At 33.8% G+C, this 72,089-nt stretch overlaps 3 protein-coding genes and 1 long non-coding RNA gene across 6 annotated transcripts; 1 reads left to right on the top strand and 3 right to left on the bottom strand.

The window, feature by feature from the left end:
- Window positions 1-17,257: 17,257 nt before the first annotated feature.
- LOC134240079 (uncharacterized) lies at window positions 17,258-24,686 on the bottom strand. 2 transcript variants are annotated; one of them, XM_062722186.1, is made up of 14 exons: window positions 24,350-24,686; window positions 23,786-23,866; window positions 23,109-23,180; window positions 22,817-22,978; window positions 22,573-22,671; window positions 22,312-22,431; window positions 22,056-22,175; window positions 21,649-21,768; window positions 21,382-21,501; window positions 21,114-21,233; window positions 20,794-21,017; window positions 20,612-20,689; window positions 19,355-19,532; window positions 17,258-18,185 (listed from the first exon to the last, which is right to left on the bottom strand). In XM_062722186.1, the coding sequence occupies exons 1-14, from the start codon at window positions 24,549-24,551 to the stop codon at window positions 18,070-18,072; spliced, it is 1,812 nt and encodes a 603-aa protein (XP_062578170.1). In that variant the 5' UTR covers window positions 24,552-24,686; the 3' UTR covers window positions 17,258-18,069. The 2 variants fall into 2 exon arrangements, with proteins under 2 accessions (XP_062578170.1, XP_062578171.1); XM_062722187.1 differs by lacking the exon at window positions 21,114-21,233.
- Window positions 24,687-25,046: 360 nt separating this feature from the next.
- LOC134240078 (uncharacterized) lies at window positions 25,047-36,026 on the top strand. Of its 2 annotated transcripts, XM_062722185.1 has the most exons (5): window positions 25,047-25,305; window positions 27,338-27,478; window positions 31,278-32,606; window positions 33,289-33,585; window positions 33,868-36,026. In XM_062722185.1, exons 1-5 carry the CDS (start codon window positions 25,203-25,205, stop codon window positions 34,596-34,598), a joined length of 2,601 nt encoding a protein of 866 aa, XP_062578169.1. In that variant the 5' UTR covers window positions 25,047-25,202; the 3' UTR covers window positions 34,599-36,026. The 2 variants fall into 2 exon arrangements, with proteins under 2 accessions (XP_062578169.1, XP_062578168.1); XM_062722184.1 differs by having other exon boundaries at window positions 33,289-36,026.
- Window positions 36,027-45,094: 9,068 nt separating this feature from the next.
- LOC134240080 (uncharacterized) lies at window positions 45,095-51,025 on the bottom strand. The gene is made up of 4 exons (XM_062722188.1): window positions 51,022-51,025; window positions 50,352-50,626; window positions 46,598-46,735; window positions 45,095-46,089 (listed from the first exon to the last, which is right to left on the bottom strand). Exons 1-4 carry the CDS (start codon window positions 51,023-51,025, stop codon window positions 45,850-45,852), a joined length of 657 nt encoding a protein of 218 aa, XP_062578172.1. The 3' UTR covers window positions 45,095-45,849.
- Window positions 51,026-57,627: 6,602 nt separating this feature from the next.
- LOC134240081 (uncharacterized) lies at window positions 57,628-61,855 on the bottom strand. The gene is made up of 3 exons (XR_009986353.1): window positions 61,550-61,855; window positions 60,719-60,879; window positions 57,628-57,930 (listed from the first exon to the last, which is right to left on the bottom strand). It is a non-coding gene; the product is annotated as an uncharacterized LOC134240081 (long non-coding RNA).
- Between the last annotated feature and the right edge of the window lie 10,234 nt (window positions 61,856-72,089).

Below are 72,089 nucleotides of genomic sequence, written 5' to 3'. Positions count from 1 at the left end.
TGATTACATCTTAACTTTGACCCGGCGCAGCGAACGTGAATTGTACTTACTGTATGAACTGTCTTACTGTATGATCCATCTACTGTGTTTAATTTCACTATTTCCGTACTGTGAATTACTTAACGATTACATGTGTTGAGGTGAGAAAGGTAATCTTTGATTACCTATTTATTTTTTTCATATAAAAATATACAAAAAACCAAATTAAAAAAACACACATATATAAAATATATAGAGATAACGAATTCAAGCAAAAAGGTTAATCCAGTATAAATCAGAAGCATAGCAAAGACTTCTAAAACATTAGATATGATGGGGATCAGAATCCATGGAGGAGTAAGCATCCCCTTAAAAGGGATGGAGGATGAGAATTAGTCATTGATGTAATAAAGATTGATAAGGAAGAGGATAAGAATTAGTCATTGATGTAATAAATAAGACTAAGGACAAGGAAAAGAAATAGTCATTGACATAATTAAGAGGGTTAAGGAAGAGGATAAGAATTATTCATTAGAATTAGTTATTGAGTCAGGATTTAGAGTAACAGAGTCATGTATTTAGAGCTACAGAGTCAGCATATAGAGTTACAGAGTCAGTATTAAGAGTTACAGAGTCAGTATTTAGAGTTACAGAGTCAGTTTTTAGAGTTACAGAGTTAGTGATGTAGAGTTACAGAGTCAGTATTTAGAGCTACAGAGTTAGTATTTAGAGTTACAGAGACATGCTTAAGAGTTACAGAGTCAGAATGTAGAGTTACAGAGTCAGGATTTAGAGTTACAGAGTCAGTATTTAGAGTTACAGAGTCAGGATTTAGAGTTACAGAGTCAGGATTTAGAGTTACAGAGTCAGTATTTAAAGCTACAGAGTCAGTATTTAGAGTTACAGAGCAAGTTTTTAGAGTTACAGAATCAGGATTTAGAGTTTAGAGTTACAGAGACATGATTTAGAGTTACAGAGTCTAGATTTAGTGTTACAGAGTCAGGATTTAGAGTTACAGTTTCAGTATTTAGATCTACAGAGTTTGTCTTTAGAGCTACAGAGTCAGTATTTAGAGCTACAGAGATATGATATAGAGCTACAGAGTCAGTATTTAGAGTTACAGAGTCAGTATTTAGAGTTACAGAGTCAGTATTTAGAGTTACAGAGTCAGTATTTAGAGTTACAGAGTCAGTATTTAGAGTTACAGAGTCAGAGTTACAGAGACAGTATTTAGATTTACTGAGTCAGTATTGGGAGCTACAGAGTCATTATTTAGAGTTACAGAGTTCATTTGAGTCAGGATTTAGAGTTACAGAGTCAGGATTTAGAGTTACAGAGACATGATGTAGAGTTACAGAGTCAGTATTTAGAGCTACAGAGTCAGTATTTAGAGTTACAGAGTCAGTATTTAGAGTTACAGAGTCAGTATTTAGAGTTACAGAGTCAGGATTTAGAGTTACAGAGACATGATTTAGAGTTACAGAGTCAGTATTTAGAGTTACAGAGTCAGTATTTAGAGTTACAGAGTCAGGATTTAGAGTTACAGAGTCAGTATTTAGAGTTACAGAGTCAGTATTTAGAGTTACAGAGTCAGTATTTAGAGTTACAGAGTCAGTACATGTATTTAGAGTTACAGAGTCAGTATTTAGAGTTACAGAGTCAGAATTTAGAGCTACAGAGTCAGTATTTAGAGATACAGAGTCAGAACTACAGAGTCAGGATTTAGAGTTACAGAGTCAGTATTTAGAGCTACAGAGTCAGTATTTAGAGTTACAGAGACATACAGAGTCAGTATTTAGAGCTACAGAGTCAGTATTTAGAGTTACAGAGGCAGTATTTAGAGTTACAGAGTCATGATTTAGTGTTACAGAGTCAGTATTTAGAGTTACAGAGAGTCAGAGTCATTTAGAGTCAGTATTTAGAGTTACAGAGTTAGTATTTAGAGCTACAGAGTTAGTATTTAGAGTTACAGAGTTAGTATTTAGAGTTACAGAGTCAGTATTTAGAGTTACAGAGTCAGTATTTAGAGTTACAGAGACAGTATTTAGAGTTACAAAATAAATTTTGAGAGTTACAGAGTCAGGATTTAGAGTTACAGAGTCATGATTTAGAGTTACAGAGTCAGTATTTAGAGCTACAGAGTCAGTATTTAGAGTTACAGAGTCAGTATTTAGAGTTACAGAGTCAGTATTTAGTCAGTATTTAGAGTTACAGAGATTTAGAGTTTACAGAGTTACAGAGTTACAGAGACAGATTTAGAGTTACAGAGTCAGTATTTAGAACTACAGAGTCAGTATTTAGAGATACAGAGTCAGTATTGAGAGTTACAGAGTCAGTATTTAGAGCTACAGATTCAGTATTTAGAGTTACAGAGTCAGTATTCAGAGTTACAGAGTAGATTTTTTACAGAGTCAGTATTAGAGTTTTATTTAGAGTTACAGAGAGTCAGAGTAAGTATTTAGAGTTACAGAGTCAGTACTTTAGAGTTACAGAGTCAGTATTTAGAGTTACAGAGTCAGTATTTAGAGTTACAGAGTCAGTATTTAGAGTTACAGAGTCAGTATTTAGAGTTACAGAGTCAGTATTTAGAGTTACAGAGTCAGAATTTAGAGCTACAGAGTCAGTATTTAGAGTTGCAGAGTTACAGAGTCAGTATTTAGAGTTACAGAGTCAGTATTTAGAGCTACGGAGTCATGATTTAGAGTTACAGAGACATGATATAGAATTACAGAGTCAGGATTTAGAGAGTTACGGAGTCAGTATTTAGAGTTACAGAGTCAGTATTAAGAGTTACAGAGACATGGATAAGAGTTTACAGAGTCAGTATTTAGAGTAACAGAGACAGTGTTGAGAGTTACAGAGACGGTATTTAGAGTAACAGACAGTATTTAGAGTTAAAGAGTCGGTATTTAGAGTTACAGAGATAGTACTTAGAGTTACAGAGACAGTATTTAGAATCAGAAGTTAGAGCTACAGAGTCAGTATTTAGAGTTACTGAGACATTCTTAAGAGTTACAGAGTCAGTATTTAGAGTTACAGAGTCAGTATTTAGAGTTACAGAGTCAGTATTTAGAGTTACAGAGTCAGTATTTAGAGCTACAGAGTCAGTATATAGAGTTACAGAGTCAGTATAGCTACAGAATTTAGAGTTACAGTGACATGATATAAAGTTACAGAGTCAGTATTTAGAGGTACAGAGTCAGTATTTAGAGTTACAGAGACCTGATGTAGAGTTACAGAGTCAGTATTTAGAGTTACAGAGGCAGTATTCAGAGAGTTACAGAGTATTTAGAGTTACAGAGAGTAGAGAGTTACAGAGTATTTTAGAGTTACAGTCGGTATTTAGAGTTACAGAGTCAGTATTTAGAGTTACAGAGTCAGTATTTAGAGTTACAGAGTCAGTATTTATAGGTACAGAGTCAGTATTTAGAGTTACAGAGACATGATTTAGAGTTACAGAGTCAGTATTTAGAGTAACAGAGTCAGTATTTAGAGTAGAGGTACAGAGGCATGATTGAGAGTTACAGAGTCAGTATTTAGAGCTACAGAGTCAGAATCTAGAAGTCAGTATATACAACTAGTGAGTCAGTATTTAGAGTTACAGAGTCAGGATTTAGAGTTACAGAGTTACAGAGAGTTACAGAGTTTATTTAGAGTTACAGAGTTAGAGATTTAGAGGTACAGAGTCAGTATTTAGAGTTACAGAGTCAGTATTTAGAGTTACAGAGTCAGTATTTAGAGTTACAGAGTCAGTATTTAGAGCTACAGAGTCAGTATTTAGAGTTACAGAGTTAGTATTTAGATTTACAGAGACATGATTTAGAGTTACAGAGTCAGTATTTAGAGTTACAGAGTCAGTATTTAGAGTTACAGAGTCAGTATTTAGAGTTACAGAGACATGATGTAGAGTTACAGAGACATGATTTAGAGTTACAGAGTCAGTATTTAGAGTTACAGAGTCAGTATTTAGAGTTACAGAGACATGCTTAAGAGTTACAGAGTCAGAATGTAGAGTACATAGTCAGGATATAGAGTTACAGAGTCAGTTTTTAAAGTTACAGAGTTAGTGATGTAGAGTTACAGAGTCAGTATTTAGAGCTACAGAGTCAGTATTTAGAGTTACCAAGACATTCTTAAGAGTTATAGAATCAGGATCTAGAGTTTGAGTCAGGATGTTTAGTTACAGAGTCAGTATTTAGAGTTACAGAGTCAGTATTAAGAGATACAGAGTCAGGATTTAGAGTTACAGAGTCAGTATTTAGAGTTCCAGAGACATGCTTAAGAGTAAAAGAGTCGGAGGTTAGAGCTATAGAGTCAGTATTTAGAATTACAGAGTCAGTATTTGTAGTTACAGAGATAGTATTTAGAGTTACAGAGACAGTATTTAGAGTTACATAGACAGTATTTAGAGTTACAGAGACAGTATTTAGAGTTACAGAGTCAGTATTTAGAGTTACAGAGTCAGTATTTAGAGTTACAGAGTCAGTATTTAGAGTTACAGAGTCAGTATTTAGAGTTACAGAGTCAGTATTTAGAGTTACAGAGACATGCTTTAGAGTTACAGAGTCAGTATTTAGAGTAACAGAGACAGTGTTGAGAGTTACAGAGACGGTATTTAGAGTTACAGAGACAGTATTTAGAGTTACAGAGTTAGTATTTAGAGTTACAGAGTTAGTATTTAGAGTTACAGAGTCAGAGTTACAGAGTTTAGAGTTACAGAGTCAGTATTTAGAGTTACAGAGTCAGGATTTAGAGTTACAGAGTCAGTATTTAGAGTTACAGAGTCAGTATTTAGAGCTACAAGGACAGTATTTAGAGTTACAGAGTCTGTATTTAGAGTTACAGAGACATGATGTAGAGTTACAGAGTCAGTATTTACAGCTTCAGAGTCAGATTGTAGAGTTAAAGAGACATGATGTAAAGTTACAGAGTCAGTATTTAGAGCTAAAGAGTCAGTATATAGAGCTACAGAGTCAGTATTTAGAGTTACAGAGACAGTATTTAGAGTTACAGAGACAGTATTTAGAGTTACAGAGACAGTATTTAGAGTTACAGAGACAGGATGTAGAATTACAGAGTCAGTATTTAGAGCTACAAAGTAAGTATTTAGAGTTACAGAGTCAGTATTTAGAGTTACAGAGTCAGGATTTAGAGTTACAGAGTCACAGAGACATGAGAGTTACAGAGATTTAGAGTTACAGAGACAGTATTTAGAGTTACAGAGTCAGTGTTTAGAGTTACAGAGACATGATTTAGAGTTACAGAGACATGATTTAGAGTTACAGAGTCAGAATGTAGTGCTACAGAGTCAGTATTTAGAGTTACAGAGTCAATGTTTGTAGTTACAGAGACAGTATTTATAGTTACAGAGACAGGATTTAGACTTACAGAGTCAGTATTTAAAGCTACAGAGTAAGTATTTAGAGTTACAGAGTCAGTATTTAGAGTTACAGAGTCAGTATTTAGAGTTACAGAGTCAGTATTTAGAGTTACAGAGTCAGGATTTAGAGTTACAGAGACAGTATTTAGAGTTACAGAGTCAGTATTTAGAGTTACAGAGTCAGTATTTAGAGTTACAGAGATTATAAAGAGAAACATGATTTAGAGTTACAGAGTCAGTATTTAGAGTAGACAGAGACAGGATGTAGAATTACAGAGTCAGTATTTAGAGCAAGAGAGTCAGGATTTAGGTTTACAGAGACATGATTTAGAGTTACAGAGTCAGAATGTAGTGCTACAGAGTCAGTATTTAGAATTACAGAGTCAGTATTTGTAGTTACAGAGATAATATTTAGAGTTACAGAGACAGTATTTAGAGTTATAGAGACAGTATTTAGAGTTACAGAGTCAGTATTTAGAGTTACAGAGTCAGTATTTAGAGTTACAGAGTCAGTATTTAGAGCTACAGAGTCAGTATTTAGAGTTACAGAGTCAGTATTTAGAGTTACAGAGTCAGGATTTATAGTTACAGAGTCAGTATTTAGAGTTACAGAGTCAGTATTTAGAGTTACAGAGTCAGTATTAGAGACAGTATTTAGAGTTACAGAGACAATATTTTGAGTTACAGAGACAGTATTTAGAGTTATAGACACAGTATTAAGATTTACAGAGACAGTATTTAGAGTTACAGAGAGATATTTAGTTACAGAGTCAGAATTTAGAGCTACAGAGTCAGTATTTAGAATTACTGAGTCAATATTTAGAGTAACAGAGTCAGAATTTAGAGTTACAGAGACATGATATAAAGTTACAGAGTCAGTATTTAGAGTTACAGAGACATGATGTAGAGTTACAGAGACATGATGTAGAGTTACAGAGTCAGTATTTAGAGTTACAGAGTCAGTATTTAGAGTTACAGAGACATGATTTAGAGTTACAGAGTTAGTATTTAGAGTTACAGAGTCAGTATTTAGAGTTACAGAGTCAGTATTTAGAGTTACAGAGACATGCTTAAGAGTTACAGAGTCAGTATTTAGAGCTACAGAGTCAGGATTTAGAGTTACAGAGTCAGTATTTACAGAGTCAGTATTTAGAGTTACAGAGACATGATTTAGAGTTACAGAGTCAGTATTTAGAGTTACAGAGTCAGTATTTAGAGTTACAGAGTCAGTATTTAGAGTTACAGAGTCAGTATTTAGAGTTACAGAGTCAGTATTTAGAGCTACAGAGTCAGTATTTAGAGTTATAGAGATATGATTAAGAGTTACAGAGTCAGTATTTAGAGTTACAGAGTCAGTATTTAGAGTTACAGAGTCAGTATTTAGAGCTACAGAGTCAGTACATGTACATGTATTTGGAGTTACAGAGTCAGTACATGTATTTAGAGTTGCAGAGTCAGTACATGTATTTAGAGTTACAGAGTCAGTACATGTACATGTATTTAGAGTTACAGAGTCAGTATTTAGAGTTACAGAGACATGATTTTTGAGTTACAGGGTCAGTATTTAGAGTTAAAGAGTCAGTATTTAGAGTTACAGAGATATGATTTAGAGTTACAGAGATATGATTTAGAGTTACAGAGTCAGTATTTAGAGCTACAGAGTCAGTATTTAGAGTTACAGAGACGTTATAAGGAATTACAGAGAAATGCTCAAGAGTTACAGAGTCAGTATTTAGAGTTACAGAGTCAGGATGTAGAGCTAAGAGACATGATCGGGAGTTACAGAGTCAGTATTTAGAGCTACAGAGTCAGTATTTAGAGTTGCAGAGAAAGTATTAAGAGTTACTGAGTCAGGATTTAGAGTTACAGAGACAGTTTTAAGAGCTACAGAGACATGATGTGGAGTTACAGAGTCAGAATTAAGAGTTGCAGAGTCAGAGTTACAGAGTCAGTATTAGAGTTACAGAGTCATATTTAGAGTTACGGAGTAGGTATTTAGAATTACAGAGTCAATGTTAATAGCTCTGGAGTCAGTATGTAGAGTTACAGAGACAGGATTTAGAGTTACAGAGTCATTATTAACAACTATGGAGTCAGTATGTAGAGTTACAGAGACATGATTTAGAGAGTTTAGAGTAGAGTCAGTATTAGAGTTACAGAGTCATATTTAGAGTTACAGAGTTATTTAGAGTTACAGAGACAGTATTTAGAGTTACAGAGTCAGCAGTTATAGCCACGGAGTCAGTATTTAGAATTACAGAGTCAGTATTTAGAGCTACTTAGTCAGTATTAATTTAGAGTTACAGAGTCAGTATTTAGAGTTACAGAGTCAGTATTTAGAGTTACAGAGTCAATATTAAGAGTTACAGAGACAGGATTTAGAGTTACAGAGTCAGTATTTAGAGTTAAGAGGTATGATTAAGAGTTACAGAGTCAGTATTTAAAGTTACTGAGACATGCTTAAGAGTTACAGAGTCAGTATTAAGAGTTACAGAGTCAGTATTTAGAGTTACAGAGTCAGTATTTAGAGTTACAGAGTCAGTATTTAGAGTTACAGAGTCAGTATTTAGAGTTACAGAGTCAGTATTTAGAGCTACAGAGTCAGTATTTAGAGTTACAGAGTCAGTATTTAGAGTTACAGAGTCAGTATTTAGAGTTACAGAGTCAGTATTTAGAGTTACAGAGTCAGTATTTAGAGTTACAGAGTCAGTATTTAGAGCGACAGAGGCAGTATTAGAGTTACAGAGTCAGTATTTAGAGCTACAGAGTCAGTATTTAGAGTTATAGAGACATGATTTAGAGTTACAGAGACATGCTTAAGAGTTACAGAGTCAGTATTTAGAGTTACAGAGTCAGGATTTATAGTTACGTTACAGAGCCAGTATTTAGAGTTACAGAGTCAGTATTTAGAGTTACAGAGACAGTATTTAGAGTTACAGAGACAGGATTTAGAGTTACAGAGACAGTATTTAGAGTTACAGAATCAGTATTTGTAGTTACAGAGATAATATTTAGATTTACAGAGACAGTATTTAGAGTTAAAGAGACAGGATGTAGAATTACAGAGTCAGTATTTAGAGTTACAGAGTTAGGATTTAGAGCTACAGAGTCAGTATTTAGAGTTACAGAGACATGATTTAGAGTTACAGAGTCAGTATTTAGAGTTACAGAGTCAGTATTTAGAGTTACAGAGTCAGTATTTAGAGTTACAGAGTCAGGATTTAGGTTTACAGAGACATGCTTTAGAGTTACAGAGTCAGTATTTAGAGTTACAGAGACATGCTTAAGAGTAAAAGAGTCAGAGGTTAGAGCTATAGAGTCAGTATTTAGAATTACAGAGTCAGTATTTGTAGTTACAGAGATAGTATTTAGAGTTACAGAGACAGTATTTAGAGTTACAGTCAGGATTTAGGGTTACAGAGTCAGTATTTAGAACTACGGAGTCAGTATTTAGAGTTACAGAGACATGCATAAGAGTTACAGAGTCAGTATTTAGAGCTACAGAGTCAGTATTTAGAGTTACAGAGACACAGAGAGTTACAGATTTTTAGAGTTACAGAGTCAGTATTTAGAGTTACAGAGTCAGTATTTAGAGTTACAGAGTCAGTATTTAGAGTTACAGAGACATGATTTAGAGTTACAGAGTCAGTATTTAATGCTACAGAGTCAGTATTTAGAATTACAGAGTCAGTATTTAGTGCTACAGAGTTAGGATTTAGAGTTACAGAGTCAGTATTTAGAGTTACAGAGTCAGTATTTAGAGTTACAGAGTCAGTATTTAGAGTTACAGAGACATGCTTAAGAGTTACAGAGTCAGAAGTTAGAGCTATAGAGTCAGTATTTAGAGTTACAGAGTCAGTATTTGTAGTTACAGAGACAGTATTTAGAGTTACAGAGTCAGTATTTAGAGTTACAGAGTCAGTATTTAGAGTTACAGAGTCAGTATTTAGAGCTACAGAGTCAGTATTTAGAGTTACTGAGATATTTAGAGTATCAGTTTTAGAGTTACAGAGACATGATTTAGAGTTACAGAGTCAGTTTAGAGTTACAGAGTTATTTAGAGTTACAGAGAGATTTTAGAGTTACAGAGATTTTAGAGTTACAGAGAGTTTAGAGTTACAAAGTCAGGATTTAGAGTTACAGAGTCAGCATTTAGAGTTACAGAGTCAGTATTTAGAGTTACAGAGTCAGGATTTAGAGCTACAGAGACATGATGTAAGAAGAGTTACAGAGTCAGTATTTAGAGCTACAGAGTGAGGATTTAGAGTTACAGAGTCAGGATGTAGAGTTACAGAGTCATGATTTAGAACTACAGAGTCAGGATTTATTGTTACAGAGACAGTATTTAGAGTTACAGAGACTGATTGTAGAATTACAGAGTCAGTATGTAGAGTTACACAGATGATTTAGAGTTACAGAGACATGCTTAAGAGTTACAGAGTCAGTATTTAGAGTTACAGAGTCAGGATTTAGAGTTACAGAGTCAGTATTTAGAGTTACAGAGTCAGTATTTAGAGTTACAGAGTCAGTATTTATAATTACAGAGTCAGATTTAGAGTTAGAGTGAGAGTCAGTATTTAGAGTTACAGAGTCAGTACATGTATTTAGAGTTACAGAGTCAGTACATGTATTTAGAGTTACAGAGTCAGTATTTAGAGTTACAGAGTCAGTATTTAGAGCTACAGAGTCAGTATTTAGAGTTACAGAGACATGGATAAGAGTTACAGAGTCAGTATTTAGAGCTACAGAGTCAGTATTTAGAGTTACAGAGTCAGTATTTAGAGTTACAGAGTCAGTATTTAGAGTTACAGAGTCAGTATTTAGAGCTACAGAGTTAGTATTTAGAGTTACAGAGTCAGTATTTAGAGTTACAGAGTCAGTATTTAGAGTTACAGAGTCAGTATTTAGAGTTACAGAGTCAGCATTTAGAGTTACAGAGTCAGCATTTAGAGTTACAGAGTCAATATTTAGATTTACAGAGACATTATTGAGAGTTACAGAGTCACTATTTTGAGATACAGAGTCAGTATTTAGAATTATAGAAACATGATTAAGAGTTACAAATATTTAGAGTTACAGAGTCAGTATTTAGAGGTTCAGAGTCAGGATTTAGAGTTACAGAGACATGATTTAGAGGTACAGAGTCAGTATTAAGAGCTGCAGAGTTAGGATTTAGAGTTACAGAGACATGATGTAGAGTTACAGAGTCAGTATTTAGAGTTACAGAGTCAGTATTTAGAGTTACAGAGACATGATTTAGAGTTACAGAGTCAGTATTTAGAGTTACAGAGTCAGTATTTAGAGTTACAGAGTCAGTATTTAGAGTTACAGAGTCAGTATTTAGAGTTACAGAGTCAGTATTTAGAGTTGCAGAGTCAGTATTTAGAGTTACAGAGTCAGTATTTAGAGTTACAGAATCAGTATTTAGAGTTACAGAGTCAGTATTTAGAGAGCTACAGAGTCAGTATTTAGAATTACAGAGACAGTATTTAGAGTTACAGAGACAGTATTTAGAGTTACAGAGACAGTATTTAGAGTTACAGAGACAGTATTTAGAGTTACAGAGTCAGTATTTAGAGTTACAGAGTAGAGAGTTACAGAGACAGATTTAGAGTTACAGATTTAGAGTTACAGAGTAGTATTTAGAGTACAGAGTCAGAGAGTTACAGAGTCATGATTTTACAGAGTTACAGAGTACATAGTCAGGATTTAGAGTTACAGAGTCAGTTTTTAGAGTTACAGAGTTAGTGATGTAGAGTTAGTGATGTAGAGTTACAGAGTCAGTATTTAGAGCTACAGAGTCAGTATTTAGAGTTACAGAGTTAGTGATGTAGAGTTACAGAGTCAGTATTTAGAGTTACAGAGTCAGTATTTAGAGATACAGAGACAGTATTTAGAGTGAGGATTTAAATCTATATAGTAGGATTTTTTGGTACAGAGTCAGTATTTAGAACTACTGAGTCAGTATTTAGAGTTACAGAGTCAGGATTTAGAGTTTCAGAGACATGATGTAGAGTTACAGTCAGAATTTAGAGTTACAGAGTCAGTATTTAGAGCTACAGAGTCAGTATTTAGAGTTACAGAGACATGATTTAGAGCTACAGAGTCAGTATTTAGAGTTATAGAGATATGATTAAGAGTTAGAGAGTCAGTATTTAGAGTTACAGAGTCAGTATTTAGAGCTACAGAGTCAGTATTTAGAGTTACAGAGTCAGTATTTTGAGTTGCAGAGTCAGTATTTAGAGCTTCAGAGTCAGTATTTAGAGCTACAGAGTCAGTATTTAGAGTTACAGAGACATGATTTAGAGCTACAAAGTCAGAGAGTTACAGTCAGATTTAGAGTTACAGAGACAGTATTTAGAGTTACAGAGACATATTTAGAGAGTAGAGAGTTACAGAGTCAGTATTTAGAGCTAAAGAGTCAGTATATAGAGTTACAGAGTCAGTATTTAGAATTACAGAGTCAGTATTTAGAGTTACAGAGTCAGTATTTAGAGTTACAGAGTCAGTATTTGTAGTTCCAGAGATAGTATTTAGAGTTACAGAGACAGTATTTAGAGTTATAGAGATAGTATTTAGAGTTACAGAGACAGTATTTAGAGTTACAGAGTCAGGATTTAGAGTTACAGAGACAGGATGTAGAATTACAGAGTCAGTATTTAGAGGTACAGAGTCAGTATTAAGAGAGATTACAGAGTTACAGAGATTTAGAGTTATAGAGAGATATGATTTAGAGTTACAGAGTCAGTATTTAGAGTTACAGAGTCAGTATTTAGAGCTACAGAGACAGGATTTAGAGTTACAGAGACAGTATTTAGAGTTACAGAGACAGTATTTAGAGTTACAGAGTCAGTATTTAGAGTTACAGAGTCAGTATTAAGAGTTACAGAGACATGCTTAAGAGTTACAGAGTCAGTATTAAGAGTTACAGAGACATGATACAGAATTACAGGGAGATATGATGTAGAGCTACAGAGTCAGTATTTAGAGTTACAGAGGCAGTATTTAGAGTTACAGAGTCAGCATTTAGAGTTACAGAGTCAATATTTAGATTTACAGAGACATGATTTAGAGTTACAGAGTCAGAATTTAGAGTTAAAGAGTCGAGATTTAGAGTTAAAGAGTCCGTATTTAGAGTAACAGAGTTACAGAGACAGTGATTTAGAGTTACAGAGTCAGTATTTAGAGTTATACAGCAAGTTTTTAGAATTACAGAGTCAGTAATTAGAGTTACAGAGACAGATTTAGAGTTAGAGTTACAGAGTCAGTATTTAGAGCTACGGCATCAGTATTTAGAGTTACAGAGTCAGTATTTAGAGTTACAGAGTCAGTATTTAGAGCTACAGAGTCAGTATTTAGAGATACAGAGACATGCTTAAGAGTTACAAAGTCAGACTGTGGAGTACATAGTCAGGATTTAGAGTTACAGAGTCAGTTTTTAGAGTTACAGAGTTAGTGATGTAGAGTTACAGAGTCAGTATTTAGAGCTACAGAGTCAGTATTTAGAGTTACAGAGACAGTATTTAGAGTTACAGAGACAGTATTTAGAGTTACAGGGTCAGTATTTAGAGTTATAGAGACAGTATTTAGAGTTACAGAGACAGTATTTAGAGTTACAGGGTCAGTATTTAGAGTTATAGAGACAGTATTTAGAGTTACAGAGACAGTATTTAGAGTTACAGAGTCAGTATTTGTAGTAACAGAGTCAGTATTTAGAGTTACAGAGTCAGTATTTGTAGTTACAGAGATAATATTTAGAGTTACAGAGACAGTATTTAGAGTTATAGAGACAGTATTTAGAGTTACAGAATCAGTATTTGTAGTTACAGAGATAATATTTAGATTTACAGAGACAGTATTTAGAGTTACAGAGACAGGATGTGAAATTACAGAGTCAGTATTTAGAGTTACAGAGATAGTACGTAGAACTAAAGAAGCGGTATTTAGAGTTACAGAGTCAGTATATAGTTTTAGAGTCAGTATTTAGAGCTACAGAGTTAGTATTTAGAGTTACAGAGTTTATTAGACAGAGTCAGTTTAGAGTTAGAGAGTATTTAGAGTTACAGAGTTAGTATTTAGAGTTACAGAGTTAGTATTTAGAGCTACAGAGTCAGTATTTAGAGTTACAGAGACAGTATTTAGAGTTATAGACACAGTATTTAGAATTACAGAGACAGGATTTAGAGTTACAGAGTCAGTATTTAGATCAACGGAGTAAGTATTTAGAGTTACAGAGTCAGTATTTAGAATTACAAATTTAAATAGACAGAATCAGAATTTACACCTACAGAGTCAGTATTGAGAGTAACAGAGACATGCTTAGAAGTTACAGAGTCAGTATTTAGAGTTACAGATTCAGTATTTAGATCTACAGAGTCAGTATTTAGAGTTACAGAGACAGTATTTAGAGTTACATAGACAGTATTTAGAGTTACATAGACAGTATTTAGAGTTACAGAGTCAGTGTTTAGAGTTACAGAGACATGATTTAGAGTTACAGAGACATGATTAAGAGTTACAGAGTCAGTATTTAGAGCTAAAGAGTCAGTATATAGAGTTACAGAGTCAGTATTTAGAGTTACAGAGTCAGTATTTAGAGTTACAAAGTCAGCAGTTATAGCTACGGAGTCAGTATTTAGAGTTACAGAGTCAGCATTAATAGCTACAGAGTCAGTATTTAAAGTCACATAGTAAGTATTTAGAGTTACAGAGTCAGTATTTAGAGCTACAGAGTCAGTATTTAGAGTTACAGAGACAGTATTTAGAGTTACAGAGTCAGTATTTAGAGCTACAGAGTCAGTATTTAGAGTTACAGAGGCAGTATTTAGAGTTACAGAGACATGCTTAAGAGTTACAGAGTCAGTATTTAGAGTTACAGAGTCAGGATTTTGAGTTACAGAGTCATTATTTAGAGCTATAGAGTCAGTATTTAGAGTTACAGAGATAGTATTTACAGTTACAGAGACAGGATGTAGAATTACAGAGTCAGTATTTAGAGCTACAGAGATAAGTTTTTAGAGTTACAGAGACATGATTTAGAGTTACAGAGTCAGTATTTAGAATTACAGAGTCAGTATTTGTAGTTACAGAGATAATATTTAGAGTTACAGAGACAGTATTTAGAGTTACAGAGACAGTATTTAGAGTTACAGAGACAGTATTTAGAGTTACAGAGTCAGGATTTAGAGTTACAGAGACAGGATGTAGAATTACAGAATCAGTATTTAGAGCTACATACTAAGTTTTTAGAGTTACAGAGACATGATTTAGAGTTACAGAGTCAGAATGTAGAGCTACAGAGTCAGTATTTAGAGTTATACAGCAAGTTTTTAGAATTACAGAGTCAGTATTTAGAGTTATACAGCAAGTTTTTAGAGTTACAGAATCAGGATTTAGAGTTACAGAGACATGCTTAAGAGTAAAAGAGTCAGAGGTTAGAGCTATAGAGTCAGTATTTAGAATTACAGAGTCAGTATTTGTAGTTACAGAGATAGTATTTAGAGTTACAGAGACAGTATTTAGAGTTACAGAGACAGGATTTAGAGTTACAGAGTCAGGATTTAGAGTTACACAGTCAGTATTTAGAGTTACAGGGACAGGATTTAGTGTTACAGAGTCAGTATTTAGAGTTACAGAGACAGGATTTAGAGTTACAGAGTCAGTATTTAGAGTTACACAGTCAGTATTTAGAGCTACATAGTAAGGATTTAGAGTTACAGAGTTAGTATTTAGAGTTACAGAGAAAGGATTTAGAGTTACAGAGAAAGGATTTAGAGTTACAGAGATAGTATATAGAGTTACAGAGAAAGGATTTAGAGTTACAGAGTTAGTATTTAGAGTTACAGAGTCAGTATTTAGAGTAACAGAGACAGTGTTGAGAGTTACAGAGACGGTATTTAGAGTTACAGAGACAGTATTTAGAGTTACAGAGTCAGCATTTAGAGTTACAGAGTCAATATTTAGATTTACAGAGACATGATTTAGAGTTACAGAGTCAGTATTTTGAGCTACGGAGTCAGTATTTAGAGTTACCGTCTCAGTATTTAGAGCTACAGAGTCAGAATTTTAAGTTACAGAGACAGTATTTAGAGTTACAGAGACATGATTTAGAGTTACAGAGTCAGTATTTTGAGCTACAGTGTCGTCAGTATTTAGAGCTACAGAGTCAGTATTTAGAATTACAGAGTCAGTATTTAGAGCTATAGAGTCAGTATTTAGAGTTACAGAGACATGATTTAGAGTTACAGAGTCAGTATTTAGAGCTACAGAGACAGGATTTAGAGTAACAGAGTCAGGATTTAGGGTTATAGAAGCAGTATGTAGAGCTGCAGAGTCAGTATTTAGAGTTACAGAGATAGTATTTAGAGTTTCATAGTTAGCATTTAGAGTTACAGAGAGAAGATTTAGAGTTTTATAGTCAGCATTTAGAGTTACAGAGAGAAGATTTAGAGTTACAGAGTCAGTATTTAGAGTTACAGAGTCAGGATTTAGAGTAACAGAGTCAGGATTTACAGTTACAGAGACATGATGTAGAGTTACAGGGAAATGCTTATGAGTTACAGAGTCAGTATTTAGAGCTACAGAGTCAGTATTTAGAGCTACAGAGACAGGATTTAGAGTTACAGAGTCAGTATCTAGAGCTACAGAGACCTGATTTAGAGCTACAGAGTCAGGATTTAGAGTTTTAGAGTCCTGATTTAGAGTTACAGAGTCAGGATTTAGAGCTACAAAGACATGATTTAGAGTTACAGAGTCAGTATTTAGAGTCAGGATTTTTAGAGTTACAGAGACAGGATTTAGATTTAGAGATACAGAGACAGGATTTAGAGTCAGGATTTAGAGTTTAGAGTCAGAGTTTAGTTACAGATCTATTTAGAGCAGAAAGAGTTAGTTTTTAGAGACAGGATTTAGAGTCAGGAGTTTTATCTACAGAGACAGGATTTAGAGTCAGGAGTTTTATCTACAGAGACAGGATTTAGAGTCAGGAGTTTTATCTACAGAGACAGGATTTAGAGTCAGGAGTTTTATCTACAGAGACAGGATTAAGAGTTTTGAGATTTATCTACAGAGACAGGATTTAGAGTCAGGAGTTTTATCTACAGAGACAGGATTTAGAGTCAGGAGTTTTATCTACAGAGACAGGATTTAGAGTCAGGAGTTTTATCTACAGAGACAGAATTTAGAGTCAGGAGTTTTATCTACTACAGAGACAGAGATATTATATAGAGTGAGACAGTATTTAGAGCTAGACTTAATGTTTAGAGTTCCAGAGTTAGTGTTAAGAGCTACAGATTCAGTAATAAGAGTTACAGAGCATGATGTAGAGTTACAGAGACATGACTTAGAGGTAGAGTCAGTATTAAGAGCTGCAGCATAAGGATTTAGAGTTACAGAGTCAGTATTTAGAGCTACATAGTAAGTTTTTAGAGTTACAGAGACATGATTTAGAGTTACAGAGTCAGTATTTAATGCTACAGAGTCAGTATTTAGAGTTACAGAAATAGTATTTAGAGTTTCAAAGATTATAAAGAGTTACAGAGTTAGGATTTAAATCCATATAGTAAGAACTTTTAGTTACAGAGTCAGTATTTAGAGTTATAGAGATATGATTAAGAGTTACAGAGTCAGTATTTAGAGGTACAAAGTTATGATTTAGATATAGAGCTACAGAGTCAGTATAAGTAGTTAAAGAGACATGATTTAGAGTTTAAGAGTCAGAATTTAGAGTTACCGAGACAGGATGTAGAGTTACAACATCAGTATTTAAAGTTACCCTTGCAGAATATTCCTTAGAGATGTCCTACAGAAGTAATCAGTTTATTCCTCAGAGAAAAAATCCTAGGATTAATCCTAAGAGAGATGTTTTTGGAACAGGAATGATTTAGAGGGGTTGGGTCATAGAGAAATATGCTAAAAATGTACAAATATTTACAGTAGATGTAACAAATTAACTTTTTCACAATTTAATATCTTTATCGTAGATGTAAACTGAAGTATGTAATAAACAATTACAATAATACAGTAACTGCTATTGTATACACCAAATTGGAATTAATAGTTACATTTCAATGTCAATGTAGTAATTTACCACAATAAATATATTTTCTCAACTTTCACAATAATTGGTATAATGCAATACTAAATCAGAATCAATAATTTCATTACAGGGTAACTGTACTAATACACCACAATAGAATAGATATTCATAACATTCAATGTTTTCAATTTTTTGTATTTCTACAAAAACGCACTACATCTGGAGCTCTGTGACTTTCATTTTAAATAATATATATCATACTCCAACACTTGATCACTTTGGCAATATTCTTAGGCCAAAAAAAATTAATCAATAGTTTCTCAGACCAAAAAAAATCAAAATTCAATGCAGCAAGCAGCCTTTTTTTTGAAGCAGGTTTAACACCTTTTTTAAGCCATTTGTTCAATAAAATGATAATATATACGAATTCTTAATTTTTGTTCCCTGAAATTGGTTGTAATATTTATTCAACTTTAAATAATGTTACTCCAAACATTTATTTAAAAGTTAATTAATAAAATTAAGAAGAAATGTATTATTTTTCTGATAAAAAAGTCCATCTTAGCATTTATGAAGACTGGATAATAACTCCTTTAAAATAAAATAAAATAAATTAAAATAAAATAAATTATTCAATGTTGAATTGATGGGGCAGTGCCTCAGAAACTATTGATTAATTTTTTGGGCCTTCCTCCAGCCCACTGTAAGCCCTTCTTATCAATTTCAGTCTGTCTCTGATCTTTCCCCTCACCACAGCTAAATCTTTTCCAAAGTGTTTGCACAAAGCTTCTGAAAAGTGAAATAAATGTTTGTCAACATAAAAGCTTCTTCATATAATGATATAAGCATTTCTCTTTAATGGAAAGAAATTCAGATTTACTGCATGTAAGAATAAAAAGGATGATTATTTTTCAATTACTCTACATAACTTGCATCGATAGAGTTTTTTGAAGAAATATGGACAATCAGTGATCATTTGTATCACTTATGATAAATGATCAATACCCCTGAACTGCTAGGCATTTAAACTGCAGTAAAGATACTTAAAAGAATCGCCAGGGGTGAACACTTTTACTTCTGGAGATGATGAAATTGTGAAACATTAATAATGATTACAACAACAGACATTTTGATCAGAAAATTTCACTGAGCTATGAGCTTTCTGCGCAGGTAAGAAATAAATGACTTTTTTTGGGTGGGGGGGGGAGGGCTACAACTCCTTAGGATCTCTATAATGGCGCAGATGCGGCAGTGGATCACTCCCGCACGAATTTCGGCTCAAATTATTAGTAATTATCATCTCTTACCTGGAATCCAAATATGTAATTATGCAAAACATAAGTCGATCCAAAAATATTCACAACGATCCATATATCAATTATTTTTCTTGTGTGTCAACAGCTTAACTTGAATTTATCCGCCATGTTTACTGACCTTGATGGTTTGTATTTTGGGACGGCCAATAAGAATTTAGGTTCTATAGGAGCGGATCTACTAGGAATTCCCTTTTTTTAAGCATACGTATCGCTGTTTGCGCAAAAATAACACTTGAAATGGTTTTATTTATCAATGTTTTTGTAATATATTATAGCACAATCGTTTATAAACATCGACATTTGCTTTATTTGGTTGTTCCAAATTTCAAGCAAAAGTCTCACCACGTCATGCGTGAGCTGTCATGGCTGCTGATTATTGCAGCTGGAAAAGACACAGATTTATTTTACATGGTTTTCGAGTTTAACAGGCTATGTTGTTGACAATGAATAAAAATTCCCTCTTATACAAAGTTTAATGTAAAAATAATTTATTTTGCCTCCAATCACCCAAAAAAAATATATTTGCACCATTATGGAGATGCGATGGAATTATAGCCCTCTCCAGAAAATATCAGATAAAAAAAATCTGAGAGGGCTACATTATTGCAGCTAACACATGGAGTGCAGAGGTTAATAACTTACGTTCAATTTTGGACCTCCTTGTCGAGTCAAGGCCTCTTTTGTCCCTGGCCTTCACATTCTTATGCCCCATAACCGATGAATTCATCAGTTCTTGAATGGAAAATGAGTGCAAAAGCACCTGCTTCACAGCCGAAGTTAAGCATGGAGCCTTGCACACCACATTTTCAATCTCCTCCTCCTATAAACAAGAAAAACAAATATAAAAGCCATTCAATCTAGAGATGTTTGTGAAACACTTATGTCCCCCTCCCCATTATGATTAATTGGAATTTTATAAGTCCAACAAGCACAACTCTGTCAAAAATTGCTCCATCCTAACCAAACCAGAGCTTGACCTAGATATTTAATGATAAATCTGCATGCCAAATTTCAATTCAGTGTGAAACATCTGCAAAAAGGAAGAGAAACTGTCCAAGGTGCATAATTCTTTCAAAAAATTGCTTGATTGTGAACAGAACAGAACTTACATATTCTTATGATGGACAAATTAGCCTCTAGACAAAACTAATGTTAATGGTTTATGGAATGTTTGGTTTAAAGTGGTTTTCAGATGATAGGTTCCTCTGTATATTTCTCTTTTAAACAGGAACTCTCATTTTTCTTTTTTGTGAATAAACATATTAGTAATAATACTTTAGTGACAATTTTTTGGAAAAAAAAACTATACATTGTTGAGGAACCTCTCATCTGTCCTTAAAACACTTGCTGGAGTAATAAAAAACAAAAGGCCTGTGGGCCACATCGCTCACCAGAACACATGGGCTAGTTAAAAAACACAAATCACCTTATTATCGAAAAGCTTACTTGTTGGGGGATGAGGATTTGTTTTCTAATACTAACTTGAGAATGTCAATTTATCAATAAAGGATAGAAAATTCATGTATAATTTTGCCATACTTGAAAAGAAATTTTTTTTTTCTTAACATATTATTTGATCTCATATTGTTACCCCAATACCATATTTTTTTCATTAATTCATACATATTTCCCCTTGGAAGAGGGCTTGGCTTTTCATTTGAACAAACTTGAATCCCCTTCACCCAAGGATGCTTTGTGGCAAGTTTGGTTAAAATTGGCCCAGTGGTTCCTGAGAAGAAGTCGAATATGTCAAAAGTTTACAGACAGACAGACAGATGGATGGACATGCAGACTAGATACAAAATGTGATCAGAAAAGCTCACTTGAGTTTTCAGCTCAGGTGAGCTAAAAAGCTCAGATGAGTTATTTACATTATGTATCAGTATATGACATACACACCAAAGATGCTGTGGACACTTCAGGCTTTTCAGGGATTGAATTACTTGGGGATGGAGTACTGGTACTGACACGCTTGCACTGAAAACAGTAAATATAGCCTTGTTAAAAAAAGACCAATACCATTTTTAAATGTTAAACTAAGCAGCACCCCCAAATGAGAAGTTGCTTTAAATAAAACTTACTTTGGATTTAACTTTCTCAAGCTCCCTCTCCAGGCTTTCCAATTTCATTTTAAGGAATGAAATCGTGTTGCAGCATTCATGGCAGTTACTTCCATTATACAATGTATTGAAAGCACTAGAAACATGACCCCCTGTCCACTGAAGAGAACTGCAATCTGGATATCTGTACATCATCTCACTCTGGTGACTCCCATATTCATAATCATAGGGACTGATATTATTTGCTACAATTCAATTAAGATTCAATCAGGTTCATTCAAAATTCAAATAATTTTGAGGTCTTTAAATACTGTACTTAATTGATGTGTTTCAATACAAACCTGGCAGCTGAACTGTTGATGGGCTACATGTGAAGGAATCAGGGGTAACTGCTGTGTTACTCGAAGCTCTTGGCCTTCCTGGTGAAAAGTTTCCATCACCATGATCTCCAACAGTCCTTACTTCAATAAACATAATATTTTATAATGCAAACTCCTATGTTATGCCATCATATTCTGCAACTTAATTAAAGAGATTCGTTATATAAAAAACATAAATAATTTTGAGGTCTTCAAATACTGTATTTAATTGATGTGTTACAATACAAACCTGGCAGCTGAACTGTTGATGGGCTACTTGTGAAGGAATCAGGGGTAACTGCTGTGTTACTCGAAGCTCTTGGCCTTCCTGGTGAAAAGTTTCCATCACCATGATCTCCAACAGTCCTTACTTCAATAAACAAAAAAATTGGTAATGCAAACTTCTGTGTTATTCCATCATATTCTACTACTTAATTAAAGCAATTTATTATATAAAAAACATAAATAATTTGAGGTCTTCAAATACTGTACTTCATTAATGTGTTACAATACAAACCTGGCAGCTGAACTGTTGATGGGCTACTTGTGAAGGAATCAGGGGTAACTGCTGTGTTACTCGAAGCTCTTGGCCTTCCTGGTGAAAAGTTTCCATCACCATGATCTCCAACAGTCCTTACTTCAATAAACAAAAAAATTGGTAATGCAAACTTCTGTGTTATTCCATCATATTATACTACTTAATTAAAGCGATTTATTATATAAAAAACATAAATAATTTGAGGTCTTCAAATACTGTACTTAATTAATCATCACCATGATCTCCAACAGTCCTTACTTCAATAAACAAAATATTTTATAAGGCAAACTTCTATGTTATGCCATCATATTCTGCAACTTAATTAAAGAGATTTGTTATGTAAAAAACATAAATAATTTATTTAATTGATGCGTTACAATACAAACCTGGCAGCTGAACTGTTGATGGGCTACTTGTGAAGGAATCAGGGGTAACTGCTGTGTTACTTGGAGCTCTTGGCCTTTCTGCTGAAAAGTTTCCATCACCATGATCTCCAATAGTCCTTACTTCAAAAAACAAAATATTTTATAATGCAAACTTCTATCATATTGTAAAATTTAATTAAAAGAGATTCAATAAATATAAAAAAATAAATAAGTTTAAGGTCTTCAAATAATGTACTTAATGTGTTTCAATACAAACCTGGCAGCTGAACTGTTGATGGGCTACATGTGAAGGAATCAGGGGTAACTGCTGTGTTACTTGGAGCTCTTGGCCTTTCTGCTGAAAAGTTTCTATCACCATGATCTCCAACAGTCCTTACTTAAATGAACAAAAAATTTTGTAATGCAAACTTCTATCATATTGTACAATTTAATTAAAAGAGATTCAATAAATATCAAAAAAATAAATAAGTTTAAGGTCTTTAAATACTGTTCTTAATTAATGTGTTTCAATACTAACCTGGAAGCTTAAGTGCTAATGGGCTACTTGTGAAGGATTCCGGGATGACTGCTGTGTTACTTGCAGCTCTTGGCCCGTTTGTTTCTCCACCAGGCGCAACTTTAAAAAATAAAAAAATTTGTAATGCAAATTTTAATAAAGTTATTCCATGATATGTAACTACTTATTTTATACACTCTAAAAATATAAATTCAAAAAATCTTGATGTCTTTCAATTTTGTAATAAATCAATGTGTTTACAAACCTGGAACAGTCAGTGATGATACAGGATTAATCTGATTTGTGTTGGAATCATTCAATTCATTGTCATTTACTAGTGAGATGTTACCACTAGCAGCTCTCATCTTCAATATGGCGGCAGCAGCCGATCTCTCAGGACTTTTTTCATTTGTTACATTTGTCTTTGCTTTAATAAAAAAAATCAGATCTTCTGAAAATATTCTACTGAAGTAGGAAAAATTAATTCATAATTTTGTTTGTGACTGTCATACCTGCTTTTATTGTGGATTTTTATAGCTTCAACTATTTCAACCTACCTTTTTTGGAACTATTCTCTTTATCTTCAATATTCTTTTTTCTTTTTTTAGTTTTAATCTCAGGTAGACACTCTGAAAAATAAACAAATAATTTGAAGAGGCAAAAGGTTTAGACTTATAGTCGAAAATATACCAGATGAGGAATACCACCTGGGGTTGGTCTTAAAATTTAGAGATCAAGAGTTTGAGTTATCAAAAGTCCAGAATTTTCAGTTTGTTGACTGGTTTTAATACTAGTTTTACTGGACGTAAAAATTTTCATTCTTTTCCATGCAATTACTGACCTTAAACACTTTTTTCTTTTATAAAACAATATTTTTAATATGAAAAGATTTTTTTTTCAAGTAATCAAAATGTGGACCCCATATTAAATATCAGTGTGGACTAGTAAAACTTATTAAGGTAAGGGCCCAATTGTGGCCCCCAACAGTTTCAATATTATTCACAACCCTTAATTATTTGGTCTGTTCTTAAACTGTGGTTGGTCTCTGCCTGGACATTGATATCAACACATGAAATTTGAACCAAATGAATCTATTATTTGTCGATCTATTATTTTTTAATTAAAGCAGTATTTAAATTTATATGTATTTTTTATATCAATTAATAGTTTCAGTGAGTGTTTTTGTTATGAGTAGTTTGAGATGTGGTAAACATATCATTTTATGACAAAATACCTGAAGTTTCTTCAGTTGAAACATCATCAGTCTGTGGCCTCATTACTCTTTCCATTAAAGGTTCCAGATCTTTTCTGGAAGCTAATAAGCAAACAATATTTTTTAATCTACCATACCAAAAATATTTCAAATAAAACTAAAATAAAAAAATAAGAAAATAGAGAGACTTGAAACCTATACATTAAGAACTACAACAGCCCCACCCCCCCCCCCCTTTTATAAGCCTTTTCAAATTGTCAGTACAGATCTGTTACAGTATTAATTCATCATCCTAAAAATGTACCAGATTAGTCCTGCACCCCCATTATGTCACCCAGTACTTGCTGTAAAGTTAGTCTAACTACCTTTCTTCAAGGAATTAAAAAAATCGTTATTTTTCTGCTTCTTTGCATGTTATTGTCATAATTTAGGCAGCTATACATATAAAACATTTGAAAAATTGACTGAGTTTTTGTGCTAAATTGTTAAACTTCAGTGTTGGTCCATGTCATTATTTATGTTTTTAATTTAATTAAATAAATATTATAAAATTTTGTTTCACTGATAGAACCCTTAAGTTCTTACCTCCAACTCCGTGAATTATGAATGGCCACTCGCCATTGGCACCGGGATATTTACTCCTCCCAACATCACCTTTATTATAGCTATTCCAAGCTTTCTTTGGCGAGATAATATGTTTCAAATGTAGAATTGACACTTGATTGCCATCTGTGGGCCATTCCATCACAGCATATTGGACTTGTTCATGCATTTCGGAACCTGACATTTTTTTTCAGAAACCCCGCGTTTTCATTATCTTCTGTCGTTTTGCGCCTCTCGATGAAGTATCGCGAGAGGATGCTGAACACCTGGTATACGGATTTCGTATCACACTTAGAAACTGAGACCACAGAAGGAGCATTAAAATAATTATAGGTCAGATTGAGTGGAGAACAAGTTAAAATACTTTTTTTGCAACAAAAAATACTATTTTCAAACAAAAATGGTATAAAAATATTAATCAAATGTGATTGTGTTCTTCTAAATTTATTTGTGTAACAGTGCATAATTGGTCTATGCACGATAGAAGTAGAACTTCTAGAAAGTTCGCGCGAGATGATGCTGAACACACGGTGGAAAGGTCATTTTAAACCTGTGAGAAGTGGTCCGACGTTCTTTTATAAAAAGAAAATTTACGAGATTTATTTTCAGTACCGATGTGAATAATTTACTGCTAAAAACACAAAATTCTTTTTTACATGAGCAAACCTTACACTTAAAATAAATGAAAAACAGTTGGATTCGTCATATACATGTACATGTATCACGTAAGTCGTTGAACATTTATTTCTCGGACACGATTTGTGGGGAGACCGTCAAACAGCATGGATAATGGCGGCCCAGAGAAAACAGAACAACTGCTGCTACATCATGGATAATGGCGGCCCAGAGAAAACAGAACAACTGCTGCTACATATGCCATCAAATATTGTCTAGTAAACAAAGACTTAATTCTCATCTAAAAGCTTGTCATGATATATGTAAGTAAATTGAACTGTTTGCAGAAAACGAAAATTTTTATTTTGGTTGTAAATGGTTGGAATGAATCCACGGTCCTACTAAACAGAGCACGATAGAGAACTCTAGAGTACGCTAGTAATATTTTATAATTTAATGCAATTAAACTTCGTTTTGTATGTTTTTCTACTTTAATTAAACATATTGAATATATATTTTAAGAAAAAATTGTATGTTTTCTTTATTTTAGGAGTTATTTCAATTTTTGATTTCAGGATACGGTTGATCGTTTGATCCCGATCTAATTTAACTTGAACATGTTAAAATGTCTCAATGTGAATGTGCAAAATATTTACACATGCAATTAATTTCATATTTGATAAAATTTAGATGTAAGTCTTTAGTAAGAAAGTCTGAAACAAAATAATAATCGAGATTGGGGTATTAGCTATTGGTATACCGTATAACTTAATGCGTTCAATTACGGATGTTATTTTCTTGTCAAAATACCGCTAAAAACAAAAATATTTGAAACAAATATTGCAATATAAGTTTATAATAATGTTAAATCAAGTTGTACAAACAAAAATAAAGAATTTAATTGCATTAGATAACATAATTTTTCTAGCGTACTCTAAAGTACTCTATCGTACTCTAGCGTACTCTGTTTAGTAGTACCCATGAATCCACGTCCAAATAATGTAAACAGACCCAAATTTTGGCATTCATTAGTTTTTCTGAAACCCGGATTGATCCCAAGGAAGTTTAGGAACTTGAAAGGGATCAATCCTCTAATAAATGGGCCTACACAAAAGGTTGTCACCAAAAGCTAATTCTTTTAAAGTATCTTCAAGTGGATTTACAATATTTGAAACTGAAATAAAAATTTGCATATTTTGTACGATATTAATTTGTCGTTCAGGATTAATATGTTCTACGGTGCGACCGTTGGGGCGAGCGCAATTACCTTTACACAGCTTTATTTTATTTCTAAAGGAATCGGGATCAAGATTCCGAACTTTTCGGAAGTCTCCAACAAAATCGGAAATACCTGAGCTTTTAAGTGACGAAAGTATGACGTCAAATAAAGAGTTCTGTTGACTTAGAACACAACCGATAGTTTTGTGGCATGGAGATATTGCATTAAATCGTTTATGATTTTTTATCAAGTAAGTTGTTGCTATGTTTTAGCCACCATGTTGCTATGCACCGCAAAGGATTATTGGGAGTTTGGAATTTTTTCACGCGGTGAGATAAAAATTTCTTGTAACAATGTGCAGATTTCAACCCGAATTTCCTCCGTTCGTACATGTAAGTCTATTGAGCTCGCTACGCGAGCGGCGCTTTGCGCCGCCTCGCTGCGCTCGCTATAATTTATTCCAAAAAGCTGTTATTATTGATACTTATATAAGACCTGAGTATTATAATCACAAGCTACAAGAGGATACATCATACAATTGTTACTAATGGTCATGGTCATGTAAAGAAAGTACTTGTAAAACAATGATATAAGCAGAGAGCAGATAGTCGGCGACTATCGTAACAACACTAGTATATAATCAAACATTTCATAATGAAACTTTTTTTTAAGAAGTGTAATATCATTGATCATGTTATGGATCAGATAAATATACTTAAGGATTTTATATTAACTTTAAAGCCATATATGGCGTATGTACAATGAATATTATTGGACTAAAATTATAAAAACTTATTATTTGTATCATTACTTTATATAAAGATGGAACTTTTCCGTAAATTACAAAATCTAAATCAAATGCGTTAAAAAGATATCTCAATTTAATTTGAATTCTCAAAAATTTTCTCCGACTTGGAAAGAAATGCAAAAGATTTAAATAACACTTTACAGAGAATATAAAATCGTATTATTAGTTGAAACGAGGTGTTTTCCATGTTCAGAATTGTAGGAAAAGCTTTAATTTAAATGTATCAACTATATTTCTTTACTTAATTTTGTATTTTTCATAAATATATTTTTTTGATCAGTTACGCCATATATGGCTTTAATACTTTTCTATTGTTTCTTTAAATTAGGTGGATATGAAGAAAAGAGGTACAAGCTTTATAACACTGATGCATCTATTCCCGTTCCGCGTAGTACACAGTACAGACAAAGAAAAAATGATGGACAGAATGCCACACATCATCAAATTCAAGCATCAACTTCAAGCAATGGTACTATTGAAATAACATTCATTGATTACAATGAAGCGCATTGAAGTGGTAAAATTTCCGTTCGAATGGAACATTTTGAGCTATCTTTAGAACATTTATTGTCATCTTATGACTCACCCATTTGTTTAGAAATGGAAAAAGCAGTCAATTTGTTTTTTTGAATACCTGAAGAATAGGTTTTTAGCTCACCTGAGCTGAAAGCTCAAGTGAGCTTTTCTGATCACCCGGCGTCCGTCGTCCGTCCGTCCGTCCGTCCGTCCGTCTGTAAACTTTTCACATTTTCAACTTCTTCTCAAGAACCACTGGGCCAATTTTAACCTAACTTGGTACAAAGCATCCTTAGGTGAAGGGGAATTTAAATTGTTAAAATCAAGGGCCAAGACCCCTTCCAAGGGGAGATAATCAAGAAAATACGAAAATAGGGTGGGGTCATTAAAAAATCTTCTTCTCAAGAACCACAGGGCCAGAAAAGCTGAAACTTATGTGGGAGCATCCTGGGGTAGTGTAGATAATAAATTGTTAAAATCATGACCCCCGGGGGTAGGGCGGGGCCACAATAGGGAATCCAAGTTTTACATAGAAATATATAGAACAAATCTTTAAAAATCTTCTTCTCAAGAACCACTGGGCCAGGAAAGCTGAAACTTATGTGGAAGCATCCTTGGGTAGTGTAAATATTAAATTGTAAAAATCATGACCCCCGGGGGTAGGGCGGGGCCACAATAGGGAATCCAAGTTTTACATAGAAATATACAGAACAAATATTTAAAAATCTTCTTCTCAAGAACCACTGGGCCAGGAAAGCTGAAACTTATGTGGAAGCATCCTTGGGTAGTGTAGATATTAAATTGTAAAAATCATGACCCCCAGGTGTAGGGCGGGGCCACAATAGGGAATCCAAGTTTTACATAGAAATATATAGAACAAATCTTTAAAAATCTTCTTCTCAGGAACCACTGGGCCAGGAAAGCTGAAACTTATGTGGAAGCATCCTTGGGTAGTGTAGATATTAAAATGTAAAAATCATGACCCCCGGGGGTAGGGCGGGGCCACAATAGGGAATCCAAGTTTTACATAGAAATATATAGAACAAATCTTTGAAAATCTTCTTCTCAAGAACCACTTGGCCAGGAAAGCTGAAACTTATGTGGAAGCATCCTTGGGTAGTGTAGATATTAAATTGTAAAAATCATGACCCCCAGGTGTAGGGCGGGGCCACAATAGGGAATCCAAGTTTTACATAGAAATATATAGAACAAATCTTTAAAAATCTTCTTCTCAGGAACCACTGGGCCAGGAAAGCTGAAACTTATGTGGAAGCATCCTTGGGTAGTGTAGATATTAAATTGTAAAAATCATGACCCCCGGGGGTAGGGCGGGGCCACAATAGGGAATCCAAGTTTTACATAGAAATATACAGAACAAATCTTTGAAAATCTTCTTCTCAAGAACCACTTGGCCAGGAAAGCTGAAACTTATGTGGAAGCATCCTTGGGTAGTGTAGATATTAAATTGTTAAAATTATGACCCCCGAGGTTAGGGCGGGGCCACAATAGGGAATCCAAGTTTTACATAGAAATATATAGAATAAATCTTTGAAAATCTTCTTCTCAAGAACGTTTGGGCCAGGAAAGCTGAAACTTATGTGGGAGCATCCTTTGGTAGTGTAAATATTAAATTGTTAAAATGATGACCCCCAGGGGTAGGGCGGGGCCACAATAGGGAATCCAAGTTTAACCTAGAAATATATAGAATAAATCTTTAAAAAACTTCTTCTCAAGAACCTCTGGGCCAGGAAAGCTGAAACTTATGTGGGAGCATCCTTAGGTAGTGTAGATATTAAATTGTTAAAATCATGACCCCCGGGGGTAGGGCAGGGCCACAATAGGGAATCCAAATTTTACATAGAAATATACAGAACAAATCTTTTAAAAATCTTCTTCTCAAGAACCACTTGGCCAGGAAAGCTGAAACTTAAGTGGAAGCATCCTTGGGTAGTGTAGATATTAGATTGTAAAAATCATGACCCCCGGGGGTAGGGCGGGGCCACAATAGGGAATCCAAGTTTTACATAGAAATATATAGAACAAATCTTTACAAATCTTCTTCTCAAGAACCACTGGGTCAGGAAAGCTGAAACTTATGTGGAAGCATCCTTGGGTAGTGTAGATATTAAATTGTTAAAATTATGACCCCCGAGGTTAGGGCGGGGCCACAATAGGGAATCCAAGTTTTACATAGAAATATATAGAATAAATCTTTGAAAATCTTCTTCTCAAGAACGTTTGGGCCAGGAAAGCTGAAACTTATGTGGGAGCATCCTTTGGTAGTGTAAATATTAAATTGTTAAAATGATGACCCCCAGGGGTAGGGCGGGGCCACAATAGGGAATCCAAGTTTTACATAGAGATTTATTGAACAAATCTTTTAAAATCTTCCTTTCAAGAACCACTAGGCCAGGAAAGCTGAAACTTATGTGGAAGCATCCTTGAGTAGTGTAGATATTAAATTGTTAAAATCATGACCCTCGGGCGTAGGGCGGGGCCACAATGGGGAATCCAAGTTTTATATAGAAATATATATAGAACAAATCTTTTAAAAAGATCTGCATCACCCAAGTTACTCAGGTGAGCGATGTGGCCCATGGGCCTCTTGTTCATAAATATAATAGCCAATGAAATTGACGGTCTAAATAATACCGAGTAAACACAAGCGAAACATGTGTTGTGGTAACCTCAATAGGCATGATAGTTCAAAAATATGTACGTATATTCATAGCAATTGGTGTTTTACAGAAGCAAAGAGTCTCTTACTCTCTCTTCTAATTTTTTAAAGCTCCATTTCTTATTGATTGTCACGAAAATCAGGGTGTCTTAAAACATTACGACGAATATTTCTTTCTCGTTTCTAAAAATATGGGCATGGCATTATATTGTAATTGATATTCAAAACATGACTCCGAACGTTTCATTCAGACGGAAAATTCTACCACTACAATGCGCTTCATTGTAATAAGAAAACAATATATTGTTAAGTCAGAATCTTGGGGGGGGGGGGGGGGATAGCGAATTTTTAGATATCTTTGCTTACAATTGTCAACATGTTCAACATTTGAAAGGAACTCCAAATGTACTTTACTATTCTAGAGTTTCTTTTTTTTTGTAATTGGTAATTCGATCAGGAAAACTGACAAATAATCACGGCAAATTTACCTTCAAAATTGTTAAAAAGTTCAAATGTATTGACCAGAATTTTCTCTGCTGTATTTACTTTTATCATGTATGATGAAAGCATTATGTAACGAATGAGAGATTTTTAAAAAAAAAAGTATGTGCATGTATTCTTTTATAATTATAACGAAAAGTGATTCAGTTGCGAATTTGACCATGAAAATTATCACAAAATTTTTAGTGCTTTGCGTAAACTCTGCACCACAGTAACATTTCAAACGATTTAGAACCATGACAAATGCCAACTATTAAGGTAATTTTATATAAAAGAAAAATATGGAGAGTACTGTTTATGTACTTTAAAAAGCAGACTTCATAATTTAGCAGCTTTGGCATAGACAACAATGGGCTAATTCATGAATACAGCTAAGAAATCATTTACATATTCAATACACTTAATAGACATGTATAGCGCTAATTTATGATTACGCCAACAGTTCCTTAGTTACTCAGTTATTTCGCTAAATTTTAAATACGCCAAATTATGTACACAGACAGTTATTTAGTTAGGATCATCGTAAATGGTTCAGAAGAATCTCTTCACAAGTGATGTTTTTTTTTATATACAGTATCTCTGGTTGCTATTGATGGTGAAGACAACATTGATGGTGATGACAACATTGATGGTGATGACAACATTGATGGTGATGACAACATTGATGATGATGACAACATTGATGGTGATGACAACATTGAAGTTGATGACAACATTGAAGTTGATGACAACATTGAAGTTGATGACAACATTGAAGTTGACAAAATTGATGGTGATGAATATGCCGAAGCTGATGTTAACATTGATGAAAACAGCAACAGTGATGATGAAAGTGAATATGATTCTAGTAGTTTTGAGGAGTGTGCCTATGATAGTTTTGATGATTCAGATGGTAACGATGAAGAGAAAGATGAAGAGGCTTCTAATCAGAAATGCAACATTTTGAAAAAGAGTCTTATACCACCACATTTCACTGAAAAACATGAAAAGAGCATGGCACTTCTCTCTTACCTGATGAAACATCACGTGAGTGGTCAATCAACATCAGACTTGATGGATTTATTTAACATTTTAAATATCAGTGAAACAAAGGACACTTCCGTGGAAAAAATCAAGGAAACTATTGGTGCATGTGATGTTTCAATCATTGATTACTGTGAAAAGTGTTTTACACTTTTTCCAGAGGATAAAAAATTATATAAATGCATACACGATGGATGCGACGGACTTCGATATAAAGGTAGTTCAAATAAACAACAAAACATGGAAAAAAAGTGTTTCTTTGCCTGTCTGTCAATTGATAAGCAAATTAAAGACATATTACAACAGGATGGAATATGGTCTTGCATAAAGAACTACAAAAAACAGACTGCCAAAACAGATGCAGTGACAGATATTCTAAATGGAAGATTGTATAGAACATTTTCAGATCAAGGAGAAAGATTGTTTGAGACAGAAAATTTGAGCCTTATTTTCAACACTGATGGAGTGCCACTTTATAGATCATCTGGAGTGAGTATATGGCCTGTTTACCTCGTTCTTAATGAACTTCCCCCTATTATGAGGTTTTCCAGACAAAATATTATTCTTTGGGGAGTCTGGCAAGGAAAAGGAAAACCACATTTTCAAACCTACCTCCAGCCATTTATACAGCAGCTCATTTCCTTAAAAACAAAAGGGATTCAGGTTACAATCGATGAGACTATTTTGGATGTGAAAGTTTTTCTTTTAGCTGGCAGTTTAGATTTACAGGCTAAAGCTGCTGTAGCCCACATGACACAGCACAATGGACAATTTGGATGTATATCTTGCGAGGAACCTGGTGTTGTAGTGTCCCAAGGTAAAGGTCATTGCAGAGCCTTTCCATTTAGGGAGATTCCACCTGTATTGAGGTCAAGCACAGGTAAGCCTTATGTCAAAATTTTTATAATCATAAAAATTTTAATATACTTAGTAAAGCCATTTGAGAGTTGTTTTCTGACCATGCAGAATTGGCATTCAATAAACATAAGGCTAAATAAAATTGAAACTCTGGTTCTCATACCCGCGTGCATCCGTTTTGAGGTAGCCGCATTGCTAATTTTATCGTATTTTTGATAAAATAAAAAGTATTACCGAGACCAATCTGGAAAAAAAATTTCCGTCCTCATTTTTTTTTTTTGTAGTTTAGTAATCAAATATCACTTACAGTAGCCATTTGCAATGAGATTTTGGCTACTTCGTTTGAAAATACATTCAAGGACATTACCTACAATGTTCACACGCTGATAAACAATGGATAAAGCAGAAATTTTTATCAGACATGGAAAGTATATCTGTGATTATGAAAAATTATCTTTATGTTGAAGAAAATTGGAAAATTAAAATTAAAAAAATACCTCCCTCATCTACTTTATTGCCAATAAAATGATAAATAAAATTCCGCCATCCCGCATCTGTTTTGGAGAAAATTGGCCTGAGAACCAGAGAATTAAATTTAGATAGCCTAAAATTTATAAGGCTTTTATAAATAAGTGCAACTAAAATTTACAATGAGTTTTAAAAGCATGTCAAGAATTCTTAAAAGAAATTGATATATTTTGAAGGATTGCTGGACAATGGGATTGAGGCCATGGAATCAACCAACAAAAATGAGAGAGCTAAAGGAATTAAAGGAATAAAGGGGGTCTCAGCCTTGCATGGATTAGACTACTTTGATATAGTCAATGGACTCGTTCCCGACTATATGCATGGAGCACTCTTGGGTGTGACAAAGAAGATGTTGCAATTGCTATTCACATCAAAGTACTCAAAGGAACCATTTTATATTGGTGACCATATAACTACAATTGACAAGTACCTCACAGGAATGCAACCAACAGATAATATTTCCAGATTGCCTCGTAAGCTTGACAATAACATTTCACATCTAAAAGCTTCAGAACTCGAAACTTGGTTATTATTTTATTCTTTGCCATGTATAATAGAGTTCATGTCATCAGCATACATTGATCATTTGGCATTTTTAGTAGAAGGTATTTACTTGTTGTTAGGGGATAACATTACCAGGCATGATTTGCAACGTGCTAGACAATGTTTGCACGAGTTTTATCACACGTTTGCGACTTTGTATGGTGAAAGTAACTGTTCATTGAATGTTCATAATGTCGGAATGCATCTTGCAGATTATGTATCAAACCTTGGCCCTTTGTGGTGTTGGTCCTGTTTCCCATTTGAAGATCTTAATGGCGCTCTACTTGAATCTGTTCATGGAACAGGCAATGTCTGTTTGCAGATTCTGTGGACAGTACAAGCCAATAAGAGATTGTCAGTGGATAGTCAGTTTATATCAGATTCGCAAAGGAAAGAATATGTCCGCAGAATGTTGAGTTCTGGAAGGCCAGTGAAAATTAAGTCTATAGCAAAGAACTGTAAAATCGCTGGACATTTGCACCCTGAAACTGTTGACAACGAAACAGCTTCAAAACTCAAACTTGCACTTGGCATTTCACCAGACAGTGACTTAGGGGATCTTTACAAATCTTTTAGAGTAGTTGTAGGCAATAATTGTGTCATTTACAGTGAAAACTATACTCGAATGAGTAAGCGCATAGGATATGTTGTTCTTACATGTATGCCAGATTTAAAACTTGCTATGGTGAGTCATTTTTTACTGCATGCATCAAGTAAGTTATGCTTTGCTGTAGTTAGGAAGTTAGAGTTGAATGATGGGCACAATTCATTGCTCCATCCCTCTGTATCACATATGATGAAGATAAGGCCTTTTGAAGAACAATCTGAAGAAAAGTACATTCTACCCACTGACAAAATTCTAGAAAAATTGCTTCTTTTGCAAGGAAACAAAAATCATGTTTGTCTTGCAAGACTGCCAAATTTATATGGTCAATGCTTTTGAAATTACCATACCATTTGTTAAGTTTTGGCATTTTGAAATTACCATACCATTCGTTAAGTTTTGGCATTTTGAGATGCCCCCTCTAGTAACAAGATGGTAGAATTTTGTGTTTCTTACATATATTGTATGATAAAGTATAACTCATCAAATATTTTAGTATATTTACATTAGCTGTGTTTTCCTAGTAAGCTTACTGTGGAATTGATTTGAAAAACATTTTCGTGTATACTCACGCGTAGAAATATACACGGAGAAACGTGCGTTAACGTGACGTCACAATGAGAATGCAGCGATGTTAGTAAAATGCAATAATATAGGACAGCGAGATATTCGAATATTGATTATTTTTTGGATGCCTCCAAACAAGTAAAATGTAAATATAATGAATGTTTTTCAGTTTAGTGTGAATTATTGGTTTGTGAATAACACAGACTTGCACGTAGGCATATTTTTCATAAAGCGCTAGCTTCAAAACTCAAACTTGCACTTGGCATTTCACCAGACAGTGACTTAGGGGATCTTTACAAATCTTTTAGAGTAGTTGTAGGCAATAATTGTGTCGTTTACAGTGAAAACTATACTCGAATGAGTAAGCGCATAGGATTTGTTGTTCTTACATGTATGCCAGATTTAAAACTTGCTATGGTGAGTCATTTTTTACATCAGGATGATTTGATGCTGTTTTTCATATTTTTCATAAAGCGCTAGCTTCAAAACTCAAACTTGCACTTGGCATTTCACCAGACAGTGACTTAGGGGATCTTTACAAATCTTTTAGAGTAGTTGTAGGCAATAATTGTGTCATTTACAGTGAAAACTATACTCGAATGAGTAAGCGCATAGGATTTGTTGTTCTTACATGTATGCCAGATTTAAAACTTGCTATGGTGAGTCATTTTTTACATCAGGATGATTTGATGCTGTTTTTAAATTTGACTAAGATTATTTACAAATTCTTGAAAATTGTAAGGACTGAAGGAAGAAATTTTCTGTACCATCTTTTTTATTATCATGTATGTGGTGAATTTTTAATGTGCTTATATGTATTGAATGCACCGTTGAAATCATTTTTATGACACCATTTAGTCTGTAATAAAATTTATTAAGTATATACATACATATTTTGTTGTTTTACTTATTGTAATTTTTTTAAGTCCTGGTTTTTCATCAAAGTCCTAGGATATGGGAATTTTGTTAAAATATATAATTCCTGGCTCTCAATCAAATGTCCTGACAAGAGCTGGGTTTGAATAATGTAACTTGAAAGTCCTGGGGAATCCCAGGAAGTCCTCATCTCATATGTCAGGATTTCCCAGGATTTCTCAGTCTCAGGAATTCCTTAAATCTTGATGTCAGGATATCACAAGAATTCTTGGGATGTCTTGGGAATTCCTGAGATGTACTTCTAAGTTAGGAATATTTTCTGCAAGGGTACAGAGTCAGCATTTAGAGTTACAGAGTCAGTTTTTAGAGCTACATAGACATGATTTAGAGATACAGAGTCAGTATTTAGAGCCAGAGACATGATTAAGAGTTACAGAGTCAGGATTTGTAGTAACAGAGTCAGGATTTAGAGCTACAGAGACAGAATTTAGACTCACAGAGACAGGATTAAGACCTACAGAGTCAGTATTTAGAGTTACAGAGAGATGATGTAGAGCTACAGAGTCGTATTTAGAGTTACAATGACATGATTTAGAGTTACAGAGTCAGTATTTAGAGGTACAGAGATATGATCAAGAGTTACAGAGTCAGAATTTAGAGTTGCAGAGTCAGTCTAGAACTACAAAGACAAGATTTAGAGTAACCAAGGTAGTATCTAGAGCTACAGACTCAGGATTTACAGTTACAGAGACATGATTTAAAGCTACAAAGACATGATTTAATAAGAGTTACAGAGTTAGTATTTAGAGTTTCAGAGACATGATTTAGAGTTTCAAAGTCAGTATTTAAGTTACAGAGTCAGTATTTAGAGATGAAGAGTCAGTATTTAGAGCTACAAAGACATGATTTAGAGGTACAGAGTTAGTTTTTAGCTCTACAAAGTTAGTATTTAGAGTTTAGAGTCGGTATTCTACAGAGACAGAATTAAGAGTCAGGAGTTTTATCTACAGAGACAGGATTTAGAGTCAGGAGTTTTATCTACAGAGACAGGATTTAGAGTCAGGAGTTTTATCAACAGAGACAGGATTTAGAGTCAGGAGTTTTATCTACAGAGACAGGATTTAGAGTCAGGAGTTTTATCTACTGAGACAGGATTTAGAGACAGGAGATTTATCTACTGAGACAGGATTTAGAGTCAGGAGTTTTATCTACAGAGACAGGATTTAGAGTCAGGAATTTTATCTACAGAGACAGGATTTAGAATCAGGTGTTATATCTACATAGACAGGATTTGGAGTCCGGAGTTTTATCTACTAAGACAGGATTTAGAGTCCGGAGTTTTATTTAGAGACATGATATAGAATCAGGAGTTTTATCTACTGAGACAGGATTTAGAGTCAGGAGTTTTATCTACAGAGACAGGATTTAGAGTCAGGAGTTTTATCTACAGAGACAGGATTTAGAGTCAGGAGTTTTATCTACAGAGACAGGATTTAGAGTCAGGAGTTTTATCTACAGAGACAGGATTTAGAGTCAGGAGATTTATCTACAGAGACAGGATTTAGAGTCAGGAGTTTTATCTACAGAGACAGGATTTAGAGTCAGGAGTTTTATCTACAGAGACAGGATTTAGAATCAGGTGTTATATCTACATAGACAGGATTTGGAGTCCGGAGTTTTATCTACTAAGACAGGATTAAGAGTCCGGAGTTTTATCTACTAAGACAGGATTTAGAGTCAGGAGTTTTATCTACAGAGACAGGATTTAGATTCAGGAGTTTTATTTAGAGACTTGATATAGAATCAGGAGTTTTATCTCCAGAGATATTATATAGAGTGTTAATAGTATTCAGAGCTAGACTTAATGTTTAGAGTTCCAGAGTTAGTGTTTAGAGCTACAGAGTCATTATTAAGAGTTACAGAGGCATGATGTAGAGTTACAGACTCAGGATTTAGAGTTACAGAGTTGGTAATAATAGCTCTGGAGTCAGTATGTAGAGTTACAGAGACATGATGTAGATTTACAGACTCAGGATTAGAGTTACAGAGTCAGTATTTAGAGGTACAGAGTTATGATTTAGATATAGAGCTACAGAGTCAGTATTTAGAGTTACAGAGACATGATGTAGAGCTACAGAGTCAGTATAAATAGTTATAGAGACATGATTTAGAGTTATAGAGTCAGTATTTAGAGTTACAGAGTCAGTAGTTAGAGTTATAGAGTCAGTATTTAGAGTTATAGAGTCAGTATTTAGAGTTATAGAGTCAGTATTTAGAGTTACAGAGTCAGTATTTAGAGCTACAGAGTCAGGATTTAGAGTTACAGAGACATGATTTAGAGTTTTAGAGTCAGAATGTAAAGCTACAGAGTCAATGTTTAGAGTAACAGAGTCAGTATTTAGAGTTACAGAGACAGGATGTAGAGTTACAGAGATATGATTTAGAGTTACAGAGACAGGATGTAGAGTTACAGAGTTAGCATTTAGTGTTACAGAGTCAGTTTTTAGAGCCAGAGACATGATTAAGAGTTACAGAGTCAGGAGTCAGGATTTAGAGCTACAGAGACAGAATTTAGACTCACAGAGACAGGATTAAGACCTACAGAGTCAGTATTTAGAGTTACAGAGAGAAGATGTAGAGCTACAGAGTCGTATTTAGAGTAACAATGACATGATTTGGAGTTTCAGGGTCAGTATTTAGAATTACAGAGATATGATTTAGAGTTACAGAGTCAGTATTTAGAGTTGCAGCGTCAGTTAAGAGCTACAAAAACAGGATTTAGAGTAACACAGGTAGTATCTAGAGCTACAGAGTTATGATTGAGAGCTACAGACTCAGGATTTACAGTTACAGAGACATGATTTAGAGCTACAAAAACATGATTTAATTAGAGTTACAGAGTCAGTATTTAGAGCTACAGAGACAAGATTAAGAGCTACAGAGTTAGTATTTAGAGTTACAGACACATGCATTAAAGTTACAATGTCAGTATTTAAGTTACGGAGTCAGTATTTAGAGATGAAGAGTCAGTATTTAGAGCTACAAAGACATGATTTACAGCTACAGAGTTAGTATTTAGAGCTACAGAGTTAATATTTAGAGCTACAAAGTTAGTATTTAGAGTTATAGAGTCAGTATTTATCTACAGAGACAGGATTAAGAGTCAGGAGATTTATCTACAGAGACAGGATTTAGAGTCAGGAGTTTTATCTACAGAGACAGGATTTAGAGTCAGGAGTTTTATCTGCAGAGACAGGATTTAGAGTCAGGAGATTTATCTACAGAGACAGGATTTAGAGTCAGGAGATTTATCTACAGAGACAGGATTTAGAGTCAGGAGTTTTATCTACAGAGACAGGATTTAGAGTCAGGAGATTTATCTACAGAGACAGGATTTAGAGTCAGGAGATTTATCTACAGAGACAGGATTTAGAGTCAGGAGATTTATCTACAGAGACAGGATTTTGAGTCTAGAGATTTATCTACAGAGACAGGATTTAGAGTCAGGAGTTTTATCTACAGAGACAGGATTAAGAACTACAGAGTTTCATCTACAGAGACAGGATTAAGAAATAGGGAGTTTTATCTACAGAGACAGGATTTAGAGTCAGGAGATTTATCTACAGAGACAGGATTTAGAGTCAGGAGTTTATCTACAGAGACAGGATTTAGAGTCAAGAGTTTTATGTACAGAGACAGGATTTAGAGTCTGGAGTTTTATCTATAGAGACAGGATTTAGAGTCAGGAGTTTTATCTACATAGACAGGATTTAAAGTCAAGAGTTTTTAATCTACAGAGACAGGATTTAGAGTCAGGAGTTTTATCTACTGAGACAGGATTTAGAGTCAGGAGTTTTATCTACAGAGACAGGATTAAGAGTCAGGAGTTTTATCTACAGAGACAGGATTCAGAGTCAAGAGTTTTTTTCTAATGAGATAGGACTAAAAGTATGGAGATTTCACACCTTGATTGGATTTTGGGCTATTGGAACAGGACATAGTGGGAGAGAGAACTCCGTGAGTTGTTTGTTGTTGGGACTAACCAAAGGTATGTCTGTCTAAAGACTGGTAAGGGACACCACTTTGTAAGAAGACTGTATTTGAAATAAGGAGAGGAATTTTAAAGTTGTGATTCGGCCAGAACTTATAGGAAAGCTGTATCCCAGGAGAAAATTTTGACTGCTGCACCACCAACAAATAATATTGGGCAGGATGACCGCTGAATGCTGTTATGGAGAAAAAGAGCCCAAAGAAGACGCTGTCGTCGTCTGCTAGGCGACCTGATGAGCTCTTACAGAGCGAAACAGTGTTCCATAAAATATCTACATTTGCATATGTTTCTTTTATATAACTCTATGTAAGCAATGTGTGTCTATCACTGTATAAATATAGGCTCCTAACACCATAAGCATTAGACAAATTATATCTCAGTGAGTTTTTATCGTGTCGACATGCTTAATCAATTGAATAAACTTGTGCCACTAAGAATTGAAAAATAAAACATTGCAATAATATAAGTTAGAGATACATGTAATACGTGTAATCACGCAGAAATGTGTCACAAATGTAAATTTATATAAGTAATTCATTAAGCTTTATGACATTTTATCTCATGACCAACCAACCAACATTTATATCCAGATAGATGTTAAGAAATGATACTGTGAAATCACTTATTCCGGGAAGGGGATGGGGTGGGGAGGGGGGAGGTTTGATTTACGAATTTATGACCACCACCAAATCTAAAATTTAATATACATTTCTACTAAAATTGAAAATTTGACCCCATGTAAATATGTGATTTTACAGTACCTTATTTCATTAATGTTAAAATGCAATAAAATAAAGAACACATTAATTTATAAAATTTTTATTTCACATGAATCTACTATTGGTCAATAATAGGTGTTATTGATCAATGTATAATTTTTAAATTAAATTTAATACAGTCCAAATAACATTCAGTAAAAAGAAGCTAAACCAGAGAACATTTGTTTGCCCCTTAAGGTAGAAAGAAGAGCATGTGTAAATCTAAAGGAGGATGTGGGGAGCCGGAAACATCTAAGAGGGGCGGGCAGGACTTTAGGGAGTTATGCTATAAAAGTTCATTGTAAAAGTTATTTAGATTCTTCAGATATTGCTCAGAAATGAAAGTTTTACACACAAACAGAATGTAAATATTTATTACCTAGACCTTGACCTTTTGACCTCAAAATCAATAAGGTCTTCTTTAGGTCTTGGGAATTTGGGATGTAAAATTTTATTGTGAAAACTTAAAATCTGTTTGAGATATCGCATGGAATTGAAAGTGTTACAGACAGACGGTCAGACAGAATGGACCCAAATTAATTTCCCCCACTTTCAGTGAAAGCCAAGGGGGCGGGGGAAGAAAAATTGGAATTGTTTTCTGTTTATATGCCTCATCAGACAAACAAAATAACATTCTTAAAATGTTTAATATTCCAGAGTTATTCCCCTTGTCACAGCATTTCATCAAAATGTATGTTTGAAAATAGTCAGTCATGTATAATTTAGATATAATATTCTCTTAAAACATAATTTGAATCATTTTACACAATTTATAATAATTAATATGTGAATTATAAATCCACCCATTAATTTCAAAAGATATTTAAATTGATCTATAGGTCAAATTAAAAAAAAATGTACAAGTTCTTGGAACCAAACTTTTGGAACTTGAATGGATATATTGGCACCTAATCAGTGTACATTTGTATACACTATTGAAAAGAGACAATGTGATGACTGTCATTTTCTTTCATTTTCAACTGGAATGTTATAATATTAGGTATACAATACAAATTTGGCCCCAGAGTAATAAGAAGGACAATTCAATTTTATGCTTATTAAATACAGTTTTTAAAAAAAATTCACCACTGACTGTTTATCATTTTCTAGTCAACTATCTGTACTATGGTCACTTAAGGAATCACTGTCTAGTTAGTGTAGTATGGCCAGGACATCAACGATAGTGGGAAACATGGGATAATTTGCATAAGGGGCGAATGAAATAAAATTGTAGATTTAGACTTTAGAAATGTAGACTAATGGATTTAAGTTACACAAGGACTCCCATGTTGATTTCAACAGTCCTCGCCCACTGATGTCAAACACAAAGGCAGCTGCACGAGATTTACATGCATGTTTGGCTTCCTTAGCGTCACACACAGAGACAGATGCGCATGAGATTTGCATGCATATTAGGCCTTATTAGCTCCTGAAATATGGACCTGCCTAATTTACATTCTGGCAGAATAATCAAGAAATAAACTCTTCCAACTTTCAAAAAGTTATCACAGAGAAAAAAATTCGAAATGGAAATATATATATTTTAAAGCTGAACACGACTCATAAATTAAGGCATAATGCCATTGTCGATTTTACTATCCATGGATAATATCAACACCAGGGTATACTCTTTGCATTTATTACATGCCTTATTGTCAAGGGTATCGGTGTGGAATGGCGACCTCTGTTCCTCCTGGTTATCTTGCATTACCTTTGTTTAACATTTTATTGCAATTACATATAATTGTGTTTGTTTGTATACTGCACTGACCTGTACAACTGTTTGTAAGTCTCTTTGGTTTTTACTCTCCTGCATTAGAAAAAGTACACAGTTAAAGATATTTTCTGTTGCTTGGAATACTGTATAGCATGTACCAGTGACAATTGATTACACTGAAGAGTGACTAAGTGAGCTGCTTTATATAAAGGGGTCCTCAGATATATAGGGAGGCCTATCGAATATGGCGGACATATTCCTTTAACCACTCCCATCTTCTTGGGTGGCTCATACCTCACACACTAACCTCGGACGTCATAGGTGTTCTACCATCTTGCTGAGTCAGGCATGTGATCTTATTTGAATTTCATTCAAGTGTTATACTTTTGTGGTACCCCTAACACTTATATTGTTCTTGCTTTCAAAGATGGTTGTAATTAAAAGTTGTATACAGTGTACAATGAAGAACCAATAACAAATGGACCGTCGACCAGACTGTTCTTAGGAATTAATGTGACTGCTCCGCATTGCCCGATATCGAGACTACGTACTGTCGGGTGATCAAGTTTTTCAGCCGACGATAGAGGAAAATTTGGTCGTTCAACCATTGGCTTAAATGTGACCTAGGTATTACACTTCGATTTCGTTAAGACATATCTGAAGAAGTTAAGGAGTGAAATACATGTATAAAATGAATGACATGCAGTTTCTGGTGGAAAAATGAATTGAACTGCATGATGTGTATTGGCCTCCACCTATCACATCCAAGGTTTGAAGCGAGTATAGCCGAGTCAGCCAAGGATTTTCAATTGTTCTTTTACTAATCATGTTTAGCTTTGAGGAATGCATCTTAATATTGGTGATCAGGGTCTTGTTCATCATGAAAAAAATTTTAAAATCATTTTTCTGATATAGTGTAGCTCCACCCTACATTATGATTTTGAACAATTTAGAATTTAGAATCTACACTTTATCAGGAAGCTTCCACATAAGTTTAATTCTTCTGGTCCACACTAGTTCTTGAGATTTTAAAATCACACATCACAATTATCACAACATACAGTTGAACTTTGGTACATGTATCTTACATGGATATGTCGAATACCACGGAAATGTCAAAGTCAGTGGCAACTTCTGACCATACCACATATTTCTTAATTCCTTGGATATCATCAAGATCGAGATAATGAGGTTTGACTGTAACTATCATCTTTAAATTTGAAAAAAACAAACAAAATTTTAATAAGCAAACTTGAATCCCCTTTACCCAAGAGACAATTGACAAAGCTCGCTTTAACAAAGCAATAATCATCTGAAGCAGGCCTGATATAATGCATCCTTAGATGTATCATCCATCAAGATAATGTTAGGTAAACAAAGGACTTATCGTTACTTGGAAATAAGACCTGCACCAATACATTAACCTGTTCACTCATGCAGAAAATGAAGGTCAGATCCAGCATCTGAAGCAAGCCTGGAAGTATGCCATCCTTTGAAGTATCTCCTTGCAATTTTGGTCTACATAGGACTTATTACTTATCAAAATTAAACATATGCATCAAAAACATTAACCTGTTCACTCATGCAGAAAATGTAGGTCAGATCCAGCATCTGAAGCAATCTTGTTAATATGAATCCATAGATGTATCATCCCAGCAAGTTTGGTCTACATAGGACTTATCATTATTTGAAAATCTGAGACCTGCACCAAAAACTCATCAAGAAAATGTATTAACGTAGGTCAGATCCAGCTGAAGCAAGTTCATTAGTGTGCATTATATACTTAGATGTATCATGCATGCAAGTTTGGTCAAAATAAGACGTTGTTACTTGGAAATGGGACCTGCACCACTTGACAATGGAGAGCTGCAAACTTTGACCTCTATTCAACACTTGGGGCCATTAAATGAGCAGTGACAGATTTCTCGTGCCAGCGTCCACTGCCACACAGTACCTCCCTTTATTTGGCCTCAAAAGGGTCGGTCTCGATTCTCCATGTCCCACAGTGAGATCTGAACCTCACTCCTTGACTCTATGAAGCAGACACTCTTCAACTGGGGGCGACCCATCATTATAATATAGAGCAATACACTGTATGTGTACTGAATATTTTAATATCAATAAAATCAAAACATACAAATTTGAAAGTTGAGTATTAAAAAACTTTATAGATGCATGTACAAATATTCATAAATTGATTTAATCTGATTATTTGAACAGAAACCAATGAAGATTCCTTGATTTTTATCATTTAAAAAAGTTTTTTTTACCATAATTAATGAATCTATATATTTCCCAAATCAAATTTACAAGAGTAATGTCTGAACAAATAGTAATATTTACCAGTAAAACACTACATTAAGGACATGTAAAATTAATTCCTTGCAATTGGTTCTCAGGCCTTTCTTCAAGAAATATGATGAGGGAAGGAGGCATTTTTTTTTTCCAAAAATTTCCACAAAACCTAAGAAAATGATAAGGTGATTTGTTGTTTTTATTTTATTGATTTAGCAATAAAAAGGGTCAATGAACTCCTAAAATATAATTTATTGAACCAACATTCTAAATTCATTTGATAAAAGTTATATAAAACTGACATGTATATAAAAAATATGGTCTAAATGAATTAATGAAGATAATAATTAATTAAAAATCTTTTTTAGTTTATCAGTACCATGCAAAAAAATTAGAAATTTCCACAGTTAAAGGGCAATAACTCTCTTGAACACTGATTTATAAAAAGACATAAGATACAAACTTTTTTTTTCCTAAAAAATAACAGCAAAAATTTGTACTTTTTTCATTTAAAAGTTTCATAATGATGTCATATTAGTGCTAAAAGTAAATATTTATAAGGATGATGGCAAAAAAGGTAACATTTTGAACAAATCATAGAAAGTTAATAATTTTGAAAACACCTTATGATTTTAGAAATTCAATATTTTACATTATTCACAAACAAATTACAATGTTAAATAAATATCAGCTAGTCCATACATCCATTTGTTTGTGTCACCTGTCCTTAAATTTGAAATATATATAATACAAATTAACCCAATGCATACTACCAGGTCAACAAAGAAAGAAAAAATTGAGAAATTTTTCATGGTCTAAGGGCAATAACTCTTTCGAATAACTGGTCAATAGTCACCATACCTAATATAAGTTTACTTCATAAAAGTAGGGAGAGATATCACACAGCAATACTGCATACATGTACAATGTAGTACATCTCAAAGATAAGTGTTCATGTAATCTAGATACAGTTAGACTATAGACACAACTTTTTTTGCAGTAATTTGAAAAAGAGAATTATTTGAATTTTTTTTAAAAAGGAAGTCCAAGGAAGTTCTAGACTTATGAAAACACTGTTAATTATCCAAGTTCTCAACAACAAATGGCTATCAAATATCCAAGTGTTAGCTTGAAATTCGGTATGACAGGTATAAAAATTTAAATGAACACAATTGAAAACTTAAAATTAAGTGCATTTACAAAATTAGTTTACATACAAATAAAAGTGACCAGATACATTTAAACAAGTTCTACATTTTACTGGCCCCCCTGCTCTTCATCCGGATCCCATTCTGGCTCCTCAGACTCAGTGGTTCCAGTTGGTCCTCAGGTGGTAACATCTGGTTCTAACAACTGACTCTTCAGACTCAGCGGTTCCAGTTGGTCCTTCGGTGGCAGCATCTGGTTCAAGCACTCCATCTTGGGGACCAGTTTCTGCATGCTGTTCTTGACCCGGTTAAGAATTGAGATTGTCTCCGAGATCCTCTGAAACTGGTCTGCGTATTTGTTGTATTTCTTCTGCTCCTCTTGCATCACGCCCAGTAAAAACTGTATTGCACAATCAATCTACAAAACAGAGAACAGGGAGTGAAAGTTTCCTCTGACTTTCAAAAAGTTTGACACTGAAGGATTTGTTTTCATATATTTTCTGGCTAATGAAATTTTGCAGTTTTAACTTTCCCCCAAAAATATAGCAAAAAGTGAACATAAAGTAGACCCATCTAAGATATTTCTACAGGAATTTACGTTAATAAATTAATAAAATAAATATCTAATTCTAATCTATTAAAAACACACTGCCAAAAATACATGTCCAGTACTAGTACTACATGTATCCTGTCAATAAAATTACCCAACTGTTGAAATGGTTTACAATTATTTACTATAACTGTAGGCTGAATGAAATAAACTCTTATTATATAAATTTTATAAAAATCTGCAATTAAAATAAGGCTTCAGAAGTACATATATGTACTAAGGGTAGATGTGAAGAGAATGCAAAGAAATGAATGAATATAAATACATATGAATGTATTAAACAATGTTCAGTAAAAAATCAGTTCTAAACCCCTACCTCTTTAATCCTTACACACAGAGAATTCTGGGTCGGGGTCTTTCTCAATAAAGTTGCTGACGGCAATGCTGATGATATCAAGTTTCTGTGTCCCCGTTTCTGTCGGTTCTTTTTCTCTTTGGGTCGGTGTTCAGGATTTCACAGCTGATGATGGGACATTATGTGGTGAGAGTGTAGAAGAATCTATAATATCAAATCAGATTCATGAAATAACAAGTAAATTCAGAAAATGTAGTTCTTTGCTCTACCTCATAGGTTGGGGATAAACATCAAGATCATTATAACTAGGTCAAGGTCATTACATCAAAAATTAAATAAAATTCAGAAAGGTCCTGACACATAAACTTGACATACAAAAATTTAAAAATTCACCAGAAAGTTCTTGCCACATGTACATGTACGAGGGAATTAATTTTTCTTAGACTAATTATAGATCCTAGATTTTCCAAAAAAATCTAAAATCAAGCGTGGTGCTGAAAATTAACTTAATTTTGCTTGAAATATAAGTTTCACTGTACTGTGGTAGAAACTGTCTAAATGGGTAAGTGTGTATATAAGAAGCTTAAATGATTAAATTTTGGTTTATTTTTATTCATTCATGTTTTTATTGTTTTTCATTTTAATATTTATATTGTTTTTATTGACCATAATTATTATTTCTAGGGTTAAATGACTGTTATGTAGAGTATCTGGTCTTTTACTGTAACAGTTGTATCTGAGGGGGTTAGTCAATTTTTGACGCCAGGCATTGACTAACCCCCCCCCCCCCTTCTGCACATGCGTCATTATTTTCTCGCTAAATTCTGCAGTTTTATTCAATCAAATGCGCAACTGGTGCTTATAAAGTGAATGTGCATTTTCTCTTCTTTTTACTCTGATCTACCTCTAGATATTTAATAAGCAAAGTAAGCATGCTAATTGTATTACTATAGTTATGATAAATAAATTGGTGCCTTTACAAAATTGTATAAACTGGGTTGGAACAGTTTACGCATTTTTAGAACTGTTTCGCTGTTCATAATTGAGTGTAAACGTTACAATCCAGTTTATACCATATAAAATGAGTAGCTATTAAATTCATTCTTTAATAACAATGGAGAGAGGACCCGCTCATCAAAATATACCAATACATTATCATTATTTTCTGTCTGTATCATTTGTCATTAAAGCTAAAATAAGTTTTTAATTGGTCAAAACAATGTTGCAAATCCTAACCTGTTCTTGTGTTGCAAATCCTAACCTGTTCTTGTTTTCTCCGGCGCAATTTTCCATTTAAGAAATAAGGTATCATTTTTTGAGTTTTATTGAGATGTAAAACGGGTTGGTCACGTGATCAAATCCCATAAAGCCCAAAGGGCTTTATGGAAGATTTGATCATGTGCCAACCCATTTTACATCTCAATAAAACTCAAAAAATGATACCTTATTACTTCTATTTACATTTGTGACTTATTCATACTTTATATTTGCCTGGTTGTTACTTTTAACGTGTGAAATGCGTTAATTTTTCAAACCCAACGGCATGTATGTAATCTAATAACGCGCGTCGACCCTTTATGACGTCACAGAGAAATTACGTCGAACGTTTATCCAAACGCACATCTATAACCTCTTGACCCCGTACCTGTATTTACACAGTTATAAAAACGCTTGCCTTCAGTAGTGTTATATAAAGGAAAACATTTGCAAATGTAAATATCTGAAGGTAAAGCACATCTGGACGAGACTCCCTGAGCATGTAAAACACACTCAGTAAAACAGATTATGTAAGATTGGTGGAGTGGCTGTATTCAAATAAATTGAAAAAGCCATATACCCCAATCCCGTGTACTATCACCCCCAATAAGTGCACACGCAACCTCCAAAAAGCAGAGGTGAATTTACTGGCATGCAGAAAGTGTGGGATCTGGGTCTTACTTTGGTCCATCACGTCTATTATAATTGATAGGTATATCTCTAGGTGAAATTTTGCCTTATGCCGGTGTTTATAATACTTCTGTCGTTCGAGGCTGAAATAAAAACGATTAATAAATTACAACAATCAAATTAAAATTTAATCAAAGAAAAAAGTTAACAAATAAAAAAGATGTCTATTTTCCAGAGAACTTTTTAAGATTGGAGTTATATACTTAATTAATAAATTACACAAGTAAAATTTAATCAGCGAAAAAAGTTAACAAATAAAAAATTGTATTTTTGTAACATTAATGCACCCTGTGGTAGCCTATGATGAGGGTCAGGGATAACTTTTCTAAAATGCATGTCAAGGTCAAGGTCAAAAGGGCAAAACTGTTGGTACTTGTAGGAAGGTCTTGTCACAAGGAATAAACCTTTGAAAACCTTTGTGAAGTGTAAATATTGCTGTTTATTAGAAAACATTATGTTTTCAAGTTATGAGCAAGGTTTAAGTTTTGCGGACAAACAAACAGACTGACGGACAAGTCAAAGACAGACGGATGGACAGGGTGAAAATAAAATACCTCCACATACAAGCGCACAAAAATTAACATGATAGAATGGCACATGCTTTTAGTGCATTTAATTATCAAAATTGATTCATCCATATTTAAAGTGTTGGAGAATTTTAGGAATATGTTACATTTACATCTATATATTTAGATCTTTGGATCATAGAGGTTGTAATTAAGAATATATGAATTTTGGCATACATGAAGGTGTACCCTATTATTATACCCCCCACTTGAAAAGCAGGAGGGTATATAGTAATCGGTATTTCTGTCCGTCCATCCGTCCATGCGCTCTTCCATTTGTTACGCTTTTGGGTACCCATCTCTTATCTGCAACTCCTCTTATACCACAGGGTGAAATTTAATGAAACTTTCAGAGAATCTTTATAACATATTGCCATTGTGCACCTCCTATTTTACTTTTTTATTCAACACGTATTTTAGGTTTCCCATAGCAAAACATGGACATTGCCATTATCTGCTTACCTATGGCATCACATATAGAAGCTTCTGGATTACATTTGATATGACGAGTTATTCCTCTTTACATATTACTGTAAAACATTAAGCAAAACATGGACATTATGGGAGCCGGGGGGTATCATTTAGTGAGCTCATTGCTCATACCTCTAGTTTTTTTCGTAATGTTATTCGGACTCCTCAGCTTGTAACACATAGAATACGTTTACTTCACAATTATGAAATCATACTTTTGTTCACGTATGTGCCTGGCTCTTTTTTCTTGTAAAAATTTCCTCCTATGTGGATCTTTTGTTTCTCCAAGTTTTATCTTGATCAACGCAGGTGTTGCACTAAGAAAAATGGCTGTTCTGCAAATTATTAACAATTTCAAACATGATTGAACATATTCAACAAATTGAAATTTATAGGATTGTTTTACATAATTGTGTCAAGAGGCACGTATAGCCGAAAAATAAGACCCAAATGATAAGATTTTGAAGAAAAAAAAGTATACAGAACTTTACTTTACATCCTCCATCTAGAAGGATCTTGATTTCAGTGAAATTATTTGAAAATCTGCTGCTCTGTTAATTATAAATAAGATAAGCAATGAAAATAATCATTTAAAAGTTGCCTGGTTGTATTAGAGTAAAAAGTATACAGATCGATATAAGTATTGCTGGAATTTTAACACATATATATTTACATTCAGAAAAACACGCCCTTGCGCTAACATCTAACACGCCATCGCAATTTGTGTGTTTGTGCAACGACATGTTATGTGAACTTATATCTTAACGCTATAATTGATCTTAATTCATTACCATACACAATTGTAACTTCGGAATTGCAATGTGTGGCGCTTCATCTCTCCATAATCGTAAGAAATGTGAAACTGGTTGGTCAACATCACCCCCGGTCTCCTCCACCATGGTCTTGTACACTTGCTGCTTCATGGAGCATGGGGGGAGATGGATCTGTGATGTGTTCGGTATCTTTTCACCGTAATTGTCTGCATATGAGTGGAGCCATGCCATCACTTGCATCGATCTTGTTTGCTTCACCTTTATCTTGTGGCTCACAATAACCTTCTGCTTGTCTGTTAAATATAATATGTCAAATCTTATTTTAATGCAATTTATTATGAATATATTTATAGCAAAGTTACTTTTTATGAGTATAACTTAGTGGTGTTCCAATCATCGATTATAATCGAAAATCAGTCAATTGCTGACATAATCCAAGCAATCGATTGCATTTTTAAAATTCTGATTAATCAGTTTATTATTTTATTTTACAAGCATAGTAATTTTTAACACTAATTTTCCATCTATAGCATTGCTTTTGACTTATTTGTGTAATGTCACGGTGCAGATAAACAAACTCTTGTATTTCTACCCGTATAACAAAGCATGTTTCTGGGCATGGGCGTACTTTTGGTTCTATAAAATGAACAAAGGACCAGCTGGATCACCACAGAAAGTTGTCATTTACCCATTCTTACCATTTACTAGTTTAAATTGATATACTTTTTACATGACTGATTATAATCAATAATTAGTTAGGCCAAGCTTAAAATATTCTTTGTTTGCAGTTGCCGACCTATAAATTTAAGACGGGTGGGTAGGTAGACATTTTTTTTTATTTTTGAAAAAAAAATTTGAATTTTTGTTGAATAACAAATAAAAAAAGTTTTCATAGACCTAAATAATCCCAACTCTTATTATAAACCACTGATTGATAAAAACAAAAGTCAAAATTTGAAAATGAAACAGTTTCAATATTCTGAAAATTTGAAAAAAAGAACAAAAAAAACACATTACAAAATGGCTTAAAAAAAGTTTGAGTCTGGTGCATTTTCAGTGGATCGGTAGGCAACTGCAAACAAACTTATTTTTATTTTAGGCCTTACTTAGAGTAACCAAATCATCAATTATGAAAATTTTACCGATTCCCATCACTAGACTATAACTTACCTATTCAGACAGTATCTACTACAGTGAAAACTTGTATTTCAAGCAAAATTAAGGTAATTTTCAGCACTACACTTGAGTTTAAGATTTTTTTTAAAAATCTAGGATCTATAATTAGTCTTAGAAAAATTAATTCCATGTTTTGTAATGCATATTTTTAACAAGAGGCCCATGGGCCACATCGCTCACCTGAGAATCTTTGACCATTCAGTTGTTTACCACATTTCCCCCTTGTAATACATATTGTGACCCCACCCTAGCACAATGATCACAATTTAAACAATTTGAAATCTACATTTCCCCAGGATGCTTCAACATAGTTTCAGCTTTTCTGGCCCAGTGGTTCTTTGAGGGGAAGATTTTCAAAGATTTTTCCTATATATTTCTATATAAAACTTTGATTCCCCATTGTGGCCCCGCCCTACCTCCGGGGGTCATGATTGGAACAATTTAGAATCTACACTACCCCAGGGTGCTTCCACCTAAGTTTCAGCTTTATTGGCCTAGTGGTTCTTGAGAAGAAGATTATTAAAGATTTTTTTTTATATATTTCTATATAAAACTTTGATTCCCCATTGTGGCTCCGCCCTACCCCCGGGGGGTCATAAGTTTCAGCTTTTCTGGTCCAGTGGTTCTTGAGAAGAAGATTTTCAAAGATTTTTCCTATATATTTCAATGTAAAACATTGATTCTCCATTGTGGCCCCGCCCTACCACCAGGGGTCATGATTTGAACAATTTAGAATCTACACTACCCCAGGGTGCTTCCACATAAGTTTCAGCTTTTCTGGTCCAGTGGTTCTTGAGAAGAAGATTTTCAAAGATTTTTCCTATATTATATTTCAATGTAAAACATTGATTCTCCATTGTGGCCCCGCCTTACCACCAGGGGTCATGATTTGAACAATTTAGAATCTACACTACCCCAGGGTGCTTCCACATAAGTTTCAGCTTTTCTGGTCCAGTGGTTCTTGAGAAGAAGATTTTTAAAGATTTTTCCTATATATTTCTATGTAAAACGTTGATTCCCCATTGTGGCCCCACCCTACCCCTGGGGATGTCTGGGGGCACTTTGACCAAAATCAGGGGGCGCTAAATTGACCAATATTTGGGGGCGCTTTTTAAACTTCGCTTTTCTATACCAATATGTAAGGGGACGCTTTGACCAAAATCATGGTATATGCTTTGACCAAAATATATCGGGGGGCGCTTTGACCAAAATTTGGGATCGCATTGACCAATAATTGGGACAATTCGGAAACTTCGCTTTCTATAAAAATATATGTCAGGGGGCGCTTTGACCAATATTTGGGGGTGGTTTGGAAACTTAGCTTTCTATAATAATATGTCAGGGGGCGCTTTGACCAAAATCAGGGGGCGCTTTGACCAATATTTGGGGGCGCTTTGGAAACTTCGTTTTACTATAAAAATATGTCAGGGGACGCTTTGATCAAAATCAAGGGACGCTTTGACCAAAATCAGGGGGCGGTTTCGTAGTATCATATTTCTATAAAATATGTCAGGGGGCGCTTTGACCAAAATCTGGGGACATTTTGACCAAAATCATGGTACGCTTTGACCAAAATCAGGGAACGCTTTGACCGGGACGGTTTTAATTGAGAACGCTTTGACTGGCTCCCTCTCACTCATAACAATTACATAATGTAATGTACATGTACAGAGTATGTTATTATTTCTGACTAGAATAAGTCGATGATTGTCATACATTTGCACAAATAGAACAATAAAAAGGCTCTCAGTTTTATAAATAAAATTAAAAAGGGTTACTGATTCTTTATGTTCTTGTATCCTTTTCCTGTCCATCTTTACACATAATTTTTTCAAAGATAACAGAAAACAGAACATAATGGATATAGCTTACCTAATTTTTCGTGTCACGGCTGTCAGTAGTGTTTGTCGAATATTATGGGCGCTACATTTTGCATCAAATCTCAGCATACTCAGCAATATTCAGTGTACAACTGCCTACTCCGAGGTTTTTTTAATTTGACGCCAATATTATTTGTATTAGTTGTATTAAACTAATATTTTTTCAATCTTGAACCCGATGCAAATTTGACTTAAAAAGTGTACAGGTTTTAATTCAAATGGGACATCTTAAAACAAGACTGATGTGTTTGTGAAACACTGATTCAACTGATGACAGCTCTTTATATATACCAAGATTAAATAATAAAAGATAAGAGATTCAAATATATTTCAAACTCTAAGATCAAGAAGTAGAATTAAATCATGATAAAATAATTGCCCCCCCCCTTCTGAGTAAAAAGTTATGGCGATATGGGGGTTAGTTTTTGATAACTTAGTACATCATACATAGGCGTAGTCACAGGGGGGGGGGGGGGCAGCGGGGGCACTAGCCCCCCCCCCCCACTTTCAGATCTGGGGGGGGGGGCAAGAGTATGTCCGTGCCCCCCCCCACTTTTTAATGAAGAACAGGTATTTTGAAATAATATGAAACCTCATTTTATGGCATTTTTTCTATGTTCAACAACTGAGTAAGCATTTCTGTTGATAGTTGTATAATGCGGGTCAAAAAATTGGAATTGAAAGTAACTTGCCTTTGAAAAAAAGTTGTCTACTATCCCCCCCCCCCCCCCCCCACGAAATAGGATTTTCGAGTTTGGGCCCCCTCACTTTTAACTTAAGGGTTTTTTTTTAATTAAAAAATTTTTTTTTTTTTCCTGTCAAAGAATTTCATATGATCAATGTGAAAGCACAGCTAGGCAACTGGCCTTTTAAGTTTTCGTGACTAAAAAAATATATATTCCCAAGTTCAAGGTATTAAAGTAATTAAAAAATTATTGGTACCGAAGGAAAGTTCTTCTCAAATGGAAAACATGATCAATGTGAAAGCACAGCTAGGCAACTGGCCTTATTTATTTTTCTGTTGATAAAAAAATATATATTCCCTACCTAATAATTAAAAAAAATAAGCAAAGTCAGGTGCCTGTATGTAAAGCATCAATTAACTCTCTAAAGATTTAGGCAAGGTTATATGATCAATGTGAAAGCAAAGCTAGGCAACTGGCCTTATTTATTTTTCTTTTGATAAAAAATATATATTCCCTACCTAATAATTAAAAAAAATAAGCAAAGTCAGGTGCCTGTATGTAAAGCATCAATTAACTGTTCTAAAGATTTAGGCAAGGTTAATTTTTTTTTCAAACTCAAAGGTCAAGATCAAGAGGTACAATGTAAAAGGTTTTTTACTTTGCAGAACCTATTCAAAAGATGTCACCTTTGTAAAAATGTTTTCCAAATGAAGGTCAAATTCTACGAGTAATGTCTAAAAATGTTGGTACTCATGGATTGAAAACACTTGTCATAAAAAGAACTTCTTGACCTCGGCAGTTGTACTACCTAGATTCAGTAATAAATTTAAAATATATGTATTATAATTAGACCAAATAAATCATTCATTGTATTAAAAAATAAGGAAGCTCTAAACATTTCTCATTAAAAGATTTCCAATACCAAGGTAGTTAATTGAGTTCGAGGGATCTGCCCTTTGATAGTAGTATAAGCCTCCTAGATAGCCCGGAAGTGACGTCATAACAGGAAGTGACCTAACCGGAAGTGGGCGGAAATAGCCTAGCCGGAAGCGGAAGTGGTCAAGCTGGACCCTTAGTGGTCTAGCGGAAGCGGAAGTGGCCTAGCGGAAGCGGAATTGGTCTAGCCAGAAGTGTCCCTAGCCTGAAGCAGGCTAGATGGCTGGGTCAACTGAGTGCACTTTTTATGCAAATGAGGTCAAAACATGGTGTATTTTGATTGGTTGGGAGGATAAGGGGGTCAAGGGAGTGCACTTTTGGGTCTGTGGGGGGATAGAGGGGTCAAGGGAGTGTAGGTTGGGGGTCTGGGGGGATGGGGGGGTCAAGGGAGTGTAGGTTGGGGGGTCTGGGGGATAGGGGGGTCAACTCAGTACAACCCTAACCCTAACCCCTAACCCTAACCCTAGGGGATAGGTGGGTTTCAATTCAGTACATAGCCCTAAATACGGTGTTTACACTATACTGTAAGGACCGTGTGCAAAAAAATTAGGGTCGTGTGCAAAAAATAGGTTGGACTTACCTATGCATTGTGACGTCATCCACTATATAAATACAATGTGATTATGACGTCACACTTTTTCATTTACAGTCTCAAGCTCCAGACAGCTCAGTATTACGTTACGCTATATACAACTCCAAGTACAAAATTCAATCAAATGCATTTAGTATTTTAGTTCAGGCAAAAAAACATAAGGTCCATCATTAACAAGCTTTGTGCAAACAGCTTGTTTATTTACTGATTTATTGAATCGGTAAATAAAATTCAAAATTTTATATTGACGCCGATTACATGTATATTATAGAACATAGAAATTGGTAAATAATTATTATACATGATGATTAAACTGCTTAAGAATATTTTTTTTACCGTTCTATCTTTCTTTTCTAGCTTTTCTCCACTTTTTTAAAAAAATCTAATAACATGAAAAAAGACGATTGTTTTTCATACGCCCGATTTTTAGAAATGGGGGGAAATATCAACGAAATAATTGAGGAAGTAAACAAATATTAAAAATCAAAATTCACTTTGCATTTTCAGCATCGATAAACAGGAACGTAATATCGCTATAAAATATAAGCGGGCAGCCAGATTTTTTTTTTTTACAATACAACCCCCCCCCATAAAAAGAGAGAGAGAGAGAGAGAGAGAGAGAGAGAGTAGCTAAAAAATGACTACAAACATAATGCCATTTTTTTGGTTCAAACTTTTCACACAAACAAATTTCGTTAATATAACCATGCCAATTTGAATGCATGAATACATGTATACTTCAAGATACAAGGGATGTCCTTTCAGTGAACAATTTCAACAGTAAATGGTTATGTTCGGAACCCCCCCCCCCTTCTTCCAATTGATTAAAATTCTGTTCCTGCATTTATATCGGTCGTCATTTTATGTAAATCTTGATTTATCAAAACTTTTCAAAAATTCGGTCCCAGTGAGTAGTAAACGCTATTTCCATGTAGCATGCATTGCGTTGACAGAAAATAAAATATGCAACGTACGGACCAGTAGCGGATCCAAGAATTTCGTAAATGGGGGGGGGGGGAGTGCAGTATAAGGCAGAGGAGGTCTGGTGGCTGAACTGAAGCCCCATGTGGGTCTAATACATGGTCCTTTTGAGGGGCTGACAAGTCCTTATAAATAAGAGATGCTTTTCATTGATTTTAGGATAATGGACATATAAATTTTATGTAGAAAAATTTCAAACGGCAAACGGGGTGGGGTGGGGGGGGGGCACGCGGCGCGCCGGCACTGGATCCGCCTTTGCGGACATTTTTAGTGCCTCTATCGTTTGTAGAAAATCTTTCTCTCATTGGATAAAATGATTTTTCATTTCTTTCAATGACGATGTTATCAGGCACTTTTATAACATTGGAGGGGGTGAGGATATTCAGAATTCTTTACATCTTAGTTTTATAATACAGTCACCACCTCCGTGCACTTTCCGTTGCAGTAACAGAATCACTCCATGATATTGTATTCATTTTTTCTGTTGAAAATACATGTACAATGTCTGTCTCCAATCAGACTTATGCTTGTCAAAGTTTTTGATATTTTTTTTTTATTTTTACTTGCTATGCCCTCCCCCTTTACATAAATACTTTTAAAATTGCTTAATGCCTGATTATTGTTCTAAAAACTCAGTGTTTCAAGTAATTTGAAAAAAAAATAGTTAGGGCTTATTGTAATTAAAAGTAATACAGTACAATCAATTTAACTCAATATAAAAGGGTGCAGCACAAATTTGCTCATGTCAACGTTGTCCACAACTAAAAGAAGGTGAGGGGTTTTTCTGTATATTTGTATTTTTTCCACATTCAATTTGATTCAGTAAAGAACAGAAATTTATCTCAAGTTGAATCTTCATGACATTTCAAAGTAAAATACATAATCTCTGTATGGCAGCAAAGGTACAGGTATGATGGACTTGTATAATACTTATGAAAAACATTGCAAAATAAATACACATTTAGGGTGTTTTTCCTGGATTTCCGGTATCAAACTTGTTATGATTGATAGTATCACACATAAATATAACAACACAATGAAACTCTGATGTGATCATTTTATCATTTGCCTCTACATGTATTCAAATTAAAAGAAAAAATATGTTGAATAACTGTTACTTCTACTTAAAAATATGTATGTGTAAAACAATGATACATGTGAGAAAATTATCCCAGTTAAACAAGAGTGACTTCTTTTGGGGGCTCATTTTGTCTCTGAAGATCATATCCACTGTTTTTGTCTTTGAAGACCATATCCACTTTGATGGTAGGGTGCTGAGTGATTGAAACAGTGATGTTGACATTCATACATTTCTGTTTAGGTAGAAAGGTCCTTCAAAAATCAGTCTGAAAAAAAAAAATTAATTGTGATAAATGCATACTTCTCATTCTGTCTATTTACTTATACACACATATAAAAAACATTAGTCATTTATGCATCTACATGTAAATTTATGAATAACAGATACATGTAAATGCAAGGCATTCCAACAAATTAGATAATAAACACAATGTAATGCACATGTAGTTGCATGGTTACAAAACTACATCATGATATTATGAATGATATCAGAAAACAAGACATTTAGGAACATTGATGCCCTGCATGGCAGCTTGTGGCACAGATAAAAGTTTTTCAAATGCAAGTCAAAATCCAAAGGTCAAGGTTAAATTTGGTTGTACCCGCAGAAACGTCTTTACGTAAGGAATACATATGTGAAATATGAAAACAATAGACCCACACATCCAAATGTGAGCTGCGTTAAAGATTTTGTGGACAAACAGGCAGACAGACAGATACCAACAGATGGACAAACCGGGCAAAAAATATATACTCCCAAATCTAAGAATACGGAGGCATAACAAGTCAAATACAATTATGATGTAACATTTTCCTGATTTACTCCAGCTTACTTTATACTAAAAAAATAAAACTGTGGCTAGTGTAGGGATATTGCAATGTATGCCATTTCTTTTTAGTCTTTTAACCTAATTAAAAAGTTTTCACTTTATTTACTTTTGTTGTATTTATTGTAATGTACAGTATTCAGAACTGTTACAGCATTATTTGTCAACTGATAGAATAAACCTCATTCTAGATTTTTTTTTATCTTAGAAAATGAGATTCAGAATTTCATATATTTTAAAAAGTTGAATCGTGACATTTTGCATAGGCATTGGAACTGGAGGGGGCTTAGCCCCTCCCCCCTTTTTTTTTGTTGCAAAAATAGACATTAAAAACATGAAGGCATTGAAAATTTGGATTTAACCTTTTTTTGTTGGTTTAGCCCCCCCCTCCCTTTTCAATTTGCTTCCATGTTTTGATATGAATCATGATACAGTTCAAGTGTATCATGACATAACACAATTAACATCTAGCCATACTGTTGTTTATAAATATCATGCACTTCCTGATCTGTCCTAAATTTGATTCTGTTTTGTGTGTTGAAGGAGATTAAGCCAAAAATAAAAATAGTCTTGTTTCCTGCTACCCGACCTACCCTATTTTTTTGCACCCGACCCTAAAGTTTTTATTTAGTTTTTGAGGAAAATTTGAAAATTTCATGATCCAAAAGTGAAAAAAATATACATTCAAGTGGTATTTCATGAAATATACATATTTTAAATATGGACTTGCATGAAACACTACTTATTTTAAACGATAATATTGACCAATGACATGTTTAATTTGGTTTTGTAATAGTTCATATCCAACAAATACCATTGGAAAAAAATAAAATTAAATAAAAAAATAAAATAATTTTCCGACCTACATTTTTTTTCACGCTGGTAGCAGGAAACAAGACTATTTTTTTTTTTTTGCCTTATGATTTTTTTTTTACCTTCAATGTGATAAGTATCTGTCACAGTCATGAGTGCCTTACTTGGAAAAATTCTCTTTTGTGGACCTTTATAAATGTTTGAATGAATGAATGAATTATTGCACAAGGCATTATAACAAAGCAAAATCAACCAGCCAACAGAATCAAATCGATTAGGTCCTTTTATTTTAAAACTTAAAAAAAAAATGAATTAAAAATATTTTAATAATTATCATTAAGTTACAATGGTGAAACCTGCATTTATTTCGTTTCAAAGGTAGATTGATTCATTCATTATTAATTAATATGTTTATCTCCATGTATCTTGATCCTAAATTAACAATCAAAACTTTAGTACATGTATGTGTATAAATTAATTATAATTTAGTATTTATTCATTTAATTCCTATATCAGGAAAAAAATGAAACTGTGGATTTTCATAAAATTTTATGCTTTTGTCTATAAAAACACACACACAAAAAACAATGTAAATGCAGATGTCAACAATTCTAATACGTGTATACATTATCGTAGTTATCTAACTTATAACCTAATTTGAATAGTAACACATGGCATTTTTACAGTATTTTTAATGATTTAACATTTTATGCCGAGAATGAGAAGAACTAATTCAAAATAATAGATTGTCAATTAATTTTAATTTTTTAAATAACTTTCAATGAAAATTTAATGAAAAGAGCCTTAGTTATAAATAACGTTAAAAATGTAACATTTTATTCCTCTCAAAAATTAATTAGGCTGGTTCAATTGTTAAGCAAGGTATTCCACCAAGAAATTATCACTTATTTATCGATCTTGCTTGTATTCAATAGCACATTAGAAACCTATAGTAATCATATATAAAATGTGCGTTCAGGCGTGAAGCGATTTCCTGTTACCCAGTTAAACACCTTTCTGTGCATTTTTGGCTATTGGATTTTTCATGCTTCTTATTCAAGGTCCGTGTTGATTGTTCTTTCGTCTCCTTTTACATGTAAAATATTTTGCTAGGTCCCCCTGATTACCTAAAACATTTTATATGTAAAATACAGGTTCAAGTTAATAATTTGAGACATAAAAAAAAAAGAAACCTGGAATTTCACTGTTTTTTTTAATACGGTGTTCAAATTTTAAGTGGACCAAAGGTCCACCCAGTCCAGAGCATTTGGTGGACCTTCCAATTTTTTGGTGGACTCAGCCCGCCGGTCCACCATTAGTGTCGAACCCTGTACATACCCTATTTTTTTTCACGCTGGTAGCAGGAAACAAGACTATTTTTTTTTTTTTGCCTTATGATATTTGAATTTTTTACCTTCAATGTGATAATCAGGCAGTATCTGTCACAGTCATGAGTGCCTTACTGTGGTCCGAAAGCTGGATCGATAAAGCACCACAGTCCTATATTTTGGGAATTAAGCCTTGGGTGACATTGTAGTCATATCCTGGTGTTGTCCTTATTGTTTTCTCCCTTTCCTGTTAAAATCAAACTTTAGTTTACTTCTCTATTATAATAGTATTCTTCATTTTCAATTCCTCAGTAGGAAATATGTGGATTTTCAAAATTTGTAGCTTGTATACATACAAGTACATGAGATCTACAATTGTATGTGTAACATATGGTCTACTTGTATAACCTAATTGAATAATAACAATGCATATGATTTTCTATAATTTTAAGACTTAATTTGCTAGAATGAGATAATTAATTTTTAATTTTAATTTTAATGAAGTGTTCTAACTCTTCTGGTCTATGCTATAATTAAACAGGTCCAGGAAAATCACTGTATTTAGCTATTTAGCTTAATTTACCTATATAGCTTTATTTACCTACATGTATATAACATTTTTAAAAGTGTGTTTTTGGTGAATTGTTTTCAGTCCATTTCAAAGTTGAAAACTAATACTGCTTCATTATGCATCTTTTTGTCTGCTTTTGATAAACAGAAATTTACTCCGAAATAGCTAAAAAAAATCTACATTACATAGGTAAATAAAGCTATATAGGGCCTATAGGTAGATTTAGCTATATAGCTAAATTTTGTGATTTTTCTGGACCTGTAAATTGGGAGAACTCATGGTCTAAATGGTTATCATAACGATGGACATGTGTCTCGTCTCGTCTTATACAGTATTCAAACTTTACCTTTTATCACATCAATGTTTCCTCAGCCCTGCCATCACAGAATTTTTAGCTTTCATTGAGCTCAGTCTCGAATTACAAAGCTCTTTGTTTTCTCGAATATTCTCATCATTATTGATGCCATTCGCACAACCATGAAATATACCATGTCTCTTGCATCAACAGTCTTGTATTTCTATCAAATTCATTCAGAATGTGTTGAATTACAGCCATAACATGCATAAGACACGAAACTTCTCTCCGTTTCCAATGACGCATGGAAGCCGCCATTGCAACTTGGTGTAAACTACGCTTGAAAAAATAATCCGGATTTAATCGGATTGAAAATAATAAACCGTTACTTGCTGCTCTAAAAAATAAATAGAACGATTGTCATTTTCCTTTATTTTAATCAATAAACTAATACACAACATTCAATTTGAATTTTTTGAAAACCGAATTACTCGCGCAAGCCAATTTTCCAGATTTTGGAAAAAGTTTGGAAAGCCTGTGGCAGTGGTATTCGTAGGGCAAAAGTAGTCCCGGAGAATTTTAACATCAAATGGTAAAGTTTAGTACAGTTTTGTTGCTGAAAACAAAGAGAAATTTTTTTTACATATTTTGAAATTACAGTCCGTTAGATACATGTAGAACGTTAAATAGTTCCCTTTATTACATTTTTACCCGTGAAATACTGTAATTTATTCATTGAATAAAAATGATATCCTGTCACAGTGTGAAAGGATATCAAAATGATATCCTGTCACAGTGTGACAAATATCAGAAGTGCGGGAAAACTCTCGATTTCCCTTCCCATAACGAAGATTGCTGTAACAAAATCTTCTTTGACCTAATATAAGATAGATGGAAATAAATAAACCATTCTGACAGCGAGTAAAACTGTAAAAATTACCAAAAATATGTTGCTAAATCCATGTTTACAGTGTTTTACCTCACTTAGCTATGACGTCTCAACCGCTCAATTATGACGTCACGAGCCTATGACTGTATTACAAAAAGACAGAGGCAAAGGAAAAATCAAAGATTTTTTTTAAAAATGTAATGTACAATGTACTCGTGAAAATATCAAAAATCCTGTCCCACTCGTGAAATAAATTCCATATTCAACTACAAAACATTGAATATCCTCTATATATTTTGTTAATTGGAAGTTCAGTTGTTCATAGAGACGGATTTGTCTGTACGAAAGACAGAAAAGTATATCTTTTTTTTTGGGGGGGGGGGGGGGTAGGGGTATTCAGTTTTCAAAGGATTTAAAATACAGTTAACACAATATTTTGGGATTGTAGATTATGATCAACTATTTTTGTCATTAATTAAGCATATTGTATAACTTAAACACGATGACCACTTGGATTGCTAAGCGATGACAGGTGCCCCAAGTTGATTTTGCAAACATACCAATTTGAAAATGTAATAACTTTGTTATAAATGAAGATATTTTTATTCTGTGTTCAGTTTTTGTCGTGATTTTACATGGACAACTTAAATACACAAAAATCTCAAATTCGATAAATTTTGCCATAAGGTCGATTTCTATCCGACGAGGCTCATATGTAAAGATCAGTAAAGCCCATATTTTAAAAGTGGAAAAAAAATATTTTCTTGTGTGTGTAATTTGTGTGGGATGGTACGTGCATATCATTAAAAAAAAAAACAAAAAAGGATGGAATGTCTCGATAGCTGACTTTACAATGCAAGGCTAAAAAAATAATGGAAGGCCCAATGGACTGGGGTCAGTAAATTTTTTTTATCTAGGCTAGTACATTGTTGGGGGCATCTATCTTTTGGGTCAGTTCTATGTATAACAAAATACAATTATAGTTGGGCTAGTAACTTAATTGACAGCTTACCGTTTATCCGGTTTTTTTCGCGTGTCGGACATTTTGCGAAAAGGGGGTAGGTTAGTACAGTTTATATTTTGTGTAAGTTATTTTGTACGATTAAAGATTTTTGTGTATAAAATGGTAATGTTTATGTCACATTATAGCTGACATAATTTCTGCGTGTTTTATATTTTGCGAATTAAAAATGATCGCAAAAAAATGCGAAAAATAGATCATTGCGAAAAAAAGACCCAGATATATGTCAAAGTTCTGTCATTTCGGAATCCTGTTTTAAATTGTTTAGATTATTTGTCCAACTGTGTGTCACAATATATAAACAAAATATAACTATTACATTTATCATGATTATTATCATTATCGTTTTGAAAAAGTCTCTTTTTATTAAAATCTAGTAGCCTAGTGGGATAGTGATATTATGATGAGCTGACCAGTAAAAAGCCTGAGTGAGCAATGAAAGAAAACTTTTTCTAGCCCTACAATGCTTTCAAATTTGTATTGCATTATACACATTTTCTAAAATTCAAAAATTGTTTGTTCATGAACAACATGAACAGCATGACATGAATCTATTAAAACTGCAAAGAAATGTAAACAAAACACATGTACCGTATATACTCGCCTATAAGTCGGTCCGCCTATATGCCGGTTGTATTTTTTGACGTTATTTTGTGGGATTTGCTATTGACCCGCTTATAAGTCGGTACATTTTTTTTCCCCAAAATCTGGTGACAATTTCGAGTAAATCAATTGATGTTTTAACCTGGTTTCAATTAATATTTTTCGACACTGATATTTAATCTTAAATTATTAAACATAAAGGCAATGCCACTTAAAATACAAATAAAACTAGAGCCGAGCTCGTTGCAAAGCAACGAATAGGTCTTCCGTTGGAGCTACGGACTAGAAGACGTAACCTTGAGTCGAGGTCAAAAGCCACATACTAAAGATATACAAGTAAAAAACCTTTTAAGAGAAGCAACTTACAATGTTTCGCTAGGAAAAAGACTGTAAAGGAATACTAGTACGTGTGACCTTGATCTTTCCAAATGACCTTGTGCTAAGCAATAACTAACTCTCGTTAGAGCTAAAATTGAGATAAATAGAGTTAGGTCAAGGTCAAAAGAAAGGCCAAGTTCAAAAATGGTGATGCCATTAAATAGCTCTCATCAGTATGCATCAACATGGGAAGTTTGATAACACCATTTTGAATGGTATGTTTAAAACTGAGCTAAACACTAATTTAAGAAAAGTGAGGTATATACATGTATATAAAGTCAAGTTTTAAAAAATGTTAATGCAATTGCATAACTCTAATTAATTACTATCAGTATATAAAGATTGATGAAAATATCTTGGATAGTTTGTTTGAAATTGAGCTTTGAACTGAGCTAAAGGCAAAGTGTGACAGAAGGAGAGAAGGAAGGACAGAAAGTAGGAAGGATGGAAGACGTCCGACAAACACCAAATGCCTTGGCCATATTCATGGCAGGGCATTACATTTCATGTATGATTATTGGTTTACATAAAAATAGGTCGTAACTTTCAGTCTCGGAATTCAACCCCTAAACTACATGTATATATGCATGTACAAAAACAAATCAACCGACTGACATTCTCTGCTTAGAAGGAAGGCATTGTATTCATTTTAAGGGATGGGGTACTTATAGTGATGAGAGGAATTTAACAACCTGTCGGTCCATGAAACATTATTTTGGAATGTCTGTATACAGCTGCGTGGCTTTTCTTAGAATGAAATTAGTATTTTTTGAAATATCTAAATAATTCTTTTATTGACGCCATGATATATTTGATAGGCTGTATAATAGCTGTTCGGATATAGTGCCGTTTGAAGGTCCAACATCTTTCTTTTAATATAACCGAAGGTTCTAGTGATCCTTTTTCCGTATAGTCGAAATGCATGGGAGAAAGAAAAAAACGTATGGGGTGGTTCAAAAACAAATTAATGAGGTGTGTTTTTCACCTACACAGACACTTTTTTCTTCTGGTTTTCCTTTTTTGTGAATTGCCGTTTATTTTGTTTACAAGCTTGTGTTCATACCGCTGTTCATACGCGCTACCAATGTGAGAGGAGAAAACAAGACGTCGTCAAGCAACAATGACTGACCAGAAGGACGTTTATATACATTGTAATCATTATACAACCAAATATCAGAGCGAATCGATAATTTAAGTACCTAGTTAAATACATAGGAATTCAATAATTAAGGAAAGAATTTAATTTATATTGTATGATAAATAGGCAATAACGAATTTTCTAATTTTGTAAAATCGTATTCTGAAAGCTCTGGATGTATTTAGCCGCTCTTCTATGTAAAAGCTCATACATATTTATAAACATGTAATTATTATCGGCTGCGGTAGCGGCTAATCTTTATGTGATTGTGTTAGAGAGTGCACATGGGGAAATGAGACGTTTTTTTATTACTTCCATAAAATAATTCGTAAATTATAACAAGTAAAAATCATGCGTAAAATATTTTAAAAACTTGCTTAAACTTAATATTAAATGTTGAAATATATTTCAATTTCATTGTCATTAATATCTCATGATCACCGATAATTTATGGTCATATAAAAAGAGTTTACATCAGATACTCCCCAGCCTGAGAGTGTGTAAGATTTGAAAAGAAATCTCTTGATTTTCCGGATAATGATGATGTGGTTAAAATGCATGGTGAATAAAAAAATGAGGAGTTTTTCAACTTCTAGTAAAAATTGTTTTGAATTTGCTCTACATCTACAAATGACACAAAGATCATGAAGATATTTTTTTTTTAGTTTTGCACCGGTTTGCAGCATAGCCTGCTCTACAGAAACCATGAGCATTATCACGTAATCAAGATCCAAGGTATCGAGGCTCGGACAGGCCTACACCTTCATTTTGATGACAATAAATTCTTCTTATACATCAATGAACATGATTTTTTTTTTTAACATCGATAAATCTATTTATGAGCAAATGCGGTAAAATTATTTTTTATTTTCCTTTAAAAACAGCCTGAAATAGAATTGAAAAACTATGTCAGCTTTGAATATCTTGACGTGCTTTCCTGCATGTGAAAGAATTTTTTTGCTTTGCAGCCAATTTGTACTGACATTGTACATGTACAGGCATATAAAATATTCTGTTTATTGGACGAAATAGTATACCATTCTGTACAATATCATTTTAAGTTTAGTAGCAAATAACTGCAAACTCAAAAGTGCTTAATTTCATGTTGGATTTCCCCCTGTGAATTAGAAACGTTAAATCCACTTACAATTATCATGCATGCGTACATGTATTTAAGATTCATAAAACAATTACCACTTCGATAAATACAGGGAAAAATGGTGTAAACATAGCTTGTGTTTTTTTTTTGCGGCTATCAAAAAGCATAAAACTTGAAATGAATAAATGCACAAGCGATTACGATTGATTAAAACAAGCTGGAATAGAGTGAAATTGAATGATATGAAAGGAGTCGACATAATCATGATGATTTCAAACCCAATTTTCCATTTGTAACTATCGGAGTACACAACTGATATTCAAATCGACATACCCGCTGCTATCTGCGGACACGTGCTTGTAAATGAGGACTGCGCTACAAAATTTTAGACACAAAGCGACAAAGCTGGATGTAAACTGTTTATTACAAATACGTGAATAACAGTATATTTTAAAGTATTCTTTTAACGTTCTATGTTTATTAATATAAAAAAAAAAATAATGGAGAAACAAAAGAGTGATGGTAAAAATAAAACGTACATAATAGTACATTACGTATCACAAGACTTCCATCACTAATTATAGTTATTTGCCGAAGCCCCTTTTCAATTACACAATTTAAATAAAATACATTAACACGGAATAGAGAAATAATTTTTGCGTGAACAGGCCAAAGAAAGCGATCACAATTCAAAATGATTTATGCACCAGTGTTTCGAATTAGATTAAATGAAAGATCGGTGAAGTATTTTTATTGATTCGATAAATTAAAAACATGATTTTCTATAAATTGATAGGTCTTTGTACACAATGGATTTCAAACTGTAACACGATCACAGACACTTGCATTGTTTACGACAGGTGGCTGGTACACTAGTGACCTCGATCGACAGCGTGGGATTCGGGTGTTGGATTACATAACTGTTACAAACATCTAGGCGATCTTGGAGATCGCCAAATGTATACAACTAATGATCGTGAATTATTCGATGCATAGAGTTAAAATAAGTTATAATTGTTATAATAATCAATGTAGAAAGATAGATTTAATATATTCCGTTTATGAAGACGTGTTCACTATAAAACTAATTAATAATAAATAAAAAAGAAAGACTAATCGTTATAAATAATTTAATAGTGAACCGTAAAGCACGTATAAAGCCCTATTTAGAAGAAAATTAAAATTAAATACCATAGGGTTTATTACTGATAGGAAGTTTGTGTAAATTATACACATGAAGAGGTCTGATTTCCTTTCTGAATGAAAAACGCTACCTGTTTACCTGGCCTGCTTTCAACTACGTATTACGCAATACCCCCGGTATAATCGAACACAAAACATTTTCATCAGATTAAAAAGGTGTAAAAGAACAATTTTGTTCGTATAATCCAGATCGAAATATTTACCGTTTTTGAGCTATAAAGCAAAAACTTTCAAGCTCCCTAAACCCCTAATCATAGGGGCCAGCCCCTTTTGAATAGTATGATATGAAAGCCCTTGCATTTATTCACAACTTTTGTTCAACATGTCTTAACAAAATATTTTTAGTTTTCAAGATAAAAAGGAAAATATATGTAAATTTTCGCTCTTTTAGGCGTTCTATTTTTTGACCCCTGTATAACGCCATTTTGAATAGAGAAATCGAAGAACAAAAACCGATGTGCACAACTTCAATCCTTCTGTTATCTAAAACCAGTAAAATTTCTGCTCCAGCTCTAGTGGTCTCTGAGCCTTTGTCTGGAAATGAAAGCCTATAATTTTTCGTTTAAAGGGAAATAACTCAAAACCGGAAGTGACTTTTTGAAATTATCGACAGCATTCTGATAGAGTTTATTACCGTCTATAATGTCTTAAAATTTGAGCAAAATCCATTGAGAATTGAGTGAGATATGAGGCCTCAAAGTTGGCGTCTAGGAAGAAAACAAAAAAAAGAATAATAAGAATAATCTTAATCTTCAGAATCAGTAGAAGGTCTTCCGTTGGAAACGGAAGACCTTAATTATTGAAATATGTAAATACTTGTACTTCATATATATTAAATCTAAGAATACATAGATTATCTTATATATCCAGACATTTTCTTTGATTGATTGATTGATTGTATATTGTTTAACGTCCCTCTTGAGAATTTTTCACTCATATGGAGACGTCACCGATGCCGGTGAAGGGCTTCAAATTTAGACCTATACTCGGCACTCAGGGCCATTGAGCAGTGAGGGTTCTTTATCGTGCCAACGCCTACCGTGACACGGGACCTACGTTTTTAAGGTCATATCCGAAAGACCCGTGACTTTCACTTCTAGTGCCGAGCGCTTGGCGAAGGAATAGTCACTACCTTTGTTTACGTCTTAGGTATGACGCGGCGCCGCGATCGAGAATCGAACCCGGGCCTCCCGATCACGAAGCGAACGCTCTACCACTAGGCTACCGTGACCGGTGACATTTTCTTTGAGAATCGTCGGAAATGCAAATAATTAATAGTCTACCTTTAGTCTCCAGAAAAATATCAATCCCTTTATGTCTCGCCTATAAGTCGGACATAGAGTTATAGACCAATATTAAACTCCCAAAATACCGACTTATAGGCGAGTATAAACGGTATATGTGTAGAGGAAATTCGGAAGAACTTCTTGTGCATGTATACACACGAGTACGGATATAATTAAATTTTAGTTTCTTGGTATTCAAAAAAACACACATATGGTTCTCACAAATTACTGGGTATTGATAAGTAAAAATAATGACTTTTATACTCTGCATATGCATGCTAGTCCGAAAAATCTGACGTTTTCCTGGCTTTTTTTTTTTTTTTTTTTTTTTTTTACAATTTTGATATTTATATGCCAGGAAGTAAAATATCAAAATCGGACTAATGCATGCATGATAGACTACCTCAATACAAGTAGGAACGGACTATAGCACAGCTGCATTTTCTCTTCAATAAAAGACTTGCTATTAACGGCATTTGACAAACATGCCCTAAAATATTTAGCCATTTTGTGCTACAGGTAATCAAAAAAAGAAATGAAATTCTACTTACGAGTGTTTTTGTTTACTAAATGAATGCATGTGGGTTAATCTAGACCGACACAACTACTCCCTTCCATATGGAAACATGTTTACAAAATCGAGAGGTGCTGTTTTGACACTTTAAGGTATACCTTTACTCAGATGACTGAAAATTCCACTGATAAGAACGAAAAACCACTTATTGAACATTGCACAACTATGATTCTTGTGTTAAATTTCAATTTCAAATAACTAGGTCAATGACCTACTTTTCATGCTAGTGGCCCTTGAGTATTTCTTGCAAAATACCCCAATTTTCCACACTACATGTATGACCAATTTTTTCTTTACTCACAAAATATTACAAGCAAAACAACTCTTTAAATAATGAAATATTATAGCATTGGAACAGCTTTGCTTCATTAGAAGAAACGATTAGAGTTTGGGTCATAAACTTAATACTTATTACAGTCCGAATTTCCTCTGTCATATTTATATTTTTCCCCATTTTTAATCGAATATATAAAAAATCTGACTGATAAGAACTCTAAATTATTTATAGCTTCAGGTTACTTTTGCTGTCCTAATTCTCATGGTTATAATATTATATGAGGTCAATGATCAAATTATTGAGATATGTTGTCTGGAATGGTTTTTGTTCATATTTTTGAATTTCTTTATTTCATAGCATTCAATTATTTGAAATAATTTATGAGCTTTAATATATATATTTTTTTGCAAAATGATGTTTAAAAATACATGTAACCTTTACATCGTAAGAAATATTGCAAGAAATAATAAATTTTGACAAAAATGAAAATTTAAAAATTTAGTCCGAATTTCCTCTGCAATACCATACATTGATTTTTTTTCCTGTTTATTTTCTTCGAATAATAAAATATTATATTTTTAAATTGATATTGAGTTAAAACTTGGTTATTTTATCCGTTTAGAACAATTTTTGATGTAACATATTATACTTTATAAAATTTCATTTCTGTTTTCTGAAACCTGAGTAAATGTCATCCTTAAAGTGCAATAACACTTGACAGAATGAGAAACTGCATATCTACTTTCACTCTTCAGGTAGAGAAACGTTTGTTTTTCAACTTTTTGCAATTTATAAACCTTATAAATCGACAAAACAGAAAGTTTTACCTTTTTTCTCGTTGAATTTCTCTCTCAATTTTCACCTCTAGCATGTTGGTCTCGTTGAATTCTCGCGAGGAAAGCTGTTCGGACGTTTACGGATTTTGTTTATACTTTATTACGTTTATTTCCGAATTCTTACGATTTATGCTAATAAGGTTACATGTAGGAGGTGTGTATTGGTAAGAGACAAATCAGCCTACTTAACTGTCAAAGGACTTTTGTGTGAAACAGCGACTTTAACAGTTGTCAATATTTTACTTTTACGCCAGGCCAAAACCTTTTTACAATACAGTGAAACATGTCTAATCCGACATGCACAGGAAGAAACATATTGGGTCGAAATAGACAGAGTGTCGGATTGTACAGTGTAAGATAAATGAAAAATAGTAAAAAGGGAAAGAGATGGAATGTCGGAATTCACAGTTTGTCTGATTGCACAGGTGTCAGACTAGGCAGTTTTCACTGTAGTTATCATTAAGAAAAAGGGACAATTGCCGTTCACTGAAAACAAATTAATGCATTCAACACCCTTTTTTTCCACCTTCACCAACTCTTGTCAATTAATTTGTTTTTTTTTTTAAATAAAACGCTTTTTCTTCCCTATCTGAGTCTTTCAGAAAATAAGATTAAAAGTTAAACATATCCTTTACGATAACTTCAGTTTTATTAACTATCAACTTTGAGGAGTTGATAGTTTATAAGGAAGTAGATGCAGTTCATTGTACGATAATTTCAAAGAGTTCATTTAGTTCTATTTTTTGAATAAAATTTAAATCATATTACCACTGGAAATCCTGTATCTACGTAGTCCCGTCCATATAAAGTTTGTTCTGCGGCAAAAAGATGGTTCTGTACTCCCAGTTATAAAGAGATTCTCACTCTGCAGTATTCCCAGTAATCATCCATGGTTGTTAAGCATTGGAAAAATCACTTCATATTCATCAACTTAATTAGAAAAGGTTACAAAGATTTTAAATGCAAATTATATTTCATGGTCTGTTAGCCTCCAGTTTTGAATGAATTTCCTCAAAAAGTATAGAAAATCGTACCACAGAATCCTTTTGTAGGCTCTCGACAGTCTATGCCAGAATAGACAATATTATTGAAATTTTGCATACAAACTAAACAAAATCCATGAAATTTTGAAATATTCATGTTCCCCTCTTCAAAATCTGAAACAGAGAGAACTGTTCTCAATTCAGTGTAAATTTTGTAAGATTCCCATATTAATACTTGTTTTTCTTCCCTTAAACCCACTAAAATTTTATTCCAAGTTTGTACAATGACTATTTTTTCATCACC

Source organism: Saccostrea cucullata, unplaced genomic scaffold, assembly GCF_032062105.1.
Source record: "Saccostrea cucullata isolate Sc308-1 unplaced genomic scaffold, CSIRO_AGI_Scuc_v1 ctg1049, whole genome shotgun sequence".
Lineage (NCBI taxonomy): Eukaryota > Metazoa > Mollusca > Bivalvia > Ostreida > Ostreidae > Saccostrea > Saccostrea cuccullata.
Note: the sequence above shows the minus strand (reverse complement) of the source record. Positions and strands in the feature narration are given on the sequence as shown.

What these genes read in the sequence shown, in the direction of transcription:
- LOC134240079 (XM_062722186.1), bottom strand. Translation starts at nt 24,551, where the DNA reads ATGTCAGGTTCCGAAATGCATGAACAAGTCCAATATGCTGTGATGGAA. An exon ending in AGAGAATAGTTCCAAAAAAG is followed by an intron (nt 22,979 to 23,108) that starts GTAGGTTGAAAT and finishes TTTTTATTAAAG; the next exon opens with CAAAGACAAATGTAACAAAT. An exon ending in ATCAACAGTTCAGCTGCCAG is followed by an intron (nt 21,234 to 21,381) that starts GTTTGTATTGTA and finishes TGTTTATTGAAG; the next exon opens with TAAGGACTGTTGGAGATCAT.
- LOC134240078 (XM_062722184.1), top strand. Translation starts at nt 25,203, where the DNA reads ATGGCGGCCCAGAGAAAACAGAACAACTGCTGCTACATATGCCATCAA. An exon ending in AAAAGCTTGTCATGATATAT is followed by an intron (nt 25,306 to 27,337) that starts GTAAGTAAATTG and finishes TCTTTAAATTAG; the next exon opens with GTGGATATGAAGAAAAGAGG. An exon ending in AGCATCAACTTCAAGCAATG is followed by an intron (nt 27,479 to 31,277) that starts GTACTATTGAAA and finishes TTTTATATACAG; the next exon opens with TATCTCTGGTTGCTATTGAT.
- LOC134240080 (XM_062722188.1), bottom strand. An exon ending in CGAAGTTACAATTGTGTATG is followed by an intron (nt 46,736 to 50,351) that starts GTAATGAATTAA and finishes CATCAGCTGTGA; the next exon opens with AATCCTGAACACCGACCCAA. An exon ending in TGTGTGTAAGGATTAAAGAG is followed by an intron (nt 46,090 to 46,597) that starts GTAGGGGTTTAG and finishes TCTGTTTTGTAG; the next exon opens with ATTGATTGTGCAATACAGTT.